We start from the raw sequence: 71,664 nt of genomic DNA, 5'->3' as shown, positions 1-71,664 counted from the left end.
AGACAACCATGCACATTTACCATACTCACACTCATGGTATGTAAGTTAGCAAATTGGCACTAAAGAATTAGTCAAGACAGCTGGGATAGGCTCCAGCAGACCCCGCGACCCTTATTAGGAACAAGCGGTTACAGAAGATGAATGAATGAATGAATTAGTCAAATTAAAATTGTGACTGATGATGTGTAAAGCTGAAGAATGACCAAAATTATTAAAATTCATTCTGCGGTGTCGTGAATTTTATAGCTATCCGTCTAGCAGTTGTTGAGACAGATCATTCAAAACCACAAAGGTCAACATCATAGTCTAGCATTGCGGAGGAAAAGTCAGAGCATTGCCAAAGTCAATAGAATTTATTATCTGGGCACCTTAACTGTCATTTCAGAATGTCATAGTACTCCATATAGGTTCTGAAATATTTCAATGCTAAACTGATTAGAATTGCCCTGCCGCTAGCGAGGCTAAAAATGGAGATTTACCAGAACTGAGGTGAATCTAAATGTGACAGAGAGTAGCTGATCTCATTGGGCAGGTCATTTGGAGCCTTGGGGTCCTGACTTATGAGCTGCTGTCACTCTGGGTCTCTCTGGGACAGCCTGAGGGTCCCTACTAGGTGATTTCAGGCAATGCAAGCAGTCACACAGCCTTCAGAGCTCTATAACATAGCAAAGACTTGGGCCATGCAGTGCTTTTAAAGCTAAAATTTGAGATGATTTCAGAATGCACTGGCAGCCTGTGTGAGGAGGATGAAATAGTGGTGATGTGATTCTGTCTGTGTCTTGTTAAAAGTTGGGATCTGGTCTGTCATATTCATGTCAGCTACAATCTGCTTTAGTCCTCAAAGTACATCAGAGAAAAACAGATGTACAGGAACTCGCAGAACATCAAACACCAGCCCTCCCTCCTACTGAGCCATTTAGTGTCCACATTTCAGGGGTTTTGTTAAAAGAGAGCTGCGGCATGTCTCACCAACGTGTCTGACTGGTGGCTGCTGGGAGCTGCCCAGTGCAATGACACTCATTACTGGTAACCACTGGAGAGTTTCACTAGGGCAGCTGGAAAAATAAATACTTCCACTGGCAATAGTACAAAACACTTTAGTATATAACCACTAATAAGTGTGGAGACCCTTATACACTATATAAGGAATAAGTGTTAGTTTTAGTTTAAGATGGCATTTATTAATAGGTATTCAATCTGTAAAACTATTCTACATTATTAAACACTATCAATTAATAGTTTAATTTCTTTGCAGAATAAAAAATATTTCAGAAACGATTTTCTGTCTCAGTGACAAAAAGTAAACGCAAAATTAGGACATTAAGAATAAAATCAAAGCAGCAGAGGCCATAATACTGCAACTTGTAAAGGCAGTTACACAGTCCAAATCTTATTCCAGAATTTGACAGTCTTGAGAAGTGTAGTGAAATCTAGAGTGTCTGCAACCAAGATCGAGATCATGTCTCCATTTTAGTTCCAAAATCCCTCAAATTGCAAAATGAGCATTTCATTGCATTTTCCCAAGCCACATTGACTTAAAATCACTCTCCTCGTCTGCTGAGGTTATTCAGTGAATAAGAGTGAGGCCAATGGCCAAAACCTAGAGCACTAGATGATGCAAGTTTGTACTTATACGTCTGCACTAGTTTTTCCAATACTAAAATTCTCTAGATATTCAATATGCAGTCTGATCTAGAATCAGAATCAGAAAAGACTTTATTGCCAAGTATGTTTGTACTAGACCTTATCTACCACTTTGTCACTCATCTTGTCACAAATGATAAACTTGGGCCTAAGTCTGAGTTAAGATGAGGCACAACAGATAAAAAAAAAAATCTTTTACCAGAAAAAGATTTACTTTGGCCACCGAGACAAATGTTTTTGACTTAATATCTAGGACCTGTTTCCTCATTTCTCCTGGTGAACTATATTCTTAATATAGCCATATGTAAGGGCTTAGTACTTTGATTGAGCACATCTCACAAAATAACACATAAAACCATAGTGTAAAGACTCATTTTTACCTCCCAGTTTCCTCTTTAAAAACCTGCAGATCTGTCCGATTGTGATTCATATCAACCCCTTTTTTTTTCTAACAGTAAAACAACTAAATGCATGGTAGCTGGAAGAAGGGACTCTAAAATAATGGTCACAAGTTTGATTCCCAGAAAAGATAAGGTGACCTGCTGTGTATTCTTTCAAAGTGTCCTTGAGCCCAACACTGAGCACCTATCTGCTCACTATAGGTCAGCCTGGATAAGAATGGATGAAGTGAAGTGCTCTTACAGTAATTGTTTCATGATTATCTTTCTCCGTACAGTGCACCTCTACAGAGGCACATTCAGCGCCTCGCACATTGTCACAGTCTGGGGGCCATAAATCCTGACAGGAAAATTACATATACAAAAAAAAAAAAAGAATATCTCAAAGCTTTAACACAAAATAACATGAATAAATAAAAATTAAGTAGGATGTCCAGGTTGCTAGGGTTAGCACTCACTTATGAAGATTTTGTCTTTTCCAGTGCTCTGAACTCTTCTTCACTTAACTGGCATTGAAACTGTATTACTATTTGGTGGCTTAAAGTAGCTTTTTTCTGTCTGTACCCGGCTGGCCTTAGGCAGATGGGTCCCTCCATATGAGCTGGGTTCTTCCTGTTAAAAGGGAGTTTTTCCTTGCCACCATCGCCTTCAGGCTTGCTCTGGGGGTTTCAGGCCGCGTTTTGTAAAGCGTCTTGAGACGATTTCTATTGTTATTGACGCTATATAAATAAAATTGAATTTAATTTAATTGAAGCTGCACTAGTGGATCAACTTACAACTAAAATGGATCAACTAACATGATGTAAAGTGAAAAGTGTTATTAGTTGTGGTGGACCCGCAAAAAATTGTCACAAAATGCTGCAGATAGTCAGACTGTATTAGTCTCATTGGTACATTTGCTGTATAGTTCTGTCTGAAGGCAAATTCACACCAGCATTTATAAGAAAAGAAATGTAAGTTAATGTAAGTATATAACAATAGAATCACTGTAAGCTGTGAATTCACTTGCAGAACGGTAGTAAGTACATTTGCATGGAGCTTTAGGAAAGAATCCAACTTTTAATGAAAGAATGAAAATAATTTCCAAACACCAGCCCAAGGAAATCTAAAGTTTATGTGTGCATGTAGCCACAGTCAGCAATTTAGACATTTATAGATTACAAACTCCAGTTAGTCCAGGCCAAGGCGCAAACTCTTCAACCTAAACACACATACTCTTTACTTGTTTTTACTTTACTTGTTTTGAACATTAAAGTCTTCTTGATTTAATATAGAGTAAATTTCAATCTTGGCGTTGTCAGATGTGGTACTCGGAAACCAATTCTAACAGATTATCAATTTCAGCGCTTCTGTTTTGCTTGGATTCTCCACAGTGTCAGGGTTAAAGTGTGTCAGACTCTGCAGGGTTATCACATCCTCTAACGAGCTGACTCTTTTGACCAGTGTTTATGATTTATATAGGGATCTATTAGCAGAATTTTTGTCTTCTTATGACATCATTTGTTATAGTTAATTTGTTGTTTGTACTACTCATGGTTATATACCTATTTTATTTTAACTTTAAATAACCTGCTATTTGCACAGTCGGGAGTTGGCAGTATAAAGTACACTAATGGGACAAATCACAACTTTTAACCTTTTAGAACTTACATATAGTTTTACTCACATTTTCCACTGTGTAAAATCGCCTCAATCTACATATTGTTGTGTTGTTTTTAGCTTAGAATACGCCGTTCATATCTACAGAAGAAGTGGTCCAAAACCAAAACCTGAATCTGGACTGGGGCTTTTTATACTTAAGTGGAGGCTGCTGATCTCTTACATGATTGAAAAGGCAGGTGTCAGTTCAATTACTTGCAATCTGCACCCTTACCACTATATGCCACAAAATCCAACACACAAGGTCCTTTAAAATCTGTTGTTTTTTTTTCTATTATGCATGCTATATTTCTTACTTTTTTAATTCAGAACAATTCTCACAATGTCAGTTCAGCTCTATTTTTTATTTTTTTTCAATTATGCCATGATTAGTATTCAAGAGTAGTGAAGTAGAGTAGATGTTGCTTACTCATTCTGCTGCCGCTGTAGGGCGACGCTGAACTGTCGGCTGCAGGTTGACTTGTTGGTCCATCACTATGGTGACGGCTGTTTGCCCACCACATGCTTAATAGTTGTTTCCATCGGCTCAGCAGCCTCGTTGTCCTACAACTTGCCTGAAGACAACAGTTGGCTAGTGAGGCCACAAAGGTCCTGCCCAAAAGTAAAGAGAGCCAGGCTGTTACACAACCATAATGAAGTTGTGGCTATTAATACTTTCTGATACATTGTGGCTGTTTAAAGATATTTCTAAACAAACACCTGTAAAGACAGCTGTTGTTCTAATATTCTAACAGGTGTTAGGAAAAAAATGCATGCATAACAGCAATCACATTGGATGTGTCTTCTTCTCTGCACCTTCTCTGAGCAAATGTTTAAGGTATGTTTACTCATATTTAATTTCTGTTTATAGTTGCAGTTACATAACTTTCAGTTTATTGTGTCTCTTGCTTCGTTGCCAAATATGATTTTATGTCCCCTGAGACAACAAAGTAATTCCCTTAAGGTCTCATGTCCCTTCCATCTGCTGTTTATTCACATTTTTTATCATTTAGCTTCCATACTTAATTACTACGTATGAACAGAACTGACTGAGCTGATGCATGTGTGTTGTATACCTTCAAACGTCTGGTGGTGGCAAGTTGGAGAAATCAACGACGTGGGACTCTGGAGTCATGGCAGCTTGGTTGTGCATGCCATCTGTTGTACAAAACAAGAGTTGTTTTCAGTGTAGTTTCACTGAGATCAACAAGATCCACTGTCTAAGTAAGAAAGCACATTTCAAATGAAAAAATTAGTACCACCCTGGGCTCAAAATTGAATTTCTTATAATTTATGTCTGTTTCTTGTGAAGTATGGGCTGCTAATCTTGCAGGACTATGACTAAAACAGTAATCAAACAGTAGACTGAGAGAAAATGAATAGGTAACTATTTTTAATGCCGATTTGGTCATCTCTCAGACTAACTGGGCCTAAACTGATTTCTAGTTCTCAAATGTTAATATTAATCTTGTTAATTGTTGATTTTCTTTGTCAAATTTGACACAACTTTGATCCCAACTGATGATGCCACATCAGGTCCTGGGAAATTGTAACATTTTGTTATATTCTCAGATATTTTATATACAAACCAAATTAAATGAATCAGTATTAAAAACAACCATTCCTTGCTGCCATAGGTGTAATATTTACAAAGAAAGAAGTTAAATTTATTTACACTGAGATCCATAAGGCCTTTAAATGAAAACAGCATTTCAGGTCTCTTCATAAAGATGAAAAATAAAATCAATTAAAAATCAAATAAATTAAATGCCAAAGAAAAGTGAAATGATTCTTCCAACACCTTCTGTTCCCGCCATTATTATCTGTCTGAAACTAAGATACAGATTGTCTACTCAAGAAAAGAGAGTAAATGTAAAAGTATCAGTTGTTGTTATCCATTTATAAAAAGTAGGTGGCATGGGCCCCTAGTAATTGAAAGAAAACATTTCACTTACCCCAATGGGACATTTTTCAGAAAGTTATGTATGAAGGCTGCAGGTTTAAAACTAATATCTGTTTTTTCTTTTTTTTTTGTTATGGTTTATCCAGTGATGGTTTGTTTTCAGTGCAGCTCATTTGAGGATGATTTTTTTTCTACACTAAATTGCTAAGAGACAGGACAAGCGTTAATATTCTGTGGACAGGATACAAACAGTTTTGCAGCTTGTTGTTATTGTGTTTCAACAATCACCTACAACAAAAGCAGACCTCTTTTCAATCATTTTCTTCCCAGCTAAAGTGTCATAGTTCACCAGAGCACAGCAGTACATTACGTTCAGACAATGAATGCCAATAAAACGGTGCGCTTATTGGTGATCCATCCTCCTCAAACTTGGACCTCCACAGAGCCTTTCAGTCAAGGATAAGGTGGGTGTTAACAGACAAACGTGTCACAGCCCTTCTGAATGCAGCCCTTTTGCATGGGTCAACTAGCTGCTTTTGCTTGAGGCCCTACTATCTGTGTGCTGACTAGCTAAAGGAGTGAGAAGTTATCTAATGCTGACTACATCCTCCTACGTACCACCTGAAGGCCCCGTGCCTCATACCTCCATTATATAAGACCTTGGTAGGAGTGCATGTGGGCTTTCCATAATCTCCAAACACTGCGTCCACTAATTTCAGCATAATCCTCAGCTTCTGTTATTTTAATTATTAAAGTGAGTTCTCTATGTTTTCAAAGACTAATCCAATCTTGTGTAAAATGGTGTGCAAATGCGGGTGTTGTGGTAAAAACTGTTTGTGGCTGTCAGGCAGAGTGAGGCTGCATGGCTACTGAAACCATGGCAACACCAGTCCAACTGGAGCGATAGTCACACTTACAAAACTCAAACGTATTTGGAAAATCACAAGGTGCCGTGCAAACAATTTGACGCCTGCAATATCGCATTTGTCTTCTTTTTTTTCTCTCTTTTGACTTTCCCGCCTTGTTCGTATTCTCCTCAGCTCCTGAATTTTCCCTCTTCACTGTAATCTGTAATCTCTGTCCATCTTTCTCCCTCCCTCCTCTCTCGCAAGCCCTTCATTTATCCATCTCTGTCTCCTTGTCTTTCCTGCCTTCATTTAGCTGTCCATCTCTCTCCTTTCATTGCTCATTTTTGCCTGCCTCGGTTGGAGTGTGCTTGGTCATTTTCTGTCTCTTTCAGACGTCTCCTGTACTGTTGCCTTGTTTTTTAATAAGCTTGTACCCAAATGTTATTTGTGTGTGACGCCAGCAGAAACAGATGTTGCTTTTCAGTCCTCCCCCTGCATGCCTCGCCCTTTCTTTCGCCTTATGTCCTTGTGCCATCACCCCTCTCCTTTGCCCTCATCACTGTCTTTCTTCTTCTTCCCATCATGTCTATCTTTTCTCGTCCCCACCCCTCCTTGTCTCTGCGTCCTCTGGATTTCTAACTGCTTTCTATTTTACCCAGTGCCTTTTTCTGTCCTCAAGTGAATTTCTCTCCATCCGTCCTTTCTATCCTTCCACCTGTAGCAGTATCATCAGCTCAGTGTTGCTGGTACCCGTTTTGTTGAACTGCACCTTACCTCAGCAGGAGCTCCCTGAGGCCACGCTGAGCCGCCCCGTGCAGTGCCGTCATCTGTTCTGCACAGAAGAACAGCGACCCCTGGTGGTGGAAATGAAACGAACACAAAAAGGGAGCGATGAGAGCAGAGCAACATTGCAGCAGGGCTTAAAGACGTGAACCACACTGAAACATCACACAAACTTCAATATTAGTGTCTGCGTTTCAGACATTGGGTCAGAAACACTAAAACCAAAGTCACCAGCAATACCTTTACTTGTTTTTGTTTTTGTTTTGTTTTTTCGGAAATATGTGTAACAAATCTTACATCATACATTTTGTGTTTTGCCGAAGGTGTCAACGTTAGGGATGTCCCGATCGGTATCAGAGCCGATCCAGGCATTGACATACTCTCTTGACACTACACGTCAGCCACAGCTCTACAGGAGTTTGGGTTAAGTCGGTATTATCGCATTAACTTACAGCTCTATTTAATGTACTTAATGCAGTAGCAGGGTGCACACGTGATCTAGAAGAATACAAGTGACTAGCCCTTGTTCAGAGAGGGAAATTTTAGTAATTTAGGATCGGATTGGCAGATACTCATTAAAAGATTGGAATTGGATTAGGGGGCAAAAAAATGGATCAGGACATCCCTAGAAGACACAGGTCAGGGGCTGCTTTTATTACCATCACATTACAACCGTGCAAGATGCAGTTAACAAACTTTAGGTGTATAGTTTACATCACACAACAAATGCAGCATAACAAGCATTACCGGAGGAAAAACTTGGGTGAATTGAGACATGCACTGTTATTTTTATTACCTCGACCCATAAAAAGTTTATTTTCTCCAACAACAGCAGCAGCCCATAACTACATTTCACAGTTACATAAGAATATTATCATCCAGACTGTTTTTGGCAGGTCAGTTTTTCAAAAATTGTATAAAGGGTTTCAGGACAGAGGGTGTTGATATCAGGCTATATATAACTGACTTGACAGTGTCACAGTTGCAGAGGTAATGTTCATTGCTTGATTGAAACTCGACAGCGGATGCTGTAGAAGGATAAAGTAAAACTCAATCATCTTCAGGTCAGAGGTTCAGTTCTTTCACTGCCACATTAATTACTCTGACTTTCTGGCTACTGAGGACTTGATCATAGCTTAAGGGCATTTAAAGAGCAGTGCACTTGAACAAAGTCAAGTCTCTTGAGATGCAGATTAGAAGAAACGCTTACATTGAATGTAGCGGAGGGCCAGATCATTGGCACATCATTTGGCTCTTGACTCAGGGCCGAGCTCACTTCCAACTTGATATCAGTATCTTTTAAACTCAAACAAATCAAGTTTTAAATATAGCCTTTATGCTTCAAATCCCGTTTCAGCACAAGACAGAACAAGTCAAGTGTCATCTGAGTAATTTTCTAAGACATCTCAAAGCTCGTTCTTTACAATGTTACATGAATTTACAGTTAGCACTACCATTACCACACTCATACAAAGTCTGCATGCAGAGCTGTTAAATGCTGGTAAGGGTTTGTGTATAAACCTAACCAGAGGAATTATGAACACACTTCTAGTGTCAGTGATGCAGTACAGAATTACATGCCATTGAATTTTCTGCAAAGATTTCTGTCATTTTGTGACATAACACCTGTCACTGTCCAAGTCAACTCTAATGCTGCGCTCATGTCGTGTCAGATTTATTATTGGTTTTAGAGATGATATAAGAGCTTATCACAGCCTTGGAAGTTTCCAGCACTGCAGATATGACAGCTAATCAACCAGTGCTGACACTCCAAGGTAATGGAAATCGAAATTATCATCAGTTTTATTCACACATTAAGCTTTACCTAGGAAAAAAGTGACAAATCTGCTTCATTGCACAAGTAGGTAATCTTGAATTCATAAATATAAATGATCTGGGATGTGGCTGTTTTCAAAATTTATAAAGGTGAAAGCTCGCGTTTTTGCATTTATTTAAAAATGCAGACATCATGTGAACGCAGCATTAATCCACTGAGTCCCTTGCCCTTTACAGCAACTCTTCCATGTACATTTTTAAAAATCTGCCACTGTTTACAGTTACACCTTGTCTTGTAGCAGATACAAGCATTCGGAAGCACGAAATGGATGAGAAAAAGAAATAAAACTGCATTAGAGTTGTGGGGTGTGCTTGCGAGCAGTAAATTATAAATGAATGTTATATATAGATATGATAATCAGAGTCAGAGGACGGGCTTGTGGATATTTTTTTAATGTATGCATGTAAAAAATATAAGTAAATTATTTAAAATAGTAGTTTGTTCATTATTTTCTTAATATGTTATTTGATTTTAGGCCAGTTTATCTCCTCAAATATACAAATTACTATAGAATAAATATAGACACTGAATGTTCTGACTTTACTACTGTAGCTACACTGTGTTGCCACACAGGTTTATACGGCAAAAGATTTGACGCAACTGCTTATGTCTGGTTATTATGTATCATCTGCACCTAATTTGATAATCAGTTACAAGTGATTATGTATTGTTTCATTATTTTGAGCTTGTTAGAGTTAGTTGTATATTTAGTCAGACAAATTTGGACTTAAATAATTTTGTAGACCAAATAATGAATTAATTAAGACAATCTAGAAGTCACTTCAGCCCAATGTGTTTAGAGAAAAATCTAAGAAAGTCAAAGAGCTGATTGTTTAATCAGTAAGTACCCGGTGTGTGCTTTTTCTCCATCTCCTTATGTTTCATCCCTGCCGTCACGCCTCCACTGCATGGTGACAAAGTCTAACACGATTATAAGAGATGAAAACTGCTGTTTCGTGGTAGCCGATGAGAGTACACGCTCATTTTATTATAGATAGGCCAGTAGATTATTCCATAATTAACCCATAAAAGCCTCACCCAGTGTGTGGTGTACGGCATAGTACGGAGCGTCGTTGGCTCTGACATTACCATCCTGTCCTCCTGTCCTCCTGTCCACCTCCATCAGCCGCTGCTCAAGACGCCTGCAGCGACATCTGCAGGCATGGAGGAGAACACTATGAGGCTCTTAGGAGGAAGCAAAGTGAGACATCAGGACTCATTGGATGGTATTGTGGGGAACTAGAATATTCATTGTACACATTTTTTATACTAGTTGTCATTTGTCATTAGTTGTCATTGTTTATCCTCCATCAGGATCTACCCATGCCCTTCAACTTGTCAACTGTATGGCGAACTCTGGCCGCAATACAACACTGACTTAATATGAGAACTCATGAGAACTCCACTAATTAGCATTGTTAGCATTATCTTAAATTTAATTTTTGGCTAGTGCTTGAAATTTTTTTTGTAATTGGTTAATATTTTTTATATCACTGTACTCTTGCCTTAAAAGATGATTGATGTTGATTAGTTATAGATTTGTAACTTTATGAAAAGTATATGTTTTTTTTTTAAAATGTATTACTATTATTATTATTATTATTATTATTATTTTACATATTTGGACTCATAAATGGCGGCAGCGATTAGCGTTTTGACTGTATATAAATACGTAATAATAAGCCCCAGATAGATAGATAGATAGATAGATAGATAGATATTTAGATTATACAAAACAATTTAAATGAAGGGAAATGCCAAGGGAAGCAAGAGAAGCTGAGGTGAGAGGGTTTTAACTGTTTTCCAGGATAGTCAGCGTCTAGTTGTTTGTATTAAATCACAGCAAACTTATTGATGTTGGTGAAGACTATCTAGGATTACTAAAAGTACTATCTAAATCAATCTATTCACCTTAACAACCCAATAGATTTTATTTTCTGTTTGTAATTTTAACATGACTGTTCTAAAGCATTTATTAATGTGTAAAGTAACTGTAAAACTAAACTAAAAAAAATAAAAAATAACTCTAGTTGCTTAATTGACTACATTTCCCAGAAAGCCTCACGCAATTCAGGCCTACGTCACGTACGTTCCCAGCTTCCGGTTTAAGTGTAAATCGATACATGACACAGTTGTTTGGGGAAAAGCTATCTCCTGGAAAACCGTTAACGTCCACCAAACTACCAACGGGACTTTTAACACCGTACCGGCTGACAGTCCCGTGTGGAGCCGGCCGCGATGGAGGCGGTCCCCCGGATGCCGATGATCTGGCTAGATCTGAAGGAGGCTGGGGAGTTCCAGTTCAGCCCGTCCGTGAGGCAGGTGAGCTGGGTGGGGAATGGAGCAACAGGGCTGAGGTCGAAAGTCAGCCTAAGAAGGATTATGGACGAGTGGACAACCCAGTCGAGAAGCCAGCGTTACCCCGAGTTAAAAACTGACGGTTAGCTGTTGCTGAATGTTGGGGAATTTTCCAGAACAAGTAGCTTGCCAGCTAGCTGGATTCTGGCAAATCCCACAGACCACCGCCTATTGTTTGCTAACGTTAGCTAGCTGCTTGCTAGCTAATAATAAGCTAGAAGCTCAAGTTGAAGTTCATAATTAGCCTTCAACTGATTAACTGACAAGTGACTAGCTCCCGAGAAATGAACTAAACACTGCGTCAAAGGCAAATGTGCATATTTCTAAAGTAACCAGACAGGCTCCTCCCGGCCCAGCCTGACTGCTGACATGAAAATAACAAACCGTGATCTCATTGTCACATGCACCTGAGCCAGAGCAGAAATGTAGAATCTCTCTTTCCAAAGGAAAAACAAGTTAATACAAAAAAAAAAACTTGCCCGATATTGTCAGTATATTTTTTAGTCATATCAGCAGGAAAATAAAAATAAACGGTCACTAAGTTACGTCTGTTCGCTACTTCAATCAGAAGAAAATTGACGTGGTTTCCTGTTTTGTAGTACATGTCAAAGAAGTGCCATGTAAAAATGTTTTGTACATATAATGTACATGTTTTGGATGAAAAGACAGTCCAGGGAGTAAACTGTTTATGTAATCCTCACATTTTGTTTTCATATTGTAATAACTTGACATCTTGTCAGGGCAAGTTAGATTTCAAAACACAAATTTGCTCCCTTTTCAGGTAGCTGAGATTACAACACTAAAATCACTCACAGGTCTGGTATTTAGAGGAAGGAATTTTCAGATCATTCAAATGCATTTTACTCATCTTTATCTGTCGTCCCATTTTACAGATGCAGATAAAGTAACAGATCTTTGCCCTCTTGAGTAATTTGTAACTCCTTCCTGAAACCAGACCTACTTTGATACCTTCATTCAAAATCACTGCCAGTAAATGCAATGTGCATTCTCCTCAAAGAATGTTTTATGACCAGTATTTTACCAACCCATAATTAGCATCAGTATTGCTGGTTCTCATCTTGCAACACGATAGTAAGAGACAGCTTGCATCATTATTTTAAAGCTTGTCTAAATTACCGATATGTCTGCCCTCTACCCAAAACAAAAGGGACACCAGCACATATATGGCTTGTGAAAGTCAAAAGGTGTCCGTTTTTGTGTCATTGTGCATCTTTCCAGTGGCCTTGTGACTGTCCTGCTTCCACGATTTAATTATAGGCTGAAACAGAAGAACTAGAAAAGCATGAGTGTGTCTGCAGGGCGATTAACCTCCTGACCTGACATTAAGTGGCTTGCTTCTTAATATAGTGGCTTGTGGGGACAGGGAAAGTCTTTGCAAAGCATGATGGAAGATCTTTAGAGCCTGCGAGAGAGTCTAAACTCTTGGGTTATGCTGAAGACTAAAAATTAGTATAATGATTAATTATAATAATTAATTAATTAAATCACCTACAGTACTTGTCACCTCTTTTTCTTCTCCTCTAGTTCATACTGAAGAACTATGGAGAAAATCCGGACAAATACAATGAACAGATGAAGAAACTTGAGACTCTGCGGCAGGTAGGCAATGTGTGCATAAATGCTATGTGTTTGGAATCACTGTCATGCTACAGAATGACTCATTAAATGGTGCTGTGAGATGATTATAATGTAAAGTGTCTAATGCAGAGTTGAATATTTTGGGGGTTTTGCCATTGGATAACATCATTTTCAGCTCTGCATAATGGTCATGGATTTCCTCTGTTTTTGACACTCTACAGTGACACTCTCACTGTAGATCAAATTAATTGAAAAAACATAATAGTCAGATTAACTGCTCTGAGGTGGGAGTCACTCACCACTTTATCTGTGTCGACCAGCAAGGTATGGGTTGCCCTTAACTGTCTGATGTTGCTATAACATTAACATTGTGGTTTGTAAAGCATAGTATAATCATAGATTTTAGTTGTAAAGGGTCTTGAAGATGAAGATCATAAGAACAAAGACATAATGGGAATTTGGCTTTTAATATTTTCTTGGTGGTGCCAGTTTTCTCTTGGTGTGTTTACATTACCACCCAAAAGTTGGCTTGAAATTAGTAGGTAAGATGTTTTATTGTTTAAAACTTTTGGGAATTTGGTTAGGTTCAGTCTAACACCTGAATGATATATGTCTAAATGACACCTAAATATCGTCTCTTTTAAAAATGTAGTTGATAAACTTATAACATTCAAGATCTTCTCACTAAAACCTGTTGTTTTATAATGACATAATAAAATAATAACAGCTGGAGCAGGTCAGATCGTGTTCTCAGATTGGTGATTTTGTCCCAGAAGAGTTAAGAAATGGCTGATTAAGCGTCACTGTATCTGTTTTACAGAGCGCAGTGAATGTGACAAGAGATTTTGAGGGATGCAGCACACTGAGGAAGTACTTCGGCCAGCTGCATTACCTCCAAAGCCGAGTACCCATGGGAGCCAGCCAGGAGGCTGCAGTACCCATCTCATGGTAGTAGCACTTAGAAATACAATGAAATAGTCCCGAGCATTCACACATGCCCACCCTGCTACAGTACAAATAAATTGACTAAAGCCTAATTGAGTTTTACAATCATTGCAGTTTTCTGTAGATGTCAGCTCAGCAGTGAAGAGACTGAGGCAGACAAAATAATAGAAATATTCTACAAAATATGGGGCATGGCTAATGATCAGTTTCTGTGTCACTGTGTGAGTGAACGTTTGATTTATAGCCATGTTGCAGTAGATATGATTGCTGGCTTTAAATGGGTCCACATTTCTTTACTGATGTTAATCTTGTGTCATTTAGCCATGCAGTAACGTTTTATTGCTCTAATGCAAATTAATGCACGTCTAGCATTGTTTTAAATTAAGTTCAGTTCAGTTTTATTTATCTAACAACAACAATCCAAGTTGTCTCAAGATGCTTTATAGAACCTGGAACCTGAAACTTGTATTGCTGTAGTGTCATATTAGTTTAGTTTTATATTGTAGTCCAGAATTCTGATAATGTACTGTATTGTTCATACTCCAAACTCTATTGCATTTTTAATTTTGTGTGTGTGTGTGTATGTATACATCTTATTTTTTTATTTTTTTTAAATTTAGGACTGAAATATTCTCTGGAAAAACTGTCACCCATGATGACATCAGTTATGAGCAAGCGTGTATCCTCTACAATCTTGGTGAGTCATCTAGAGCAACTTATAGGCCTGTTTTAAACTAGACCAGTTCAAAGGACTTTACTAAACCCCTTGCCAACGTGAACAAAAATATTCTCCGTTCAAACTCTTAAATTGTTTTAATATACTGACATGGATTGCTCCTAGCAGTTTTGGTTCAAGTGAGTGGTTTTGATTTTCTGTGTAAATTAGTTAAAAAGAAAACCTTATATTTACCACCTAAAATAAACAGTTACTCAGAGGTCAAAGGGTCTAATTTATTTATTGTTATTTATTTTGGAACATGATCCATTGTAAACTGAACAAACAACTACTAACACTTTTTTATGCACATGCAAAATGAGCATGTCTAATGTGAAACTGTTCTTTAAAAAGCAAAAAACATTATCTCCTTCCACTGAGGTAGCTTGTAATGGAAACTGAACAGGTACTTCCTATGAGAAAAACTGCAGAAAATGCAGATTATAGTAAACTTGTGAGAGAAGCTGGTTAGTGTTAAATGAATGTGAACCAGAAACCCTATGAAGCCCTTCTAAATCTTGTCTTTGCATTCTCTGTAGGGGCCCTGCACTCCATGTTGGGCGCCATGGATAACAGGGTGTCCGAAGAGGTAAGACATGCACACTAATACAATAACTGTGTCTATGAGAGCACACATTGTCCCACTGACCCTCTGCGCTCTGTGTTCAGGGAATGAAGGTGTCATGCACTCACTTCCAGTGCTCAGCAGGGGCTTTCTCCTACCTAAGAGACCATTTCAGCCACAACTTCAGCGTGGATATGAGCCACCAGATTCTTAACCTCAATATCAACCTTATGCTGGTAGGTTACACACATGCATACTTAGACTTAGATGAACTTTATTGATCCACAAGGGAAATTGCTTAGTCACAGTAGCTTAGTTGCACATAAAAAAAAACACTCTTAAGGACCAGAAGTAACCAGAAGTAACTATTAAATAAAATATAAGTAAAATAAAAATAGTATAAGCAAAATGTACAGAATTAGCGTATGAAAAAATGTACAAGAAATAGAGACGGAAGATTATGTATTATATACATAGGAATGATGGTAAGGTGCAATAGTGTATATGCACAAATTCACTCATAAGCATGTCACATCGAACTGTTTCTGCTTCCCAGGGCCAGGCTCAGGAATGTCTTCTGGAGAAGTCAATGTTGGACAACAGGAAGAGCTTCCTGGTTGCCCGCATCAGTGCTCAGGTTAACTTCTTACCATGAACCATTCATTGTCTGCAATTCTTCACAGCAATCAGTAGTTAAATGTTAAAAGCTCATAAAAGTGGCTCTTGTGCTGCAGGTTGTGGATTACTATAAAGAAGCCTGCAGGGCTCTGGAGAACTCTGAGACAGCCTCAATGCTGGGAAAGATTCAGAAAGACTGGAAAAAGCTGGTTCAGATGAAGATCTACTACTTTGCTGCCATCGCACATGTGAGTGTCTAATGGGAGAGAGTGGTTGTGTGCTTGTATTTGGTACTTTCGTGCACATATCAGCTTGTTTGTGTGTGGTTGAAGTGAATTAGTCGGATGATACAAAAATTGATTTGTCCTCTTTTTCTCTTATCAGCTTCATATGGGAAAACAAGCAGAGGAGCAGCAGAAGTACGGAGAACGGGTAGGGACAAAAAGCATAGTTGCTGTCACTGTTCCTGCTTCAGTGTCAACAGTGCTTTTATGCTGATTCAATTAGTAGCTATAACATCTGCAATACCAGTAATTTGCTAATATTACCATTCACAGCTGTTCCACAACACATACACTGATTTCAGAACTATAAAAACAATAAAAATCTATATAACAAAAAAAAAACAACTCTTATCTCCATAAACAAACTTCCTTGTTACTGTTAAGTTTCTCTTGCCTCTGGGTGCTGTAAAGGTTCATTTAGGTTACTGCGGGGCTTAGACGCCGTAACCTCTGCACGTAGCCAACGCTGGTGAAAGCCATTTATGTACGCTCGTCAGTCTGGCTCGCTCTGTAAAAATGCCACGAAAACGCTAGTCAGCACTGTGTCTTTTTTGCCATTCAGGTTCATTCAGAGTCTGGAGAATACTAAAGCGTAAACATGTTACCACCAAGCTCACAGTTCTTGCAGTCTGCATCGTCGCGGCACGTAGTTACATTTCTGGGGAGGTGCACATCAGCTACGGCGCTAGGGTCTGTGCAGGGTCTGCTGTCGCTGTAGCTACGGTGTCAAATTGACTTAGAAGTTTGAACCGCCTGTAACACTGGGCTGTATGTTGCGTTCCACATTTTTTTTTCTAATATGTGTTCTTGTGTCTGCAATAAAATATAAGTTAGCACTAGTAATTACCACTAATAACTGAAAACAAGGATTTTAGTTCACCGTTCATATCTTTTACTAAAGATAAGCAATCTGCCTGTTTCTAGACTTAATGCTAAATTGAGGGTGGCTTAGCAATCATGACAATATAATGCTTTAACAAAAACAGCCATCTCTAGACTCGTACTTCAAACTAATATTTGGTTTAATGAGGTTGTTACCTGCAGTAACTATGCAGCACATCAGATGCAAAAGAATCTACCATATAGACAAAATTCAGGGTGAATAAAAATTACAGTACCCTTGCCTTGCTATTTTCTCTCATTAGAAAGTCCTACCTGTTATAGTCTTTAGCAAATACTAATACGGATGTTAATGTGTCACCAGAATTCTCATCTCATTTAAACAAATTTAATTTTAGCTGCTTTTCAGCAATCTGCAAAATGAAATACTTAAAAAATGTCAGCAAGACTGGAGCTAGTTTTACTAGTTTTGTGCTTGGCTTTGCTTAAGCCATGGTTAAGTTACTTGTCTGTCAACTGAAATATCTAAATGCTCTGTTTCCAACAGCTGGCTTATCTGCAGAGCTCCTTGGACAAACTCAGTGAAGCCATCAAGCTCGCCAAGGTACAATACCTATCTTGTACTTACCAGGAATACATGAGAGGATTATATTAGTGTCACTGTAACCTGTCTTGGTGTGTCTGTTCTCATTGCTTTACAAAACTAAACACTCCTTTGTTTTGTCTCGGTGCAAGCAGGGTCAACCTGACAGTGTGCAAGAGGCCTTGAAATTCACCATGGATGTCATTGGTGGAAAGTATGCAATTAGTTTTATGTAACAGATATGTCATTTACATGTTATTTTTCTTCATAGAAAGAAATGGTAATGTTTTCCTTAAATTTGTTTCTCTTTGAACCTGCAGGTTTAATTCTGCCAAAAAAGATAATGACTTCATCTATCATGAGACCGTTCCTTCTCTGGAGACTCTAGCGTCAGTCAAAGGTAACAGGGAGCCTCAGTGCCTTTATCAGTGTGTGCATGCAAAACTAGATTTGCATATAGAGGTGTTTTGTTGAATGTAAATATGCGCAGCGATATGAATAGCATACTGTGTGTCTTCCTGTTGAGTTAAAATCCTGATCTTTTATATTTTTAGTAACTAAAGTGAAAGTAAATTTACATCTAATTACTGTCACATTCCTTAGTTTTGTCTTTTTTGTAAATTAGAAGTTGTTTTCATTGTGGAGTACTCTGATGTTTGATTTTTGATTATAATAACTGCTCACTGCAATTTCCCAACATTGATGATTACTAATTGCTTCTTTTGTCTGGCCAAAGCTGTTCAGTATTATAGAAGACTATGGAAACAACAGTATACATCAAAGATCCAGAACAAGTTAATTTTTGAACTTAGTCAGACAAATAATGAGGATTTTGTTGCAGAATACATTTCTTTTGATTCTTTAATATCTTCAGCTCTTAGCAAGAATTACCTTGGATATTACTGGGCTTACTCAAGTTGTAAATTCTAAATGACTAAAACCAACAGATGATGCAGCTGCTGCTTTTTCACACAGTTGATTACGAGCTCTCGTCTCATGCTAATATTTCAAGCGCTATGTTGGTATGCCATTAAAACTATGCCTTGCCCTTTTAGGCGCTCCACTGGTGAAAGCTCTGCCAGTCAATCCCACTGACCCCAGTGTCACCGGACCAGACCTGTTTTCCAAGTTAGTGCCAATGGCTGCCCATGAGGCGTCTTCTCTGTACAGGTAGGCGTGTTACGTTCACATTCAGGTTAGTTTTTATGCATTAAGAAAGATTATTCATGTCTATGCTTTTTCCAGTGAGGAGAAGGCAAAGCTGCTGAGAGACGTCATGGCCAAGATTGAAACTAAGAATGAAACACTCGAGTGAGTACATGAGTGTATCTGTTGACTAAGCAACAATAATGTGTATATGATATTAAGGTCGCTGAAAATTCCTTATGAGGACATTTCTGTCAGCAGCCACTAACCAGTGCTGGTAGTTAGCCATAAAGTTAAACATGCTTCAATAATTTTTTCCTCAGAAATTTTTAAGGTGGTCATACTTTTAATGCAAAACATACTTAAACCGACACAAACCATTGTATTTTTGCTAATGAGTGAATTTATTCCACATCCCATAATTGAATTGAGAACAAAGAAAGACTTTTGGACATCTTGGTGCAGCAAGACTTTGATAGGAAATTGATAGTACAGTAATGATGGAAATCGACTTTGCTTCTGTATCAGCTGCCTGGTTTCATCTCCTCCTTCAGGCAGTTCATGGACTCTCTGGGCTTGGAACCGGAGTCTGTAGACAACCTGGACATGTACAGCCACATCCCTCCAGTCCTGATGGAGAAGTGTGCTGCTCTCAGCGTTCGACCCGACACCGTCAAGAGCCTTATTCAGTCTATGCAGGGTTGGTGCTTCAAACACTTGCACAAACACACTATAACTATCTTCAGACCATAGACTGTTTATAAATATGGACAATGCGTCCCCACTTCCTTGCAATTGCCAAACTGGCGCTAGTGTCCTGGGATAAGAGTGGCACTATCTTGTGAGTTTGGAGCCAGAGTTTGCGCAGTACGGTCTGAGAGTGGAGCCACACAGTGCAGCTTTATCAACTAAAACTAACTCAGAAAAATGGATAGTTTAACATGCCTTATACCTCCTGGGACCCCGTAGTTCATTTTTGTCCTCTGTAGAGGACATGAGTCTCTTATTGATATTTAAAAAACTATGTAAGCTAGGGAGTTGAAACCTGCTGTGCCATGTAGAGGACATCCTGGCCTTCCCAGTAGCATATCATTGGTTGGTTCTGCATTCTCAAAATGGCCGACATCTCTCTGGCCACATTTTATGGGAGCAAGAGAGGTAAATAGTTGTAAAATATACATTTATCGTGGTTCTAAGTGGATATTTTTAGCTAACCTTGGTTTTAGCTAACCTTCAAACAAGTTTTATTTATATGCACAACATTTTAACCACAGAGCAGTATACTTTTTGTTGATGTCCCTTGTGGTGGACATTGGGACTCAGTTCATCTGTTTTTATTTTTAATTTTTATAAAATTCATGGTATCACAGGTGACAGTAATTTGACAGAAGTAGAGAGTTTTACTTGAAGTTGCAGATGGAATTTGAAAAGTTGTTTGAAAATTGAAATTGTATCACACCCATTGTGATCTTTGATGGCTCCTTTTTATGTGATGGCTCCTGTTGCTGGTAGGCTTTTCATGTGGAGGGCATCAAGTAACTTGACTGCAGTAAAGTACCTGACAGATGTACAGGTGGGCTGCTTTTGGGACAGAGTCTGCAAAGCTGGGACTTAGAGGAAATCCAGTACTTCGTAAGGCAGAATGTGTCCCAAAAGGACAAACACAGGAAACAGCTTTCGGTGCTACCATTCAGAAATATGACTCCTAATGCATGAGTCCTTGCATTGAATAAACTGTACGACTGAGGACAGTCCAATTAAGGGTTTAGGTTAGGTGCCCTCTGTGGACATTTTTAAACTGCTGATTTCTCATTCTGATCATTGATCGTTCAGAATACTGCCTTGAAATGTAAACAATGTTCCAGTTAACCATATTTACTTCATAATTGTGTTAGTTGTTGGTCAGATCAGACAAGAAAACAAAGAATCTGAAACCCGCTGTCCACTATAAAGGACATTCTGTACATACCTAATATAAAATGTTTTTGTGAAAAAAGATCATTGTAGCATGTTATTTACACCCAATAGACTCAGTTTATTCTAAAATTACAGACATTTTCAAACTTAATTTTGGTGGGTACCAGGAGGTTATATTAACTACCAAAAATCACACAAACCATCCTTGGAAAAAAAAAAATAATAATAAAAAAAAAATAACGTGCACTTTAGTTGATTTTGTTTGGCCCAAGTCCCATCCACTAATATGGAGGAGATGGAGCTTATGACATGTACTGCAGCCAGCCACCAGGGGTAGCTCTACTTTGGCTTTTAAAGAGCAGTTCTGTCATCCATCTTAAATTTGCATCCAGTTTCAGTCTAGGAAGCACTGAGAAATCTGAACTGTTTGGTGTGGTTTGAAGAGCAGTGCCGATTGGATTTCTATGTATGTGTCTCAATCTGTGCGCTCTGGACGCTCAAATCAGATGCATATGCATAATTTTTACCCTGGGTGGCACAGTGGAGTGGTGGTTAGCACTGATTGCTCACAGCAAAAAGGTTCTGGGTTCGAATCCCTGTGTGGGTTCCCTTGGGGTACTCCAGCTTCCTCCCACTGTTCGAAGACATGCTCGTTAGGTTAATTGGTAATTGTCTGTACGCCACCTCTCGCCCGATGATACTATGCTTTTGTGCCTCTTAGTGTTTTCTTTTCTGTATTTTAATGTGTGCATCTCGGTAACTAATGCCTATCACATCCTTCCAGTGCTCTCTGGTGTATTCACTGATGTGGAGTCTTCACTGAAGGAGATCCGAGATGTACTAGAGGCAGACGAAGCTGGTGAACGAACCCTTCAGGAGGTTGGAGGCCCCACTGCAGGCGAGGTGCACCCAACTGCACAGAGCCAGGGTTTGGCTGAAATCCGAAGGGACCTAGAGAAGTACATGGAGGCCCACGAAAAGGCTAGTTTCACCAACACCGAGCTCCACCGGGCCATGAATCTGCACATTAGCAATCTGCGGCTACTAGGAGGGCCGCTGGAAAGTCTGAGAGATGCCCTACCGCGGCCGCAGCTTAGCGAAGGTGAGTATTTGTAATTATTAGCATTTAGATTTTTTAAACAAGTAGGATTAACAAAGAAAGTGTTTTGTCAATATAAAATGTCATAAGATAGTGAAATGTACGTGGTGCAACCCCCAGACTCTGAATACAATTTTAACAAATAAACTGTAAATGTGAACAAATTTACATGTGTGTACTCAGAGGAAGTAGCAGGACTGCAGTGTATGAAGCGAATCCTGGGTAAGGTACAGGAGATGAGGGAACAGAGGAGCTCTTTGGAAAAACAGCTTCGTGACCTCATTCAGCAAGACGATATTACATCCACGCTTGTCACCACAGACAGAGCAGACATGAAGGTATTTGAAGCTTCCTTTACACATAAGAAAGAAATTAAAACTAAAATAATTTCAGTCGTAAAAAGATTTTTCATAATTCATCATTCTTTTCAGCGTATATTTGAGGAGCAGCTGAAGAAGTATGAGCAGGTGAAGGTGTATATTGATCAGAACCTTGCAGCCCAGGAAAACATCTTGAAGGCCCTGACTGAGGCCAACGTTCAGTACGCCTCCGTTCGTAAGGGCCTGAGTCAGACTGAGCTGCAGTGGAACAGCACTGTCCAGGGACTGGTAGGCTCATACGAAGCCTATGAGGACCTGATGAAGAAGTCCCAGGAAGGAAAAGAGTTCTATGATGACCTGGAGACCAAAGCATCACGTTTGCTGGAAAGAGCAAAGGCCCTCTGCCAGACCAGGACAGATGAAAGGAAGCCCATCCTGGAAAAGTGAGGAAGACTTGGTGTTTTGTTTTTTTTATTGAAATCAAAAGATAACTGGTACAGTAAATCATTTTTCTGATTCTCATGAATCACCATGAGAGCATTACTTTGATTTTTCTCTAAAAATTCTGAAAGTTTTTTTTTTCACATTTATGATGTTATATGTTGTACCACTGTTCTATGCTTTGTCCCCTCCTCAGAGAGACCCAGAAGAAGCCTCCAGCGCGGCCCACAGCAGCTAAGCCCTCCCTTAAGCCAAAGGGTTCTGATGTTGATTCCGCTTGTTCAAGCCTAGAGGATCCGGAGTTAGCCCAGCTCAGTGCAGCCATCTTGGCCTTGGGTGGTGACTTGCCTGAGGACCTTCGTAGCCTCCCCCCTGACATTCCTTCCCTCCCTACCACCGCAGCTCGTCTTCCTGGTCCTGAAGGCTTTATCCCCCCTTGCGCAAACTTGGGTGGAAGCGCGTCTCTGCCTTGGCCTGGTGCTCCAGCAGCCGGTCTTCCTCGCTTCCCTGCCAACCTGCCACCTCCAGAGCTCCTGGCAAGAATAGCTCAGTTTCCTACTTCAGGGGGTCTACCACCTGGGCCTCTCCCTCAGATGACTCCACAGAGGCCTCAACAAATGCCCCCCCAAGCGGTGGTGTCCAGTTATAGACCACCCCCTCCTCAAGCTCCCCATCCAGGCCTTATTGCTCCTGTCCCAGTGCGGCCCTCGACAACCACTGTGGACAGCATCCAGGGTCCTATCCCCAGCTACACCCCTACACCACATCACCCTGTCCTACCTGCAGCCTCAACTGGCTACACTGTACCCCCACAGATAGGAGCATATCCTCAGTTTATGACCCAACCAGGGGTTCCTCTTCAGGGCCCAGGCCAGACACCTGCATCACAATCGCAGCCACAGAAGCATCCACAGCAGTACCCTCAGCCCATTGGACAACCACTCCCTCAGGGGTATCCCCCTGGACCAAGGGCTATGCCTGGCCCTCATACTCCTCTCCACACCCAGCAAGCCTACCCACATGGATATATGCCTGGTGTTCCTCACCAGTATGGACAGGCCTTCCCAGGTCACTTGCAGCCACATCAACAAAATGGCTTTCAGGCCCAGATACCCCAAGGCTATCAGACTCCACAGGGCTATGTGCCCCAGCAACACCCCCAGATGTTGCCAGGCAGCATTCCAAGGCCACCTCAGGTTCAGATGCCACCTCAGGCTGCACATCCACCAATACCAACTTCTCAACCACCACCCCCCGTATCTCAACCCTACCTTCCCCATCCTAACCAGCAGATACCCAGTGCATTCCCTCACCAACACATCTTGCCACAACCACAACATATCTCAGTGCCCCCTAATGCCCAGCAGATCCCTCCGCACCTACAGATGCAGATACCAGGTGGTCCCAGGGCACAGATGCCCCCCACAAGTCAGACAATACCTCCAGTCTCACAGAACTACATGCCCTCCTCTAGCCAACCAATTCAGGCTCCTCATCACCCTCAGATGCCTCCTGCTTCACAACCTCATATGGTTCCTGGTCCTCAGGTCCACATGCCAAGGGTCCCTATGTCCCAAGTGCCCCCCAGTTCTCTGCCCCCACAGCATCATCCCCACTCTGGTCAGCCTCCTGTACCCCAGCAGCCAATGCGTATGCCCAGTCAGCCTCAGTCTCAGCCTCCTCATTCTGGGGGAGTATGCTACCCTGGAGGGACTCCAATGATGCCTCAGAAGCCCCTGGCACCACAACCTGCAGGTTCGCAGCAACCTCAGGCTCCTCTTCCTATGACACATCCGCAGCCTTCTACTATGTATCCTTCAGCTCCAGGACCTAATGTACCTCCAAGTGCCCCACAGCAACCCCCTGCCATTGGCCCACATGTTCCACATGCTCCTCCTGCTCAGCACATGATTCAGCCCTCTCCCGGAGGGCCTACAGCAGCGCAACCACCCAACACTATCCCTCATTCCCCTTCGCCTGCCCCCTCCCCATCGCCCTCTCCAGGTCCTGCATCTCTGGGTCTGAACCCCCAGCAGAGACCCACACCAGCTACTACTCCTGCAGCCACAGCCCCACACACTCTTCCTTCTCCCTCTGCCGTTTCTCCCTCCACATCACTTTTTCAGCGGCAGAACTCAAGCACAGATGACCTCCTCTCCTCGAGTCCAGAGAGTCAGCCTGGCGGCACCAAGGCCCCAACCAATGTTCTGCAACCCACCAAAGCTGACCCGCAGGATGGGGAACGTCGAAGGAAGAGTTCCCAGGGTGTTCTCCTGATCCAGGGGGACCCATACCAAGCCCCAGAGCGTGTCGCCCATCTTCATGGTGAATTGGAACGTTACAGAGCCCAGGTAGATTCTCTAGAGCATCCCTCGGAGAATGAGGGGGGTCTGTCGGTGCTGGATGCCCGCTGGAAAGAGCTACAGGACCAGCAGGAAAAGGATGCCCGCCAGCTCTCCATTGCTATTGCTCGATGCTACACCATGAAGAACCGTCATCAGGATGTAATGCCCTACGACCTTAACCGCGTGGTGCTGCATTCAGGCAAAGATGACTACATAAACGCCAGCTACGTGGAAGACTTGTCGCCATACTGCCCACGCCTTATCGCTACACAGGCTCCACTCACTGGCACCGCAGCCGACTTCTGGTTGATGGTGTATGAGCAGAAGGTGTCAATGATTGTCATGCTGGTTTCAGAGCAGGAACTGGAAAAGGTATGGAACTGAGCTCACCCAGTAGAAGTTAGAAGTTAAATTCAGATGCATTTCTTAATATTTAGCATAGTCTGATGGTGAACTCTTATTAAAACTATACACAACAAACATACATTTTTTTTTACCGGTTTTGTTTTTTTGGTGTCTGTGTTTAACATCTTTGTAATGTCTCCCAGGGAAAGGTTCTGCGTTACTTCCCAACAGAGCGCGGCCAGCAGCTCTCTCAGGGACCAATCACACTCAGCCTCACCACACAAAAGACGACACCGACTCACGTGGAGCGCATGATCAGCCTGCAGTACCGCGACCAGAGCCTCAAACGCACGGTTGTCCACCTCCAGTTTACATCCTGGCCGGAGCTGTAAGTCATTTTAAGAAAAACGTATCTTGTTTTGGTAGAAAAAGATTTGCTGGAGGGATTTATTATTTAATTGGGTCTTCTCATTAAAGTGTGTTTCATCGCTTCTTCATATCTCATTAGGGGTCTTCCTGATAGCAAGAGCAACCTGCTGCGATTCATCCAGGAGGTTCATGGACACTACCTCCACCAGAGGCCCTTTCACACGCCTGTTGTGGTGCACTGCAGGTGATTCTATTTCTGTAACTGGCCTTTTCATCCTATCATTTTTCCACCCTCGTTACAAAGTTTAGCCATTCAGAGCAGCTTGAAACGCTTGTCCCTTAAATGTGGTCAGACAACACTTAATGACCTGGTACTTTTTTTAATTAAACTGAGTTACTGGGACCTGTGATTCTAATTTCCAGTAACGGACCTAAAGCCAGTAATTTTCCATTTTTCCTGTGAATTGCAGATAGAAAGCTGTTATTTTAGCTGCGCAGTCAGAAAAGTGTTAATACTAATCAACATTTCCATTTTGTACCTCAGCTCTGGTGTAGGACGTACTGGCGTCTTCTGTCTCCTGTATGCGGCTCTGCAGGAGCTGGAGGCAGGAAATGGGATCCCAGACCTCCCACTGTTGGTGAAGAAGATGAGACAACAGCGGAAGAACATGCTACAGGAGAAGGTCAGATGCATGCGCAAATACGGAAGCTTTCTTTGGGGTTCATAAGTTTAAAGTGGCACTTGAGTTGTATCGAGGGCAAAAAGTGGTAAATGTTGACATTATAAGGACCGTATCACCCAGACATAACTATTTCACAGACTTCATTCTGACCTACATGTCTTTTTGGTCACTGGTGAATGATCAGAGGTTTTATATTTTCCTTATGGGTCTTTGACTCTTAAAGTTGACTGACAATACTCATTCTCACATTTTCACACACAAAAAAAACATTTATGCCGTTGTCTTTTGTAGTTTCATGCAGGTTCAAGCAGATAAATCCTGGATAATGTAGCTGTGAAACCTGAATATAAATGAAGATGGCAGGATACGTTTTAACATTTACTATTTATTATAGTACAGTATGTATTAGAGGTACAGTGAAGTCACTGAACCTCAGGATCTGTTAACAGTATTTATATTAATACTTTAGTATGTATCTGTCTCCAGCTCCATCTGAAGTTCTGCTATGAGGCTGTGTTGAAGCACGCTGAGCAGGTTCTTCAGCGCCACGGCATCACGACGGCTACCTTCAGCAAGAACACCAACTCTGCAGCCACAAAGGTTTGACGCTCTTTTTCTTCAGATCTCTTGAGTTAGAACCTATCCTATACCAGCTGCAACGAGCCACCTGGAATTTAGTCAGTTTATTTATAAAATCAATTTAAACAGTCTCCTGACAGTACTGTTCACTTTGACTTGGTCATTGTAGAAGTAGCTCGCAAGCCAAGAAGGTGTGGGCAACCCCTAACCTACATGATATTACATACAGTATTACTAGAGGTAGTAAGTGAGATTGTCACCTCAAAACCTGAGGGAATAAAAACTGAACTATCTACATGGGAACATCCTTGAATGTTATTATTCTTAGATTTGAAGATGACAGGAAGGATTTGTGTAGTAGCTCCACATCATTTAATTACTTTCATCTGATTTTAATGTTTGTATTCTCTTACATTTCACATATCTGATTGTTCCAAAGGAATTCTGCGAGTTCAGGTCAGAAGAGGTACTGCCTTTACTTTCAGCCGGAGTGTCACAGCAGTAGATGGAGATAGAGCTTGATTTCCCTTCATTTCTTCTTCTCATTTAATCTGAGCTGTCCTTTCCTTTTGCTCTGCAGCCTTACTCCAGACAGGAGTCCCAACAGGATATTGTCCTCGGTGGTGACATGCCCATCAGCTCCATCCAAGCCACCATCGCTAAGCTCAGCATCCGGCCGCCGAGTGCCACAGACCCAGCCATGGAGGCCGGCGCACCGTATGGTTTGGAGGAGCAAGTTGACACTATCCCACCAGCCCTACACCAGGACCCCTGTCCCCTCACAGATGCCCAGCCCCCATCCTCTTTCAATCCACCTATCACCTCCCCCACTCATTCTCCTCCACCACCTAATGGCCTGGATGCTGTCTCCCCCTCTGCTCTGTCCGCGCCCAACCACCAGTCAGCCCCGGAAGCTGTGCCCAGCGTCAGCCCGCCTCCCGCTTCCTCTGCGCCGGCTCCATCATCCCTGGAGCTCCTGGCCTCGCTGACCCCTGAGGCCTTCTCCATGGACGGAGGAGGCCGAGGAAAGCAGCGGGTGACCAAGCAGAGCTTCCTGCAGACAGCGGAGGGGCAAGGTCTCCACGGGACTCGAGGTGAGGAAGGCGACGATCCTCTCAGTAGCCTGGACCCTCTCTGGAGCCTCAACAAGCGCTGAGACGAGTCCACACATTTCTATCATTCTCTAACTTCACCACCAAGCGCTAGCGAAGGCCTGTAGCTCTTTCTAATCTTGCTTTTAAGAAAAAAACACAGAATCCTGGATGATTACCAAGATGTGCCTGGTGGCAGGCGGTAGTCGTTGAGTTTTGAATTTGGGTGTATTACTGCTTTAGAGGTGTGATCCCTGAGACACAAAACACACTTGATTCTCCTCCCATCACCGGTGGCTTCTGGGACCAGATCACTTTGCACTTGTCCTTCAATTGTCCTGTTGCCCTTTGCTGCTTTTCTTTGTTTGTCTGTGGTGGATGGAAGCACCTCTGCACTTCCACTTCTAGATCTGGGCCCCCGCCAAAAATTAAAAACTTCCCAGCATGCACTCCACTTTCACAGCTCCCTTCACAGCTGAGCGTCAAGGCATCACCTCAGTGTGACCGTGCTTGGCTGCTCCCAGTGACTGATTTGAAAACTCACTGGAACAATGGATGGAGTCACAGGCAGGAGCAGGGTGGAGCAAATAGTTCAGCCATCATGGTAACACAGAGAGGAATACAAATCAGCACGTCTTAACAAGTTGATTCTTTTTCTTTGTAACACTGTAAATATCTTAAATAAAGTTCGACTATTCCAAAATAAATTGTCCCTCTGGAAAAAAGACTAATCATTCATTATTGTACAAATATTAAATAAATCCAGTAGACAAGACAATTGTTGTATCAAAGCCTCTTTATTTGAAAATTAGTACAAAGTCTTGTTCTTTTTTTTTTCCTTGTGTTACAAAACAGTAAATAAGTTACCTCCGTTACTACAACTTGCGTAGATTGTAGCCAGCCAGTGAACGGAGCAGACTCTCTCACAGATCCTGATTATCTTGACAGATATGAAATGTTAGACTATGATTTCTAGGAGGATAAATCTGTCAGATTTCTGTCGTTTATTGCGAGGATACAATGTGAAGGCTGCCCCCGCAAACTCTCGATATGAATGAAAGGGACAGGGGAAAAAGGTTTGTTGGAAACTTAAAATGGCAAAAAAAAGTTTTCTTTAATAAACTGGGCTAAATCCAATCCATAACCTGAAGAAATGCTGCTGGATATGCACATTTAAAAGGCCAAGTCCATCAGTATGAACCGAAACATTCAAGATCAAGAAGCTAAGACTCATATTGCCCCACCAGCGCTCCCTCCTTCCTTTACAGGAATAGTTTGACATTTTGGAAAATACTTTGTCACTTCTGTCTCATTTTAACATCAGGTTACACTATATCCGTTGACTTTGGCAGGCAATATTTAAATGCTGTGGATTTTGGTTGAATTTTCAGTACTCTCATCATGATTTCTGAAGATCCCTTACGTAATTGTTTACAGTCATTAAAGAAGGTCAACAAAATAATCTGATCATTTTCTGTTTTAATTTTCAGGCACAGATCAACCACTGATAAGTAGAATTTCAAATCCACACACACGTGAGTGTGCCTGGAAATAAAACAACCACCACCACTACACAAATAAATATCCACGCAACAGCGCCCCCCTGTGGTCACGGAACAAAACAGTTAGGCCTGGCTCTGGCAAGAAAATTTGCCTCCCAGCACTTCAATAGCTCGCTAAACATTTACATCTTTACATGTTATACTTTCTATATAAAAAAAGAGCAATTACAATTAACAGTCATTTCTTTGTGTCTGTGACAATTCTCTGTCATCCAGGTCAGTTTCGCCTTTCATCCAAGTAGCATCTTCAGTTCCAAGTGACTAAATCAGGTTTAGATTTCAGGACATCTGTGTTGTTCAGATTAACGTGAACCTGTATCCTCTGTTTTCATGATTAGTGCTTCTTTAAGGATGGAGAGAACCACCCATTCATATAGAAAAGAAGAAACCACTTGGATGAGTGGTCAAATGTCTTCAAGAAAACTCAAAATAAGTCTCGTTGCCCTTGTCTTAGTGACTTTTCACCATGTAAAATTGTCATTTCTACACATACATTTTCCCCACACAAAAGCAACTTGCTTGATTATAACTGCTGAGCTTTAGAGGTGCTGCTACGTTTTGAGAGACCCAATTTCCCCCCCTCTGTTAAAAGTCTTTGTGCTGAAGCTAATGTGCTGTAACCGCTGGTCCTCATTTAAACTCCACATAAAAGCGTACAGTGTAATTCCCAAAATGTCAAACTTCAACTTGAGTTCACAGAAAAAAGAAGTTTAAAAAGAAATCTAAAAACTACACATTTCCCATTCTGAAAGCTTTCTTGACTACACAACAGAAAACACAACAGTAAATAAATGAACACAGCTTACAATGCAGAGGAGCTTGCTTTACTGGTTTCTGTGGGACGGAGGCGCTGCCTGGTCCCTGCATGGGAACTTTGCCCCGCTGACATCCCAGTAAAAACCAGCACTGCAGGCCTCAACATGTGCGTGTCTACCAGTGCTGCGGGTGTGAGCTTAGTCTGCAAAGCTGCGGATTTCTTCAAACTTTTACATTCAGTAGATACAGTAGATGGAGGGTGACGGAGAGAAAGAAATATATTCTGGATGTTGTTGGTGTCAGTTGGGGGGAAGGTCTGAAAACCTCTAAGATTACATTCTTTTGCCAGTGGCTATGTTTCCATGGACACTAATAATCAGAACAAAGTGACATTAGATTGGTGTAAATCTTTCCATAAACCGTTGGCTAGGGGAACATTAGCAGCTAATAAGCAAGACTTGATCTGAAAGTTTCTTTGTGGTTGGAATAAATCCATTCTTTCTGCTCATCAATGTGGGCCATCTTCTTCTGTTTAATGAATTTGGTGTAGTCAGTTAAGTCGGAGAAACAAACATCTTCTTCTGTTATATTTCCACAGCAGGCAGAGCCACTTTGAGTTTTTGTGCCACGTAAACACCCAGTAGGACTGAAGAAATATTGTCCATGCAAACATAGCCAGTTATCCAGAGTAAAAGAGGTGAAGTTCAGGCACTGATTAGAAGAGGAGGGGTTAAATGTCCCAAAAGTTATTATTATTTAATCAATTAAATAAATGTTTTGGTTTTTTATAAGGGTAATAAGGGTACAAATAATGCACAAGTAATGCTTAACACACAACAGATTATCAGTTAAGGGATATTAACTCCAGTTACTTCATACGTAAACTCAACCTCTCTGAAAGCAGAGCAGCAGCTGTTCTTCTAGAAATCTTTTTAAATAAAACTGCTCTCGAACATTTTCATAGTAAATTGAATTAAACTTTTATGAAATTCGTACGTGAACAGACTAAATGACTATTCCCTGACTGACAATCTACTGGGTGTAAACTAATCGCATAAACTGAGTTGTTAAAGGCGAACAACAGTTGCTGCATCCAAGCAAAAGTGTGAAGGGACTTTTTTGGAAGAATCAAATGTTAAAGTGCTCAGAGTGGATAGCTAGTTACTAGTTAAAAGCTAACCAACCTGAGTTCATTTATACTCACCTCCCAGTTCATTAAGTACACTAGTAATGTCCCTGCGGGAACCTCTGAAACTGAAAACTAATGCGTGACTGGTCTAGTGTTCAGTTGATGTTGAACCAGCATCAGAAAGGTGGGTGTTCAACTGGGTGATCATTTTGGAGGACGAAGTTTGTGGTGCTGTTAAACTGTACTGAAGTAGTGTTTCAGCCACTAAAATGCCACTTCATTTAATATTACTACAAATCACAGCAGTTGAATCAACATCATCTCTCAGTTATTTGAAACTAATGCTGAATACCTTTATGAAGCTTTAGCCCAAGACTGTTGTACTAGAAATGCATTCCTTTTCACTAGTTTACCTAATAAACAGGCAAGCGGGTGTCTTGAAGGGACAGCCAAAAGTCTCTTTAGTTTCTTTGCTCCCACAGTTGCTGTTATTTTTAAAATCTTCAATTTTTTTTTGTCTTTTGAATTTGCTTATTGGTCCACTAAAGAGTTTTCTAGACACCTAACAAGACAATGGTTTACAATTAATAAAAATAAACTCTAATTGGAGAAAATCTGGGTTCAAATGCAGCATTTGATTCTTGAAATCAGTCATGATCCACATTTTCTGAATTAAAACAGTCTTAACATGATCATATATATGTGTGTGTGTGTGTATATATATATATATACACACACACACACACACACATACACACACAGTATATATGTCATCTATGACCAGCTTATGGGGACATTTAACCGAGCAGCGTTTTTAAAGTACAGTAGTTTAATGTCTCTTAACTACTTATTTGCCTTCCTTCACCTTTTTACTGACTGGTTACAGAAAGACGTGTACACATTTGAAGACAAACTCTTGCAACTAAAAATCTACTTCGGTCCTATGTCCAGATCAAAAATTGAAATCCTGGATTGAAAACAGTTTAAGTTGAGCCAGTTACAGTAAACAGTGATTAAAATAAAAATCTCCAAAGGGCACAATTTATAAAAAAAAAAAAAAAAAGACCCAATACCAATGTACTGTAAACATGACGCCAGCCAATCACAGCCTGTGCAGAGCCACATCAGTCATCCAAAACTCAAGCGATTAGGAAAATGGAGGTAGTCTGATGAAGGTGTAACACACGGGGGGGAGAGCAACCCCCCAGTACAGCATCAGTAACCCCAGAATTAGAGGCCGAGGCTGGGACAAAGAAGGGACATTTTCCCCTGGAGTCCCCCCAGCTCCATCACAACAAACACTTGCAGCTCAATATCACAAATAATCATCTTATAACCAACCCCAACCCGACGCCACCAAACAAAACCTGCTTACATTTAATTCCGCATTATTATATTCTCATTTAAGAGCTAGGATTAGCATTCATAAACAAACTGTTATCCAAAAATGTATCGCTAATAAATAATAGATTTATACATATAAAAACAGCCCCCTCTGGAGGTTCACTTTATACAGTAATCATCCGTTCTCCCTCACATACTGCACACATGAACAATCAATATTTATTTTTTTTGTTCTCTGCCATAAAAAGGGATCCATTCATTTCTCATTCAGACTCTCTCTCACACACACACACACACACACACACACACACACACACTGCTCAGTTTGTCCCAACAGGCCACACACCTGTCGAGATCACTGTGGCTGCATTTTGCTGTCGAACAACCGGCACAGCAGGAATATGACGAAGAGGAGACCGTTTTATCTTCCTCTCTGGGCGGGTGGGGGTCACCCTGAAGCCCCACCCGTGTCAGCAGCATAGAGGGCAGAGCCAAAAAAAAAAAAAACACATGCGTGCACGTGCGCACACAAACTGAGAACTGGCAAATTCTCTTTAGACGAGAAACATCCAGCTTTTCTTTAACGAACCCCATGACCTTCATTAACACAACGGCTCTGATAAAATGCAGCAGGTGGAACAGTCAGCTTTTCTTCCTCACTGCCATTAAAAATGTCTCACTGCCTTACAAAAATAGCCTTGTATACAGCTTGCATCTCATCCGCATGTCAGAAACAACAAAGTAGACATCCCGATGTTCTGAGTGTTCCCACCAGCATCTGCTGCAGACGCTCCTCAGTCCAGTTTCTCCAGCACTGAGGGCACGTAGACCAGGCTGAGCTCGCTGCCGAAGTCGCAGACGATGGCAGCGTTGTCCAGCACCAGCAACTGCCGGACGCCCTGACCATCGCTGCTCTGGCCTAGGTAGACGGTTTGCAGCAGGTCTCCGAAGTTCAGGTCCCAGAAGGAGACGCAGCCCTGGCCCCCCGTCACCAGCAGGGACTCTGAGATCACTCCCAGACTGGCCCCACAACCCACCTCCTGGTGAAGAGAGGACGAGAGGTTAGATTCACTCGCCAGACAAAGAGATAAGAAACAGCTGTTTAATATATTTCAGAGCATTAAATAATGATTACAACATTAGTGAATTTTCTACAGATACATCTGTGAAGCTTCTTAGTCATGCAGATCACAGTAAATCTTGCTTTTTCATCCAAGCAGCTTCTTCAGTTCTAAATGACCAGTGGGCAGTTTGGGTTTTTATTTTTGGTTATCTACAAAGTTTTGTCTGTCAATCTCTGGCTTGTGGACAGCCAGAGAGTGGGATCAATACAGCATGAATTATTATTATTATTGTCTCCTCAGATGTTTTCTCTGCTTGATGCATGCCAATGATTTGACCCTTCTTAAACAGACTAACATCTTTTCTATGACCACGCAATGTGTCTTTCAACATGGTTGTTTAAGAAAAATACTCATTGCATCAGTTGGGGTTAAAGAACTGGTTGCCAGCTGAAAGATAATCACCCATACAGTAATTATCCAATAGGAGGCTCATACCTATTTGCTTAGTTAAATCCAGGTGCCAACTATTTTTTGGCCAAACAGTGTATTTCTGTTATTCCAACAGCATTTTAATTAGCCCTGACTTGACCAGGGCTTTCCAAACTCTTCCAACAATGCAGTCAAGTATTTATAGTGTATCCAAAGCTTGTTATTTTATACCGAGATAAATCAAAGTTCGCTATTCAGCACATTAATGCAATGTCATGGTCAAATAACTAATGTGTAACCGTCTGAATACTTATGGTCGGTATCTCATTCATCTGTAACTTGAGCACAGTTTTTCATTCAAAATCTATTAAAAGCCCATTAGTGATTGGGAAATAAGACAAAATATTACAAATGACGTTTCATTTTGGGGCTAATCTGAATAACTACTCACAAATTATTCACATGAAACAATATAAAAAGTGAAAAGTGCTCCCACAATTTAACTTTTGACAGAGGGTGAGGGCAAAGACAGGCAGGTTTGTATGGGTAACAAATATATATATATATATATAGATATATGTTTACGCACCTGCTGTATTGAGTAGAGTTTGATCCCAGTACTGCGGTCCCAGATACAGATAAGGTCGTCCAGTCCTGAGCTGATGACACAAGAGGTGGTGCAGACCAACGAGGTGACGTCGCCACGGTGACCATAAACATGGCTGACGCGGCTTCCTGTCAGAACGTCCCACAGGCATATGGCACCGTCCTGCCCACCGCTCGCCAGAACCATCGTCTGAGGGGAACGACAAACAGACTCTTTTTACACTAAAGCTCTATTTCTCACTGCATTATATTTGCATCTAAATTATTATAAACATTTTGGACCATACAGTGTAGTATTTAAAGGCAAAAAAAAATAGGCAGCGAGATGTCGTCCTCTGAAGATCTTTCACAAGTGTTTTGATTGTCATCTTTCTTAGTCTTAAAGCTGACTTTTATTGTGATATAAAACAGTTTTAGAGAAAGACATTTGACTGACCTGGTCTATGTAAATGGCTGTAATCCCTCCAGAGTGACCCTGCAGAGTGAAGAGACAGCACGAGTCCTCCAGGCGATAAACCTAACCAGTAAACACAGACAAAGAGGATATGTCTATAACATGTACATGACTATATTTATTGTCTGCGTTTACTACAAGTATAGATTTATTCTTCCACTGTTTTTTATTAGAAACCAGAGCCCCGACTTTTTCAGTCTTTGTTGTTAAGTCAAGTCATCAATTCTTGCCACATGTGTTTGGTTCTGCTTTACCCGGACTGTGTGGTCCTGACTGCCGGTGACGACCCTGCCGGCGGCCGCTCGCAGCACTGTGATCGGCTTGTGGTGAGCACACTGCACAGAGCGCGTGAGCTGGCAGCTGATCACATCCTCACTGCTGTAACAGGGAGACGGAGGCATGCTGCCTCGCCCAGGAGCACCTGCAGGAGGACGGGGATAAGGAGGACAGGAACATTCTAAGTATCACAAATCTTAAAGCTTATTTCTTCCTCCTGGTTCATCTTTCCCTAGTGGAAACTGAGCCTCACCTCTGTACTGCAGCAGACCCAGAGGTTTGTTTATCTCAACAGTGAAGAAATCTAAGGAACCGTTCAGCCGAGCCGCCACGATTCTGAGGAGGAAGAGGAAACATGTAAAAACTCTCAAACTTCACCATTACACATTGTAAAGTAAAAATAAACGATGTGGTATAGTTACATTTTAACTGGCTTTAATTTTCACCTAGCTGCAATTTGCTGGCTTTGTATGCAGTCTACATATGATATGGAAAGAAAAGTCTTCACGTTCATTAAACCGAACAACACAGTGGTGTTTTAGATGAAATAACATTAAGTACGTTAAAAGCCAATTAGAGATCTGAATTCAAAGCTAAGACAATGAAAACTGTTTTTCTTTTCTGTGTGTGTTTAACCTGTTGTTGAGGAAGGCCAGAGCTGTGATCCCAGAGACACTATCCTCATTACTGCAGCGTAGCGACCCTTCCACTGCATCCCATAGCTGTAAACAAATTAACAGTTCCTTTACATCAGTTTAGGTGATGAGATTCATAACAGAAAGAAGCATTTAAGTTTGAGAATCAATGATCAAATCTTGTTTCCAGACCCCAAACTGTTTCTCTTCACTTTGAGTCATGTGCTTACTTCCTTATGCTTTCTAAGCGAAGAGAACACCTCTTTTAATGGCTAAAGAATTCTGTGAGTTTTAATTTGGACTCATAAAAAGCTGAAGATCTACAAACATGCACAGATTCAAATGACAATAATTTTCTAAATATTAGTCTTTTGATCTTGTGTTGCATGTATCATTTTACACACCTCCAGTTTGCCGCTGCTCCTACCAGCAGCTATCAGATTTCCTCTCAGCTCCATTGCCCAGACAGAGCTTTCCCAGTCAGTTGCTTGGTTTCCAGCCGCGGAGGCTCTCTCTTGATTTAAGGGTGCGGCTACATCCCCTAAGCTCAGTCTTCTCTGGAGCTGAGCACCAGAGGGCGGCGAGGAAGAGGCTGAGGAAGCAGAGGGGTAGGTGGATGGCGAGGGGGGCTCGTGCTCCATGTAGGCACGCTCCACCAGACCTCCAAAGTCAAAGCCTGCTCGGGGTGGAGTAGAGAGGTGTGATGGAGGCTGGGAGGTGAAGTTGGAGGTGAAGTTGGTGTCAATGAGCGGGGTGAGATCGGGCTGGTCGGTGAATAGAGTCGGCCGAGCAGGCGCCGTGCGGCGTCTCACTGGGTAGCCCTCATCCTCTGACAGGCCATCGCCATTGATGGAAAGGTCTCGACTGTCCGAGCATAAACACTCTGAGTCTGCGGCACCGCTGTCCCATCCGTCACGCTGATCCCAGCAGCCACTGCTGCTGCTCCTCCTCCGCCTGAAAGTGGTAGAATTTCCCAATATTACTAGTGATATTAACTTATTTTTACTAAAATACATGTTGTCTGAATGATAAACTGCAGCACACAAATGTTTACTCAGATGGGTGAGGCAATTTATAAATTTATGAACGGCAGATTTTGCCTTCCCAGCACATATGCTACTCCTAATTCTGCTTCAAACATTCTGAAACAACCCTAACCCTAACCCTAACATCAGTACAGAGAAGATAGCTTGCTACTTTTGGTTTCCAACTGAGATTTGAATAAAACTGTTGACTCTGGATCATTTCATAGGACAATAAGCCTGTCAAAGCAATTAAGACTGTTTAAGTAGTATTATGACTGTCTCACCCATTGTTTGGAATGACGGTCAGACAGTCTCCAGTCTGCGCATCCCAAACTCGGATCTGTCCAGCCAGACAACAGCTAGCCAGCAGCATGCCATCACTGGCCAAACACTCGATGTCCTGCCAGACAGAAAGACAAAACATCAACCAACTTTAACAAACCTTCTGAAAACAACTAAATGACCTGTTGTTATTACCATGAAATGCTTACTTTACCTCTTAAGGCTCATAATTCTAGGAGTAGGTATCAGAGGTATGCAATCTGGTTTTAGAATTAAAAATATATTTTATGTGGTTCTTAATCTGGGTATTTTCTCACCATATTGTGGCCCCTTAGAAGCAGCGGAGAAATCTCACTGACAGGAGGAGAATAACCATAATCGTCGCAGGGCAGGTCACCTCGACGCCGGCGCCCGTGAGCGACACCATTCTGGCCGTAGTTACGTGGGCACAGAACCCGGTAGAGACAGAAAAGCAGCAGAACCAGCAGGACGCCTGCAGCCAGGCCAAGAGCTGCCACCCTACAGGAGAAGGAGGACAGGGGGGGTTATTTAGTCTCTAGTTCAACTGGACACACTTGTTTTCTGCAGTATTTGAACTACTCTACACATTCAACATGTACACCAAAGCAAGCAGCACATCTTTGAACTGAATTCTTCAGACTTAGGTGGGAAATTAGAAATATATGGCAACACAACTAAGTTGTTCACTAAATGCTTTGAACTAGAATAGATGAACTATGAACCCTTAAATAGAGTGTTTTGTTTGCACACTTTTTACTTTATTAGACAGCAAAGTTTAGCGTGTTACAGTTGCGTTCAAAATAATAAGTGTGTTTAAAAAAAATGAGTAAAGCTCTAAATCCTTATAATAGATTTTATTTCCGTATGTGCAAATGTATTGGCAACGTTGCACATTCTAATTCAAAACATGAAGAAAAATCTATCAAATTTGTTATTACCTTACAGAAAGTTAAGAAAAAGGAATATTAAACTGTTCAAAAACTAGTAGTGTCTGCGTTTTTCTTTACAAACTCATACATTGCCTGTATAAACTGTCAAATGCTTAAAGATTTAGCTTTCCTGTCAATCACTGAACTAGTATATAGTTGTATAACCACTGTTTCTGGCTCCTGTGAACAGGTATTCCAGCCCAGGTCGATTGGACTACATTCCACAACTCTTCTGCATTTATTGCTTTTGACTCAGAAACAGCATTTCTGGTGTCACCAAATAATTTTTCTATTGGATTATGGTCTGGGGATTGGGCTGGCCACTCCATAACATTAATCTTTTTGGTCTGGAACCAAGAAACTGTACCCTTACTGCTGAGTTTGGGGTCGTTGTCTTGTTGAAACCCCTATTTTAAGGGCATTTCCTCTTTGGCATATGGCAACATGACCTCGTCAAGTATTCTGATGTATTCAAACGGATCCATGATCCCTGGTATGCGATAAATAGGCCCGACACCACAGTATGAGAAACAGCCCAATATCATGATGAAGTATCTTGTTTTCAGTACTGGGAATAATGACACTGAATAATACACGAGAAAACAAATTAAGCTACCATTTTCTGGTTGTTACAAACTTTGCTTGCTACAAACACTACCACACTTACTTGCACACTTACAAACTCATTTCTTCAATTGCTCAAATTTATAGATTAGCGCAAAGGAGGAGGAACTGTCTGCAGACTGTAATTTTTATTCTCTTTATTGATTAATTTGCTGATCATTTTCATGATGCATCTCATGGGTTATAAAAAAGGCTGAAACACTGATGCATTTCAGAAACCGAGAAATAAAACATTAAGATATTACCATGTTGTTTTACACTGAATTGATCAATTTATGTTTTATACAACTTGGGGTAATCAGTTTTAAACTTCTTCAGTATTTGGCAGTATCTGAAGTGAAATGTTTTTTGTAATATGTTGGAATCACTGAGCCCTAAAAGTTTTCAGGTCAAGGAAAGAAACTATTACAAGTGCCTGCAGGGGTACATGATATATTGGTTTTGTTAAAGGACTTAACGGTTTAAACTGAGTCATCAAACTCACTCACTATTCCTCAGGCAAAAGACGGCACTGTCCTCTCGCATATTGTGAGCTGATAGTTTAACAGGGACCATTTTATGAGGAAACTCTTACATGCTTTTACTTTTGACCTGAGAAAAAGATGCTTCCAAGTTCTTGAACACATATTGGTAATTGAAACAATTTTGAATTTAAATACTCTTTCATTTAAATTTTGTAAAGTAGGCAGTTTTTTAGCAACATCAATATAGTGCTGCAAAGTTATATCAGTCAATTAATCTATCAATTATTGTCCAATCCTTTGGATTAATCCTTTTGGTTATTTACCTTTCTCATATATCACAAATCTTTCTCATAAGAACATATTTTAATATGAAATATATATATGAAAAAAAATATTCAAACTTTTACCTTATGATAATAGTCATAACAAAAGTAAAGGTTTATTTGTCACCATTTGAAGCCTCCACAACGCTATGCAGTGGGATGTATTCATGCTAATCAATGTGTTTTCGCAGACCTAAACTTAATTATGTAAACTGTGGTTGAAATAGGTCATATGTACAGTTAGATGAATGCAGAACATTGTTTAAAAAAAAAAAAAAAGATGTCTAAATTGGTCAAGGTTCCACTTTTTCCACATTTTATTGTATTTAAAGGTCCGTTTTTATCTGTGTTAAAACTTTCAGTTTCCAACACCTTTTACACACTGACCTTCTATCTGTCTAAGGGGCATCTGAACCAGCCATAAACTCGACTGCCTCTTCCAAACTGTGAAGAACATGACCCTGACCCCACTCCAGCTGATAACCTTCATATCTCCTGTACAAAGATGAAATGTAGAACACAACCTTCCCCGGAGCAGTGAGGGCCAAAACATCTAACCATATACAATGCAGCACAATGACAACTTGTCTCCACTCTTACTGTCAGCAAAGCTTTAAGATGTGTGTTTTCAGATGAACAACAACCATCTGAAAGCACTATTTCTACCATCTAGGATGGCCAAAAAAAGTAAAATTAGACTGCAGAATAAAAACTTCTCAAGACATGGATTAGCTGACTGTCCCACACCTGAGTGACTCATCTGCATGAAAAAAAACTGTCAAATGCAGAAAGTAACCAGTCAACCAGGTTTGTCCAGTCAGAGAGTAAATCCTTCCTGGAGGCAGAGATAACAAAAGATTTTGCTTTTCTTTATTCTGTTTCGTTGTCTCCATTGTTTTGCCTCAGAGAAGATAACCATAAGTCCTGTGAGACTTGACACAGTGAATTTCCAAGTCAACACATTGATGCCGCTTCAAATTTACTCCCACACACTGTTTGCACACATAAAACACCTAAATTCAACTTGCAGCCCAGTCAATTACAGATTTAACAATAGAAACCAATCCATTTGAATAAAAAGGCTCCTACTTACACCCATCTGGGTATGATTTTTCAGTGTTGTTAACCACGTGTGTATTAAACCAATAACATTTCTTTTCTTAATTGGTCAAATTATGTTCATCAAGCTGGGGAGATATGTTTTTAGCACTGTGAAAAAGCATTGCAACGAAATTCATGTTGTAAAACAAGAAAATACAAAACCAAACTAAAACTATATTAAATATATGGATTCAGCCAGTGATGGGCAGTAGCGTCGCTACTAGCTTAACTACTTTTGTCAGTAGCTTGGCAGTAACGTTGCTATTTACAAAACCAAGTAACTTTTCAGTAGCTAAGCTCTTTTATTGATCAAGTAGCGCAGTAGCGTCCTCGAAAGCTAATTTCTCCTGGACATTTCTGACATTTCACACACAACAGCATTTCCCTGCAGCCATCAAACACATAAATTAGGAAAACAGGATGTTTCTGTGTCAACAAAAACACGCCAGGTACAAGCGCATGCGTAGGCCTACAGAATGTTCACGGTGACGACATAGACAAGCGACACACACACACTGGAGAGAAAAGAGAATGGCAGAGAGCCCAAGATCCGTGGAAGAGCATGAGCATACACCGTGGCCATACCTTCAAAAGTATCTCACTTTAGTGGAGACCAGTGAAAAGAAATATATTTTCAGATGCCTTCTGTGCAACCCAAAGAAAAAGTTCCTGTCGACGTCAACGACGTCGAACACAAACATAAGAACACACGTTCAGGTGATTGCATTTCATTGAACTACCGTTTTTCCATTTTGCATCAATGAATGAAATTAAGCTTAAATCAGCTAACGAAACGAATTAAGTAGGAAAGAGGTGGGAGAATGGAATAATTGATGAAGTTCAAACAGTTAGATAACTCATGCTAATCAGCAGAGGGTAGCCTACAATAACAAGCTAGGTCGGACCTAGTAGGTCCACTGTTAGCCTATGCAAGACAAAATATATTTTAGCGTCTAGCTCATTGTATAGAATGGGCCTTAAGTATTTATTTTTTTGTGTATTGGGCTATTGTTCAATGAATGAATCATATTTTAGCCTTTATCTGACTGACAGTTGTGTTGATCACTAAAATTGCATTGACTTGGCATGCAGTTTGATTAACTGAAAGTAGCTACTAATGTAGCTTATCAAGCTACTTTTGACAGATTGTAGCTCACTACACATATCAAGTAGCTTGCCCATCACTGGATTCACCAGCATTGATGAATAATTATGTAACTAATTCATTTAAGTGTAAGGCATTTACAAACTTCTACACCTGCTGCAAAATAGTTTTTAATTAAGGTAACACATTTTTTGTTTTGGTAATATGGCACTGCAAAAAATAGTCATATTATCATGTTTTCTGTGTTTACTTTTCATCATAATTACAGATAAGCATTGTAATTAATTCCTGACAAAAATAATGTTTATTTGCCAAGCGTTACGATATTTATGGTGGCCCAAAGATGCTGAGAAAGTCCACAGAGGTGTCAAGCACAAGCACAACTCACAGAGACATATCAAGGTGAAATACAGGTAAAGGTGTACGTTTTAGATGTGAAGATGTTCATGTCAATGTATCTGTGTCTCAGTACTAACTTGTAGAGGGTGAGGTCTGTCTGTAAATCCGCAGAAACCTTTGGAATGGATGGTGGAGGGTGTCTGGTGTCCTGAGGGTGACGTGTCTCAATGGCCTCCTGAGGGTTCAGGTGAACGGTCACAGGAATGACGGGTAAGATACTTATGTACCTGCAATTGAAAAGACAACGGAGACGATTCATCTAAAACAAAACCTGATGGGACTTCCTGTGCAGATTAAAAATGTGGCCAACACATCTCAGGACAAAAACAGTGATATTTGTGGGTGTGAGGTTTGTTAATATCAACCATTATGCAAAAATTTCTGCTAGTGGGAAAATATAATTTGTTCCTGCCTTTCTCAGGTTGCAAGTTTAAGCTCTGTTGGACAGTCCAAAAAATTAATAAATTCCACACTATAGAAAAATGAAACAGGTTGGCTCAGCTCTGCGAGGAAAAGCTGTAGGGATTTACAGATTATGTCTTTCGTCAGGTCTCTCTTTCATCTTTTAAGCACAATAGCGTTGCTCGTCATCTGTTTGATGTCCAAAACTGTACTTTAAATTCTAGTAGTCAAATATACCCACTGAAAATTAGAATTAGGAATTAGGATTGTGTCTATTGTGATTTTAAAATATCTCCTTTTGAGAGAAAGATGCAGGTATACTGTTTACTTTTTTAAGCAAAGTTTTCCTAGTTTATGGAGGTTACTCTGATGCAGTTATGACATCTTCTCAAAAATTAGTCAGTAATTTGTCATCCTGAACAGACTCATCTAGGTAACTAATTTCTTGGGAGTAAATAACATTTATAAAAATCTAAATTTACTTCCAGTCCTTTCTCAGCCAACGCTGTGACTGCTGGACCCCAAATAAGTCTTTAGCACCACTCACCTCTTTGCTAAAGTGATGTTGTAGTAGCTGAAGAGTGATGGCCAGTGTCTAAAGGACAATCTCCTCCATCCTTCCTCATCCTCTGCCCCCCAGGTGATCTGTGGAGCAGTGGATGGAGCATGGGGTAGGGGCCCTGCCCTGGCTGAGCCATGGTGGCCCTGTGACTGGTTCTCGGGTAAAGGAGTTGGATCTGGTGCAGGGTGGATGCTCAAGGTGCTGGTTGGATCCCCACCACGGAAAACCGGGGCCACCCCCAGGTGAGGGGGCAGACCGCCTCCTCCTGGGTCTCCTAGAGGGCTTTGCTCAGACACCTGTGCAGCCAAGTAGGTGCGGATTCCAGCCGGGTCTGTATAGACAAGGATGCCTATCCAGATCACTGTACCAACCTGGAAATTAAAAAAAAAACAAAAAAGGATTGTTAAATATTTATGATTAGGAATCCATGGAGGTGAACTGTCTGGAATTTTAGTTTGATTTTAGATGACATTTAACTTAACGTCGGTTTAAATAAGCCACCAGCCTCTGTGAATGATTTTTGCAATGCAAACCTGTGCCATACTCTTTAAAGCAGTAACCAAAAGCCGCAGTGATCTGACACAATTTGACAGAATGTTTCCTAGATCATGAAAGACATCATAAATCATACATTTTCTGTCTGTTTTGAATCTGTCTCCTCACCATAATGATGCGCTGAGCCAGACGTGTTCGGGCCAGGAAGTACACCACACGCAGCCTTTTTGGGAGCCTCAGGTTTCTGAAGGCCGGGGCCTGCAGAGTGATTGTGTGTGGGGAAGGTCGTGGTGGAGGGGGAACCTCACGAGGACGAAGGGGGCCTGGCTTGGGAGGAGGCATACCCGCTTCGGCCGGCAGGCGACGATTCAGGTCAGCCAGCTGGATGGAAATTATGTGGTTTAGACATTTCTTTAAACAGAGAGGTTGGTTTTCTCAAAGCCATGTAGATCTGAAACCCAACTGATTGATTCAATAAAAGCTAGCAGATTTTATTGATTGCTTCCTCTTCACTGCCTGCAATTGTCCAGCTGTAACAATTAAATGAATGTCAGTTTATGACTTAATTCATTGTTCCAAGTAATTCATCATTCTCTGGTTCCAGTTTCGCAAATGTTATACAGATATAGTATACATATGATCATCTGTGAGGGACATTTTACAAGAAGAACAATAAATACTAATCCCTACTAGTCATGCTGTCCATTCACCTTCATACACTAATGGGGATTAAAGCTTCAAAGCTACTAGATCTTTTGTGTTTGTAAACGTAGGAGCATATGGTGCTAATGCTTATTCACTGAGCTAGACGGTGCTGAAATGCTTTGGTATGTATGTGACAGGAAAAATGGCCAACAGCAGAAAAGTAAGAGGTTTTAACTAGAAGGAAACATGTGGGAAAACAGTAATCTGGGAACTATGCAGTAAATGCATGTGGGCCAGTGACCGCCAACTGGCCTCCTCTATGTCCTATATTTGCTCATAAGGTACAAACAAGGCAGAAGTATGAACTAAATTCTTACTGGTTTGTAATTGTTATCTTAATTGGCTTATTGCTGTTACCTACTAGGGGTTTTACCGACTAGTCAACTTTACTGCTGTGCCATGGCGCTTTAAACAGAAAGTCGACTAGTCGCCAATCACGTGACAATGACAACTCGGGACGCCTTGGAGAAGATAGGTGAGGAACCCAGTGGGTCAATTGCAACAAACTAGCAGCGGTTCATCAAGTGTGTGGAAATATTTCACTAAAGATGAAGCCCATTCTACCGTGACATGCAGAATATGTAACTCATTCCTGAAATACAACAAATGTACTACTGCAATGCACACTCGTATGAAAAGGAATCTGCTGACGCTAGCAGAGGAACGGAAGGTCCAAATCCTCTCAACGGCAGTCAATTAACGACGTCACCTGCGGTAACAGAGAAAAGGAGGCTGCACATCAACTATCTGCTGGTGAATTAGACCTTTAGCTGCAATGCACTGCTATAGCTGCTCTTCGGAGACCTACTTTTTTCTTTTTTTCTTTTTTTAATTCCAGCTACATTATATTATCTTACAAACGTATTATTAAAAACTGGAAGGACAGTTTGCAGGAAGAAATGTGGTTGGAAAAAATCCTGATCGTGATCGTGATCAGCGATCAGTTAAACATTTGGTGAAATCAAATCACAGAGAAACAACAGTAGAACTCAGGGCTATGTTAAATAGTGAAAGTAAGAGCATTTCCACACATACAATGTGAAAGGAACTCAAGGGATTGGGACTGAACAGCTGTGTAGCCTTAAGAAAACCACTAATCAGTGAGGCTACCTGGAAAAAAGGTTTCAATTTGCTTGGGAGCATAAAGATTGGACTCTGGAGCAATGGAAGAAGGTCATGTGGTCTGATGAGTCCAGATTTTCAGCAACATTATGTGCCCAAAGAATGAGGTCAACTGACTACCTGAATATACTGAATGACCAGGTTATTCCATCAATGGATGTTTTTCTTCCCTGATGGCACAGGCATATTCCAAGATGACAATGTCAGGATTCATGGGGCTCAAATTGTGAAAGAGTGGTTCAGGGAGCATGAGACATCATTTTCACACATGGATTGGCCACCACCTTAGTCAGACCTTAACCCCATTGAGAATCTTTGGGATGTGCTGGAGAAGGCTTTGCACAGTGGTCAGACTCTCCCATCATCAATACAAGATCTTGGTGAAAAATTAACACAACACTGGATGGAAATAAATCTAGCGACACTGCAGAAGCTTATCGAAACAATGCCACAATGAATGTGTGCTGTAATCAAAGCTAAAGGCGGTCCAATGAAATATTGGGTGTGAGAGTGTGTGACCTTATTTTCAGTGGCAACTTTTTTTTGGCCAGGCACTGTATTAGTCGACTTTAAAACATCCAAAGTCATTCAACTCCTATTACCTACATAAAGTCATTAGTGAAGAAAGTGGTAGGAGCCCTGGAAACAGCAAGATTCCATGTGACAGTATTGACTATCTATTGACAAGAAGCTATGTAAGGTGTATATGTAAGTCTCACCTCCATGCGGCGGATGTCTATAGATAGCACTGTGGTGAAGAAGAACATCTGGAGGAAGAAGTCAGACACCAGTCCCACAACAGCAAAGAGACAGAACTCCTACAATACACAGAAAAAAAACAGAGGATATGTAATACAACTACAGAGGCTAACCGCATGTTAGAATTTTCCACTAAAGCATTTTGTCAAAATAATAAGTCTGTTTATGTATATTTTCATATTCTGAGTTTCTCAGCTGTTTTCTTAGTGCATGCATAAATTCTGTCGTAGCATATAAGACACATCTAATATATTTTTCGAAATAAAGGCACGGGCACACCAAAGCAACATCAAAGAAATACAATTGGACCAAGAGTTTGGACTTTGGTTTGGACCAAGAAGTTGCATTTGATCACACAGCAAAAAACACAGCCAACGGCTAGCTGGTCCAGTTTATTACATGCACTAGTGAATACAAATGCATTCAAATATAACAGTCCCGTTCTAACTCTTATCTTCATGACTGTTCTAATGCTGCATTTATGTTGAGTCAGAAAGGTGGTATTAAGTGGATGATTGCAGTGCTATTAAACTGGACTGATTACACACTAAAGCATTTCTGTTATTTAGCCTAGCCCACTGAAGAAAATAGGATTTTCAACACCAAACAATTCAACACCATAACCTTCATGAAGATATGATTGACTCCAGAACTGCTATATTAGAATTTATTTGTTTTAACTAGTGTACCTTACGTTTTGGCAAGTGAGAGTACGTTTTGCGCCTGCTTTCAGGATGCTGAAAAGCAGCTGTGGCTTGACTAATAAGAACAGGGCAGGACACACTGCCAAAACTGGGGCCATAGACAATCATCATCGGCCCAACACCAGCAAACGGTTGACAGTTGGTTTGGTGTGTCACATCCCTAAGAAAATAATACATGAACAACTGAACCAAACTGAACCAAACAACTGAAAAAGAGCATATAATAAAAACAACTGGAGAAAGAAACAGCAGGACTCCCAACTTTTACTTCTCTGACCAAAAAAACCCTTCTCACTTCTCATCAAAGTTTTGTCATATTGATTTCTTATATTTGTCATCTGTTGGTTTATTCAAACATATTTCTGATACCTGGATAGCTGGCACCAGAGTGAAATATCCAATGAGGATGATGCAAAGTTCAGTGGCCATGTTCTTCATGATAGACCAGCTCTCATTGCTAAGGCCTGGAAAAACAAAAACAAATTTAGAAAGATATTTATATTTTTAAACTCCCAAAATCGTATTAGTTCACTTCACTCTCTACCCCTACCCTGAGCAATACGTAGTTTGACCTCCAGGTCAACAGGGGTGGAAACCACAGACTTGGTGAGGACCAAGACGTTCTCCAGGCCGATCACCACCACCAGGTACGGGAAGATCTCACTGCAAAGAGAGCAACACAACCTCAGGACTAAATTGGAATAAAAATAAAAATAAACATATTAGAGGAAGCAACCTTTGGATATAGCGGTCAACGAATAATCAACTACAGTTTTATTTGCACCATGTTCTATTTTTTTTCTTGTTCTTTTTTATATTTATAATATACATATATATATATATATATATATATATATACATACAGTATCAAAGACACAACAACAAAATCACTTGGTAATTATGTGCAATTTGTTGGTGAACGTGATGGCTGGATCTCAGTATTAATGTTTCACAAGTCAATACTACATCAACAATAATAAGAACAGCTAGAAGAAAAAAGAAATCAATATTCAAAAGTATTTGTCAATGTTAGGCAGAAGTCTGCTGGGAATTTCCTCTATTGAAGAGTGGAGAGAGATTAGTCTGAGAGCAGAGATAAGCTCTAGAAGTAACCGTATAACTGGGTTAACAACTCTTCCTGTTACATCAGACCCACTCAGTGAAACTGTACGTAACAAACACACTATCACAACAACTATTTCAGAGGGAGAAATCCGTCGTGACTAAGCAGAATATGTAGCATGCATTGCACGTGTGGTTATGCTGACCTTGATGTGTGTTTATGCCAGATAGTAAAAGTACAGCCCATAGCGGACTTGCGTGGATCTTAGTTAGTGGTCAGCCAACGGTGTGCCATTGTCACGCCATGATGTCTGCTTTTTAATAATCCTCAAATGATTGGACAATCGTTACACGTCCATACAACTATCTCTCCGCCCCCTGAGCTAGTGCAACCCACTTTCATACCAAGTCCTTTCTTTTTTTCCCCACATAAACACATTGCCTCTCTGCCCTCCTGATGTAAACATTAACACAAATCTCAGTAAAATCAATATAGAGGAAGTGGGAAGTCAATAATCTTGTATGTGTGTTAGTGAGTGAGCTGGTGGACCTGTCCTTGTCTTTCTGAGACTACGATAAGAGATAATGACGAAAGTGTAACAGTCAATATTACAAGGCCATTTTTGAATCTCAACAACAGAACATAAAGAGGACTATACAGTGGCAATGATTTTATTGTGGCTTCTTATAATTTAGTTAAAAATGAACTCTTTTCAGTTTGGATTCTAGAACATTTGTCTTAGTAAGTAACATTTACCCCTAAGAATGTATGTGCAACGCAAGTTGAAAGATTCACCTTGAGTCTACAGTCATGCTAGCAACTCTATCAAGCTGTACTTTGGCACAGTGGTGCTTTGAACTAAATGCAATGTCTACTAGAGTATTTACCATTTTAGTTTTAGGCCCTGTTCACTAATAGCAATAAACATCACCAAAATGTGTTACTGTCAGTTGTTTAAAGTTAAACAAAGTTCAAAATGGTCTCCTTCCTTTCTTAGAGGTTTAAGTGTTAGAAATGAATTTCTGCTGGTAAACTGATTACAAATTCTGACTAATTATTTTGGACCAAATCTTGTTAGTGATCTTCACAAACTGTAGAAGAGGTGGGCAGTCCTACCCTCCATTGAGTGTGGGTGTCAGTCCAAACAGTGTACACAGTCCCACAGACATGAGCAGAGAGCTGAGGACTGTGACCACAGCAGCCAGAGCCAGGCCCCACTTAGACTTAACCATGTCAATCTTACCTGCAAGAAAGGAAATGGAGATGTGTTGAGGACAAGACACTGTAGACATTACTATTCACTATTTAACGCCTCAGCCATTAAATCAAGTGTGTTCACCACAAATCCGTCAAATGACAGGGTGAGCTGGAGAGGTTTTTTAAAGGGGAACTACTGTTTTCAACAACCTGGACCTTATTTCTGGCATAAAATACGATCGTTCTCTCACCCATATAACTTTTGTGTAATTTGCAATAATTAGATCAGTAATTTGAGATAATTAGATCAGCGTATATCCATGTAGTGAGAGTGACTGGGGCACCAAAACGCAGCCTCTAAATAACGCATTATCTGCCACGAAACTCGTTTATTTCACCAATATTTTGTTATAATACGCTAGTGCTATTTCCCGTTGAGTCCGCAGTTACCTGTTATCATCATCCGGGGTCTGTAGATTAACCTACAGACCTCGGATGGTGTCTTCTGACCTGGATGATGTCATCTGATCTCTGAGCGGCGCACACACCCATGACAGTTGGCTTGTTTACCTGTAATTTGCTACTACTAGACGAACCATAGCACCCCTTTAAAGAGATTAATTAGCCACTCATAACAGAGGGCAGGTAACTGCTGCTAAATTAAAGTTTAGCGATACCAGTTAAATAAATAAAACATCAGGTTTGCCATTAAAGTAAAGCAATAAATGAAAAATTTTGAAATCTTACTCAAGCTCTGTAATTATTCCAGCCACGCATTTTTTTTTTTCTGAAAATCCCCACATTATAAAGAATATGCTGCACAGTCGTTAAGTCTTAAAATTAGTGTAATATCTATTTCAGCACAGAGGGGGGAAATTCACTTAAAAGAATATCTTTTTGGAGGGGATCACGACTGTCACCCCCACTGAGGAATAAATTAAAGAATTATCTTTACTGATTTTGTCATTAAAACATGAAATTTAAAAACAAAATCATGAAAACAGCAGTTACAAGCTGTAATTAGGTTACTTTAGCAAGATGCATTTGAAAAATGTGTTAAAACAGCATGCCAAACGTGAGCCAAACTAATCAGCCAGAGTGTGAATGTTGACCCTGAGCTAATGTTTGTGCTGGCAAGTTGCTGAGGGTTTGCTGGGTGCATTCTTACAGCAGTGTGCAATGTTCCAGTGAGAGGATAATCCCCACACCTGACAGGAACAACCTTGGCACACAAACACATGCATGCGCACACAATGGCACAACAGGCATAAGCCTGAATCTCTGGTACTTTTCAGAAAAAAGAAAGAAATCAAGATGGAAAAAGTGTGGTGGAACAAGACACAAAGGAGAGAGCAGACAGATAGGGAGTTGCACTAACGTGTGGAGAAGTAGATATAGGCAAAAAGGATGATGTATGTAGTGACGAGGGGGATGAGTTCAGCGATGCCGATTTCTTCCTTAAAGTGAACGTGAACCATGTGGTCGTCCCTCAGGCTACAGTTGACTGATGGATGGAGCTGTTTCAGACGGGCCCGCAGGCTGCCTAGGAACCTAACACGGACAAACAGACATGAAGATCATTAACTTTTTGAAGACATGGATGTGATACTATTAATGCAAGGAGAGCAGAGTCCTTGTCATTTCCCACTTATACGACTGAAACATGAAATACAGTAGTATGTAAAACGCACATTTGTATAGTTTGACAGACTTACATTCTCTGCTGTCTAGCACTAATGATGATTTTTCCTGACAGTTTACATTTTTCATACCATCCTGCAGGATCCCTGTCAAACAAACCTTCAGGAAGTCCTGGAGGCTAAACTGGGCTAACCAAACACATGCAGTGATGACTAATTTTGAAAGACTCACTGTAAATATACTTGTAACACTCACTAGCTGGCAACCCCCAACACAACATTTTCTCATGCAGCATTCAAACATAAATATCTGACCCCTGGAACATGTAATTGGGGCCAAAAAAAGCTGCCAGGTGTCTTAGAAATGCCCATTGCCTCAAAATGACACAAATTAACTCTTGGAATGCAAAGAAATGTCATTCAAAACAACAGTAACATCTGTAACTGCAAATATATTGTGCCAAAGACAAGAAAATAACTCATTCTTGAACTCATCACCTCTTATATTGTAACTGACCTTGCATCATAGCTGGACAGCACTACAGTTATTGTGTACGTCACTACCCTCTTCCTGTTGTAGTGACTGACTCCTGTGTACTTCCCAGGTACGCCAAACAGCAGGTCTGAAACACAGACACGCATAAAAATGAACAATATCACAAACTCAAACTGCAGCATATTAACATAAACAGCAAATCAATTACAATTGTTATTACTGCACCACTTGATCAACACTAGATAGCAGTGACAACAGCCAGTTTCTTAACATGCTGGTATATCTTTATTGTTGCTTTAAACTTTTAAACTTGGAATATTACGGTCTGATGTGACAAAATAAAGTGTCATCTTACTGAGCTTAAGCATGTGTAACAATAGGAAAACATGTCTCAGTAGAATTTGAGAGCCCTCGGCTGGCAACAGCAGTTGGGATATATTTCACAACTTTCCCGAGGCGGGCCTTCCATCAGCTCAATGTGAAGATCAGTCTGGCTTTATCCAGCGGCCAAGCTGTCCCTCCCTCCAGCTCCAAAATAAGCTTCCCACGTCTAAATCACTTGAGTTGAAAGGTGAGGCAAAATGCTGAGTTGGCTGTGGGGCAGCCAGGGAGGGTGTGACTTGGTTCACTGTGTCAGTGGGTAAAGTTTTAATAGAATTCAATAAGTTTCCGAGGAATGAAACAGCTTGTTCTCTGTCAATACAAAAGCCTCTTAGTTTGCTGATACGGCTAATCCCACGTTCACTACCTCCCTACAGTTACTCATGCTGAATAATGAGCAACTACTTCAGACAGAATATAATGGACTTTAGTTTGCAGCCCTGTGTTGCATTTAAACCGAACAATGATATAATTATCTTATTCAGGATGTGTCTGGTTATCCCCTTCATGGCCCAAAAAAAAGTGAAGAGCACAGCTACACTGGAGGTTTAAGAATTTCTAGCCAATTTGTAGTAAAGTCTGACAAAGTCTGACAAAGTCTGACAAAGACAAATTTATTATCTGATTTAAAAACAAAGGTACACAATATTGGTGGAGTGAGTTGAAATATATTTATTTACGCTGTACTCCATCAGTCATTCATGGGTCTAGGCACAGGTGTTGGAAAGGGAGCATTCGCAGGTCACACATACAAGTGAAATAAATATGGTCTCAAGTACAACAACGTCAAGTTTCATTTTCTCCATTTACCAAAGCTCCATTCTCCCTTTGATCTGTCTATATTAGCGTTTCACACTATTGTTTTACACAGCTTCCACCAACATCTGAATCCTTCAGATTATTACCTCGCAGTGTTGCTGAGGTGTGCAGGCCCTTTGGCTCATGTTTCTGGATGGTCTTGAGGAGGTCAGGGTCCGAGTCGAACAACTCCCGCTGGTTCTGCCAGTAGTTGCCAGGAGAGACAAGCAGGCAGCCATGCTCCGGCAGCACCGACTGCATCCGCCGTAACCCTGGAAACAGGTCTGTCACCTGGAGACACAACGACTCCAGACTGCGAGCGCCAGAGCTGACAAGAGACAAAAAGAAGATAGAGGTGAAGAAAAGAGGGGAGGGGGTGAGAGCAAAGGCGAGCAGATACCAAATGCTCCAGGCATAATTAATTAATGTTATGAGGCAACATTACGCAATAGATTAACTATGAATTATGATGTAAATTACTGATAATAAAACAAGGCAATTAATTAATTTGCTTTCCAGCAAGCTTTCCAATAAACTGTCCTGTGAATCAGCCCTCATACCAGTGCTCTATACGCTACAGCTGTTAAACAGAAAACTATGACAGAGCAAGACACTGTGCTTTAAAAGAGATCAGTGACTCCTGTTTTTCTCATTCACAACTGAAGGCTGTCGTTTTCTTTCCTCCCACCAAAGGCCAAATAGTTTTGGGTTCAAGGCTTTGCTTTGACCTACTTTACGAGATATTATCTATGTACCTTTGAAAAAAACATGAGACATACAGTACTTCAATTTTGCACCCCTGTTTGTGGTGTACATTGATGGAAAGGAATTTATTACATTTAAGTGAGGGGCAGTTCTCAAGTATAATTTTAAGGTGCTTGTAAATTACCTAAATATTTCAGCATATTGCATTATGAGTAAAATATTCCAATGTTTCTAAATGAATCAGTAACAATTATCTGAAAATAAAAATACAACACATTGGAGCCATTTTGAATCAGGTGTATTCACCTTTATTGCTTCCACTGTATTGCTGATGATACTAAGATATGAGTCCATCAGTTGTATTTGTAATGTTGGATTTTTCTTTAGTGTGGTGTTGCTACTTTTACTTAAGATACTGATAGTTCTTCCCTGACTCATCATTGACCAATATGTGTGTGTTTACCTGTCAGTGTGGACATGGTTACGAATCTCCTCCAGCAGGCTAAAGACACGACCCAGCGGCGACCGAAACACATCCACCGGCACCAGGTTGCTGTCCCATGGAGACACTGCTGCCTTCACCAACACCTGCTGGATGTAGGCAACCGGAGGACCCCGGTACTACAGCACACACAACACAAATATGTAGGTGACATATTCAGACTGTGATTACGTCGAATGAACCAGTCACACTAACATGTTTTCTGTTGTTCTGGCTAAAAGGCTTGCATTAGATTAAAACTATTGCTGACAGACAGTTGGCGTCTTCTGCTTAATTTATGACCCTCCATATTTGCTATGTGTGTCAGAGAACCAGTTTAAAGGTGCGGATTCTTTCATTTTCTGTAACTGCTGGTCACAGGGGGGCTGGAGCCTATCCCAGATGTCATTGGGCGAGGCGTGGACAGGTCTCCAGTCTATCACAGGGCTAACACAGAGAGACAGACAACCATTCACACTCACACCTACAGCCAATTTAGAATCACCAATTAATCCAACGATGCTGTGACGCATCAGTGCAAACCACTTCACCACTGTGCCACTGGTGCAGATTCAGGCTTAACAATTAGTCTTAGGTTATAATGAGGAAAAGGTTTCAGTGTTAGGGAGTGCATGCAGCTGAAGGTATAATGACAAAATCAAAGGACAGAAACTGTATAAAATAAATAATTTTTTATCTGCTTCCTCTTCTCCTACCCAGTCAGGCCGTTCTCCGAGGTCTCCCTGAGGCTTATGAGAAGGGACGCTGTAGTCTCGCACCCCTGTGGTGAACTCCACAGGACCTGTACCAGGCAGGGGAAGCCTCAATAATGGATAGCTGGGAGAGACAGAGAAGGGAGGGGGAGGTTGTGGGTAAATAACAGATGAATTTCCCTTAAACAAATGTTTATCTTCTACATCTTGTTTGTCCAACTAACTAATCTAGCAACAGACTACTATTACCAAATAAACCCACCCAAACTTTGACAACGCAGTCCTGGCAGAAACAAGTTCTGTGTTGCAACACTTCTAAGAACAAGAAACCAGTGCCTCTAGCTTTTCTTGCCAGATTAAGTCCAACGTGCTACCTGGAGAGACCTGCTTCCTCTTTCTCCAAGAAATGGGTGGGTCCTCCTGAAACAGGCTCCCTCTGAGTGTATGTGTAGGGGAATTCAAGTTTTCTTTGAAATGCTAGTGTTGGGCAACCCTGGAAAATATCTCTCAGACTGAGCTTTCAGTGGTGGCAAGCGAGACAGACAGGATAAAGCTTAGAAAGATTTACATACTGTTCCTCTGATGGAATGATTCTCTCAATCCATGTATGCTTTACTACTGCTTTCTGATCTTGAATGTGAACCGGCTTAACACAGCTAATATTTCTGAATATCCAGAAAATCAGTTTGTATAGCAGGCATTTGAGTCAAGATAGATGGTTTGTCCATAAAACAACAGAAATATATGTTATGCTATTCCCCACAGCTCAAAGACATGGCCAATGTATTGTCACAACATGTCATGTATGACCATCTGAGAATCTGGAAAATTCTCTATTTATATTTTAGAGAGGAAATCAACAATATACAGTACCTATGCTGTGTTGATCATTTTGTTGGCTGACTGAAAGTTTGGTGTGACTTAATCTAAAGAACCATGCAAAAAGTTATTATTTCTGTGCCCCAAGAAAAAAACAGCTAAGTACAGTGATTAGTGCTTGGGCTGTAAGTATCTTCACAAATGAATCTGCTTGAACTGCTGATGGTGTATGATGACATTTTCAACTTGTCCAATTTGTCTCCAATCAGTTAGTAATCATGTTACAGGGAGTGGATAAAAAGACGCTGATTAGGTATTGAGTGTCTCCAACTCCAAAAAAAGACAAACTGTATGCTGTGTTTCTACATAAACACGTAGGTGAAATATTCAGACACTGCTTAAGTCCAATGAACCACTCACACTAGCATGTTTTCTGTTGTTCTGCCTAAAAGGCTTACATTAAATTAAAACTACTGCTGACAGATAAAAAGACGCTGGTTAGGTACTGAGTATCAAACTGCACAAAAAAACTGTATGCTGATTTTGTGTATTTATACAATTAGAAATGCGTTGGTCAGTTGGAGAGAAACCTTGCTTCTCTGTTTTTCTGTCCCTCACCTCCCTCCCTCCCTCCATGCTTCCCGCTGCCTCCTCCGCTCTCCTAGGTCACTGTAAGTCCACAAAGGCCTCTTTTGTGTGGAGTCAGCCCCCACCCCCTGACAGGCAGATGGAGGGACAGGCATCCCATTCTCACAGAGCCACTTTCTCACAGCCCTCTGCTCTAGTCCTGCCTTTAGCATCACCATCGTCGGGCTCTTTTACTTCACCCCGGGTTGCGGTCGGTCGTCTATTAGGTCTGCACCCCTGCTCGAAAGTGCTGATAGGACAGCACGCGGCAGGTTCATATGTGTGTTTCAGATTGTTGAGGTTTCTTGACAATGCTCACAATCTCACGAAGCTCAGTCATCTCTCTGACCCACGTCCTCTCTTTTTAACCAGTAGCAAGACTAGATTTGCACGTATTAAGCGAACATTTGTGTGGTGGTGTCAGCGGGGTGTCTGTGTTTGCAGATGGCCAGTTCAACTGAGTGATGCTGGTTACATCTCTCTTCTTTGCAATCTATTTTCTCTATAATCTACTCTGTCTACACCGGATGACTTTCTTAATGTTTTAAAAGAGGCTGCACAAAAAAAGCAGCTTTTATCAGGATGTGTTATACATCTATGCAAAGCCATTGCTGCTACAAAAGGTTTTAAGGGTCCAGTTATTTTATAACAGAACTAGTGTGAAGAGAAAGACGAGATAACAGCTCAAACTTTCAGTTTTTCCTGTGTTGCTTTCATCTGTTGACAAGAAAGGTGACATATTGTTGATAAATGTACAAAAGGTTCGAACTTTGCCTATTACTGTGTAAAGTGGATGTCAATGAATATGTTTACATAGACTAATATTCCTCTAACCAGAATAAAACTGCCTGATGTAACCATCTTAGTCACAACAGACCAACCTGATCCAAAGAAATCTGAGTAGAATTGGTTTTGTAAAGGGTGGTGTAAACCTTTGATAATGCGTTCAATAGGAAAATATCACCCTCTAATTACCATGATCTGGTTATTAACAGCTATCAGGACATTCTGAAAAGATGAACAAAGCTGAAATTGAAAATGTGTCTTCTATCTGGAAAAAATGTCATTGTTTCCAACAGATGTGACACTACACTGGGCAGAACCACTTTGTCAAAACAGTATTGTTACTGTGGTAGATGATTTGGGGCATGTAAACACATGTCTGTTATCAGATCATTTGATTTAGCGTGTAAATAATTCAGTCGTAACCTAATTTTTAACACAAAAACTTAAACACAACTTCGCAGAATACCTACCAGCAGGTGAGGATGCTGGCAGATGTGAAGAGGATTATGGGGACTGGGTAGGAGGCACACAGCAGCCCATGGCGGTAGAAGGCCGCCGAGATTTTCTCCCTCAGCTGCTCGCGCAGCGTCATCTTGGTGGGCGTGGTCAACTCCCGGCCATTGGGAAGCACTGGGCGTCCAAGGACAGTGCGCCGTGGTGCATCCAGGGACCTGGGTGTGCAAGAGAGCCAACAGATTGACCTCACAGTTTCAGCACAGACACACAAAAGGGTAATATTATAAAACAATCAATTAAACAATCAATTGCTGTTTTGCATACACTGAGGTTTTCTAAAATATACAATTTTCTACCTTTATCGAGCACTTTTTTTTTATAGGGAGGCAGGCAGATTTCTTTTTAAACCTTTAATTTGTTGTGGAAATATTTAGAGAGTAACTTGCGAGTTACTCTTAATAAACACAACTGGTAGTCATCAGCTTAGGCTTTTCTGGCATAAATTATTTTCCTGACAATTCAAAGTGACGTGTTCAAATTGCTATTTTTCCAAACATCTGTTCAAAACACACATATTCTGTTCATTATCATATATAATGAAGCAAACCATAATATACTCATATTATAAAATATATTATGAACAATTGCCTTTTTTGTTTGTGCAAAATAACACTGATGATAGACTGGCTTATTGTTTTAACTATAATTAGTATCTAAGATTTTGGTTCAGTATTATGGTATGTAAACAAAATACCACATGAAAACTAGTATTAAAATACAGTGATTGTTGTTTTAGTTTGGATAAATAAATTAAATTAGTCTTAATTGAAAGACTGAAAAACAAAATGAATCAGATTACCCAACAGAAACAATAGTTAGTTGAGGGGAAACAAATTTTGTGGTATTTTTACCCAGATTGGTTGAAAAGTTGGAACCAATAATCAATACTTTGGACTTTTCCTAGTTTTCCACAGACCATCCATGTCCAAAATGTCAATTTATCTGAAGTTGGAATGAGCAAATATGTCATTTTATGATGATCATATTATTTATCATCAAAAAAGATCTGTTTATTGTTTACTGGCTCAATGTTTCAGTTCTAGAAGAATCTTTTAGATGATTAATACTTGTGTCAATCAATCAATCAATCAATCTGTATAGGACACTCTGTTGCAGATTTCTACCCCAGCAGCAAAATATTTTGTGTCTCCCAGACAAAGTTACACAATAACAACTTTCTAATATTCAAAGCTTGATGTTAAAAGTACATGAGGGAAAACTTTAGCCGGAACTTTTTTATAAATATTATGTAACATTTTATAAGGGGAACATTTTGCTGTACATCTCTTACAGAATAACAACACACTCACGGCAGTCAACTCTTTACTGGGAAGCTCTGTCCTCAATACCTAATTAGTCACATACTCCTTATGCTGACACACATGCTTCCAAGTAAAAGCACAGTGTGTTTTTCCTTGTACTGCAGTCACATGCTAGACGGCACTACAACACACAGCTCATTCAGCAGCCAAAAAAGTGTGGACACATTCCCCACCGTTAAAAACATCCAACTCTGGCAGAGGAGCCGGACTGAAACAAACACATGAACGCCTCATCAATCACACCTGGAAAATGTCTACCTCCAGTTTCCCAGAGGCTTAAGCAGAACATGACGCGAGGTTGGCAGCATTTAACAACAAAAACACACACGGACAGTATGTTTTCAGAGGTTTTGCTGGTTTCAATATTCAAAACTCAATTAACATTAAAGTCAACTTCAGTGGAAGAAATGTGTGTAATCTTCAAGTTGACTGACTTCACTTCAAACTGAAGCTGATGCTTCAGTTTCCCTTATCGACTCAATCTCGGTTGACTTCTATGCATAATCTCGGCTCTGCCTGTCTGTTGACTCAGGTGACAGGTTCAGTGCTGCCTACCAGTGTTTGTAGTTAAACACTGCTTTATTACAATATTTAACTGGCTTTCTTGGCACACACGCTGCAGATGGATTTGTACAGTATCTCATTATTGATTCTTATCAAACAATACTTAAATCTCTAAGCAGCACCGTATACAGACATTTGTTAACAACACAGTATCATACACTAATAAGCTGTACCCATCATTCAAGCCTTGCACTGTTCTGAGACCGTACCTGCTAATAGGAGACCAGTTTATCTCCCTGGCTCGAACCCGTTTACGTCCCCTGAAAGCAGCAGCGCTGGGTTTTTTTAGCTTGATCTGTGCCTTGTGGTTAACATAGTACTCCCTTCTTGACTCAGGCAGAGTGTGCAACTGCTTAGCTTGTCCTCCTGGGAGCAATGGAAACATTCCCTGGGAGGAGTTCGCCTCAGGAGTCCCTTGATCTGCCGTTATAAATACTACACAGTAAACACTGCAACATCCCAGTGAGCTTGCACAATGGGTTCTGTAGAGGTGAAAAGAGGGGTTTGAAGTAAAGGCTTTCGACTCTCTGTTTTTGAAGCAGCGTCGACTCTCAACCAGGTTCTAGTTCCACTTGCCATCTTGCCAGGAAAAACCTTCAATGAATGCCTCTATCTCTCAGCTGTCGGTCCAGTTCACTGCATGCTGTACAGTTACATGGGTGTAGCTGCAAGGCCTGATTTGGCAAAGACTGAGCAGCATCTCCGTCAGTAAACTAATCCGGGATTGAACTGATCGGAAATTCAATGAGCAGGGCTCAGGCCCTGTGGCCACCTCCCACTGCTTCCCTCCTCCTTAGGTCAAACTGCCAGTGGTCTATCATGCAGGTTGTAGGAATCCAAAACATTTCCTTCTCAAAAGCACAAGTTTAACGGCGTCTCCACAACAAAAACTTCACTACTAGAACAGAAATTAATACCAGTCATAGGTCAAGCACCGGTTAGCAGTAGTGTCAGGCTTTGTAGTGTCAGGCTCTGAAGAAGCTGCTTGGAGTCCACAAACCCTACGAAGAGCTTTAGGCTGTGTCCATTCTCCAAAGCATAATTGCATCAACATTCAGTGACACTGTTTCATAATGAAGAGCACGTCTCAGCACGTCTACAGACAAATAATAACTTAACAATGAACAGTCTATATTCTTCCCAAATGACAAGCCAGGACACTTACTTACAACAAAAATTGCCAGCGCAATTTCAGTGTGCTGCTCTGTACCTTAATTAGATGCCTTGCAGATTCAGTTAGATTTATAAAGTCATGTGCCTACAGCAATGCTGGGTGCAAAATAATGCATAATCAGTTTTAGCTGAACATTTTCCAACTCTATTTTAAAACCATGCCAGTGCACTTGCAATGGAATGGAAGATTTTGCAAAAAAAACAGCTTACCTCTTTTCAACACTTCCTAAAATGCCCAACTTGAAGGCATCTCCAGGGTTTATTGAGTTCAATGGCATAATCAGCAGCTTTGTGGCTCATGCAATCCATTTACACGACTTAATAAATATCTTCAACCGAATTACTGCGAGCGAATGTCCACAAACCGTACGAAGAGCTTTAGGCTGTGTCCATTCTCCGAAGCATAATTGCATCAAAATTCAGTGACACCTTTTTTATAATGTTGAAGAGCACGCCTCTGATCAACAAAGACTATTAGTGGTGTTGTAAATGCGGAGACGAACAAAACGACTGCAGCACAACCTTTTACAACCAAAGCTGACGACAAAAGAGGGAAATGTCCAGTTAATCAGTAACCATGTTCTTACATGTTAATAATAAATGGTATGTCACAGGCAGTCCGTTTCTGCAAGTAATTTTCTATTTCTGACAAAAAAACAAGTAGAAAAGGAGTTCACAGCAAATTTTTAGCCAATTAGTTAAAAAAAAAAAAAAAAAGTTCAAAAAGTTATCCAATTTCACGAAAGTGGTGAAATAACTGTCACAGGAACACTGGCAGGGATAGCGAAGCTGATGCAATGCTGTGGCAACATCACCTGCAAATAACTAGTAACTAACATGAATCCTACAGCCAACATCAGAGGTGCCCGGGGCTTCTTTACAATGTTCTGAATTTAGATCCTAAACAAATAATGTTCTGTTTTGAATATGTACACTATTTGCAAAATGACAAGGAAGAGCAAAACTGGTTACATATGATTGAGTAATCCCCCTCAGTAACATCAGCAGGCCTCTTAAAACACCATCAACAAAGCAATTAAACAATTATAGTTTGACACAAGAAGAAAACACTAAACAATTATATGAAAATAATGGTCTAATTTATAATATGTTCATATAACTTCAATGTCTATAGAGAACAAGAAACCCTCACCTGTTCACCCTTCTGTTTTTCCTGGCTATGGGAACAGATATGTGTAACTGAATCCCCTTTTCAGAAACCTGCAGGCAAGTGTCAACAAGCTAGCCAGCTACCATTATTGAAAAGCTAGCTGACATTAGCCACCCCAACCTTACTAACTCTAATCACACTTTAAGTATCGCAATAACCCCTGGATTAAATTTATACTTGGACACAGATTTTAGACTTAAACAAAACTCAAGACGTGCTTATCTGTGATGAGACAAAGCCACTACTTGTTAGCTTGCTAACGTTAACCTGCGTCAGTGTGACAGATCCTCTCTCGCGTGAACATCACAAAGACAATTTGAAGAAAATAGAGGCCAAACGTACACAATAAATTTAATTCTTAAATGAGCTACCACTGCCAAAAGCAAAACAAAACAAATGAAACGTTACTTTAATATATTTTATGTTTTTATGTTTCGACTCTAGACAATTTGTGATAGCGTCAAGTTAAAGACTAATACTGCTAGCAAACGGTTAGCCCTGTTAGCTCTCCAACGAACCCGGCTCCCAATCAATGAGGATTTGACCAGAAAAGCTTATATTAAGCAAAATGGGGCCATACATGATGCGAGGGGCTAACGGTACCAAATTAGCAAATGCGGGATAGAAAAACCATGGGAAAGTGTTCTGCTTACAATGGTGCCAAATACCAAAACAGTGCTAATTTAGCTTGCTTGGCACTAGCACGGTGTTGTTCAGCAATGTGGTTTGTAGAAATGTAATTTCTCATGTCGTCAAACTAGAAATTAAGGGTGTGAGCTAAGCAAATGCAAACTCGCTGCTCTGACCATAACAAAGATAAACAGCTACCGTTATACGATTAAACAACTCAGATCCCAAATCCCATGCTTTCTACGAAGCTGTCTATTGCAACGCAGCTAATGCTAGCGGGCTACACACTTGCCTTGACAAACTTTACAGACCACAAGATGAGGTTGTGGTCCTTCTGGGTAAATTGACGTGCAGTCTCCGTGTGTATTGTTCCGTTGTTTTGGTTTGAGAAAGCTTAACGCTTTGCATCTGAGCACTGGTGCTAAGATGCAGAGGAGCACCGTTTGAGTATCACTAGTTGTCAAATCCCAGTGAAACCTCTCCACTTCGACCTCTCACCCTGAAGTGTGGAGAGGCAGGACATAGAGACCCCTAGTGGACACGGACAGAGACAACATTTTACTTTTATTCAATTTTATTCATAATTAATTTATTCATCGACTAGCATTGCAGCTCATTAAGGCAATGTAGGAGTATTCGTTCAGCCAAACACTAGTAGTATAACTACCAGCCTGGTAATTGTCCATTTGGAGTTCTATAGCCAGGTAACATACAGATGTCTGCATTCACAGCTCACTGTCAGCGCACAAAAAAGGACCATCCAATTCAACAAATACAGGCAACAGTATGAGTCTGTGGTTAGAATGATATTCATACAGGCAGGATGAAATCCAAAGAACTTGTATCAGCTGACAGGATCAAGGTGTCCCTCATCCAGGCGCTCTGGAATTGACACATTTTTATTCCCGTCCCAGCTTCTGTAATGTCTTGTGATGTTTAAATGAAACAATTAAAGTGGACTAGAGAACAGCACTGGATGTCCCACGAGCAAAGAAAGAGGCTCCTTTATCATGGACCTTGTACTGAAAGAGCTTCTTCTGTGTGTGCTGCCCATCACCGTGTCTCCTCCTCCAACACACCTGCACCTGAAAAAGAGGGTTGGTTTACTGTTTGTCTCAGTATTCTGTACACCTTGTACAACATGTACTGTATGACTTTGTTCAAAGTCAACATGGAAGTGGACAAATATACTTGATTTATGAAAACACATGTTATTGCAACAAAAACAATGACGTTTACAGCTCAGAATATTCTCCAGAAAAACCTTAAAGTTACTACATAATCCAAAAATGCACTCGTAAGGGGAAGGAAGGTTCTTCGTATCAGCTGTGTGCTTGGCCAGCAAGTGCTTTTTAAGACCTGACCTACTCCGGTGGGGCAGGATTTGTTTTTCTTTTCCATCCACAACATCCTTCTGAATCGCTTCCTGACTACAAAACTACTGTTAGGGCCGAGGTTCAAGTCACAGAACTTAATGCTTGCATTAATCATATTTCTAAAGAATGAGTGGCATTTAAAGGAAACCATGACAGCTTTGTGTTAACCTTGACAGCCATTTTTCAGCAAAACTGCCGAAAGTGATTGATTACAGGAGATTATTGTGCCATTCTATGGCGTGACAGTAAACACACTTAATTTGTGTTTTGATCTGTTAACATTATTCAGCTTTGGGGACTTGCAGTTTGACATTTTGGACACTGAGAAATGATTAACTGAGAAAATAATAAGTAGATGAATCTGTGATTAAAATAACCATTAGTGTTTACAGGATGCACATAAACCTTTGATTTTTGAGCCTCAAAAGAGACCAGATTGGGTCTTAACGATATTTGAATTATATGTACATGTTTATCTCCTGTTAGAAAATGTACAGTATTTAAAAAGAACTCTATCTGCATACACACACCTGCCCGTGTATGTCCTTGCAATAGCCAGTTGGGAGACCCTGAACATGAAGAGTGAGGCTACATTGGTGTGTCAGGCCCTTCAGGAGCCGCTCCGAGCCCTCATCATCTCCGTCATCCTCCTCTTCTTCCCCATCGCATCGTACCAACATCACCATATTACCCTGCAGTCAAAGTCATGTTAACAAGAGCTCTAATATGATACATTTGCGATTAGTTGAATCATAGTGAGCCAACTGAACATGCAGCAAAACAGTGTTCATTATTCTTTACGATTGTATGACCTGTAGCTGAGAGCACACTGTGGCCCGGCAGTAGTGGCTGAAGTCCAGCACGGCTCCAGTACTGACTCCTAGACTCAACAACACACTGAGGTCGTCCACCAACAACACAGGGGGTCCCCACTCTTCTGTTCCTTCCTCCCCTTCACCACAGCTGCTCACACTGGACTGGACAAACTCGTACAGACTCCGCAGGCCAACAGCAGGATCCCTGAGGAAAAAGGGCAAAATCTGTCAGACTGGACAAATCTGTTGTGTAATTTATTCCACTGTAATTTTTTTGTAAATATATTATGTATTATATAAATATATTATTTGTGGATTTGTAATATTGATAGATATTAAAATAAAATGACGACAAAGTAACAGCATACCAATAAAAATATCTAAAGGTGTGCAGAGGTCAATGCTGATTATGTGACAAAAGCTGAGAAAGAACTGTATTTATTTGATTGTACCTGAGGAATTCCATGTCTTTACTTCCTGTGCCGGCTTCTTGAGTAATCAGAATAGACAATGACTCTTTCAATCCCTCAAGGAATATCAGCTGACCGTTCTCCTTTGCTTGTGTTATATTTACACCCTGAGGACACACGTATCACACACAAATATCCGCAGATGTTAAAAAGCAAATATCTGCTTTCTGCAAAAATTCTAAATAACAGCCCTGTAGACCCATCAGTACTTGACCAACTGTCATGTAAATCAATACAGAGATGCTAATTATTTTCCACCTATCGTCATGTGGCATAGCATTTTCTTCCTTGGACCACTTTCTGTGATAGGTACTGGCCACTGCAGACTGGACACACCCCACAAGAGCTGCAGTTATGGACATGTTCTGACCCATCATCTAACCATCCCAATATGGTCCCTGTCAGAGTAGTTCAAATTCTTCCATTTGACCATTTTCACTTGCTGCCTGATCGATCCCACCCACGGATAGGTGCCATGATAACCAGATAATCAGTGTAATGCCCTTCACTTTTCAGTGGTCATAATGTTAGTACTGATCAATATGGTAATGTCAAATGAAGATTTAGAAAAGTAGACACTGACCAGCCTCTGGCTGATGTGACTGTAGTGACTGAAGGACTGCACCAGACCAAGAAAACACACTTTGCATCGAGCTACAAAAAGAAAACACAAACATCAGCTCTTAAATTAATTACAAAAAAAAAATCATCTAATTCTGACAACATACAAACAGGTGTTACACCTCACCTCGAAGGTAGAAAGACAGGAAATGGTGAATGAGGAAAGAGGCATCACTGTGCCTGTCTGACACCAAAATAAATTGTTCCTGTTGATTAAAACGTTATTACAAATATGCCATTAGAAAAGTAAGGATGCTGAATAATTTGCGACACAACTGCACCAGTGTAACATTAGCATGTAGGACAAATTAATAAATAAAACAGTACTGTTCATCATTCTCTAACATTTAAAAACGTTTAATCCTCACCTTTGTGAAGCTATCTGGAGTGGAGTTCAGGATACTGTTGAGCTCTGTAAACATGGCTAACCTTATTAGCCAAGCTAACTGTAAATAACAAGCTAAATAGTTTCTAAGTGAGCTAAAGCAATGTTAAATATGATTCGCAAGCAGGAGTGCGTCTAAATAACTGTCTGTTCACGGGTTAAAATGTAAGGTCAAAGATTCTGCTTTAATAAATCAAAGGTTTAAAGGCTCTCCTCTCTGCTAGCTGAGGAGCTAATGTCAAGTAGAGGTGGGCGGATCGATCCAAATATCGATAATATCGATACCAACGTTGGTATCGAGATTGATCGATACCAATGTAATGATATCGATACTTAAGTTTCAGTTTCTCTCGTTTCATTAAAGAAGCGACCTGACTCTGTTTGTCTAGATGCCGCTGCTGTCAGAGCAGATCAGGCTCATTTTGCTCCCCCTCCCCCTCGCGTGTGTTTGTTGTACTGTCATGTGACTCTGCAGCGCCAGGTGACCGAACACCGCCCACCGCTACCAGCCAGGCTCGGCCAGCAGCAAGGCATTACACACAACGAGAGAAAGAATGGAGCTGTTCGGTTATATTTTCGGGCCGAAAATGAAACGATAGCAAGTTGTGTTATTTGTAAAAAGGTGGTAAGATACAGTGGTAACACAACAAACTTGTAAAAGCATATAGAAATTTTTAAAATTGCCGCCCACTTGGCCCTATACAGATCGATGATAGGCTACGACGAAAAAAAGTGCACGAAAGGGGAGAAATGTTGTCTTATTTTTGTATTGTATTGTACTTCCTAAACACTTCCTTACATTATTTATAATATTTGTTGTGGAGTGATAATTTTCTACACTTTGTTTATTTAAGAAAAAAAAATCCAGAAAGAAGTTAAATGAAGGGAGAGATTTAGTTTTTATTATCGATATCGGTATCGGTATCGGCGATACTGGCCCAGTATTTACTTGGTATCGGATCGATACCAAATCTAGCGGTATCGCACACCTCTAATGTCAAGCATGCTCTCAAAGATGCAATTAACAAAACAGCAGGTCTCACGCTGCACCATTTTCCCGCAGCGGTAGACCGCTGAAATGCCACTGCAAATAATTATTGCTCCACAGAATTTTGGATACAGAATTATTTTGAGCAGACTTGCTTAAATCATTAAATATGTGTATATATATATACGGTATATACCCTGAAAACTACACTATAGACCTACCCTTTTATAAGAATTTAGTTTGAAAAACGCACCGCCTTCTTAATAGACGATCTTTGCTTGCACAAGGCATCGTCTTTGACGTCTCTATCTGCGTTTGGTATGCAAGCAGTGCCATCTGCTGGTCATGCTGTGCTAATGCTTTTACAAAACAGTTCATGAACACTGAAATTTTTTGAGAGGTTCTGGGATATGGTCACTGCTCGCTCATTTCAAAACACTTTTGGACAACTGTGAGGATATTGTTTTTATTTTAGAGTGGGATCGCCATGAAAATAAACCACAGCACAAACGCTATTTATAAGGATGCATCAAACAAGAAATATTCAATAACCTCTTGGAACAACAAGTCTTATGACACCTGATGTTTCAGAGGTTCCTTTCATAGAAATGATCCTTAAATTTGGAACTTCTGCTTTCTGTTCTTGTGTATACCCAAGTATGGCAACAATGGTGCAATCAGCATCATATGAGAGAGAATATGTTCACTTTAATTCAACATTCTCTGGTGTTATTTGAAAGAGGTAATTATGACTGTAAAAAATGATGCTGCGGTTTTGATTTTACTCCTCAAATAAAGACATGCTGACTGATACAGCAAATATTCTATCATCCTATCACTTGAGGGAAGGTTTGTGTAGAAGGGCAGAAAACCTGCACATCCAGGTCACACAAGTCATCCATTTTACACTCATGTTTCATGCAGAACAGCTGAATAAAACAGTAGAAAATAAAATGGGTGCAAATTAGCCGATCATGATTTATGTTTCCAATCAGCAGATGGCAGTGTGTAGCTCTCAAACAACTTAAAATCAAAGAGATCAAAACTGTTAATGCAGTAAATCTGAATTTTTCCTGTGGCCCTGTTTTTATTACAGCATAACATTGATCCTGTGCTCAATTATCACGTTCCCGTATCCCAATAATTATATATTAAAGGTGCATCAATTGATTCAGTGACCACTTAAAGTTGTTATGCTAGCAGTCATTTATACATTAAGCAGAAATGGAATGACATTAGCAATCATTTGAGTCATGTTTTTGTTTAGTCTACAAGTCTCGAGAAGAGTATTTTTGTCTCTGTAGCTGCTAAATGCTCCATTTTGTTTACCAGCTAGCTTTGACTTTCTGCTGCTTCTCGTTGGCTCTCTGCTGGATGCATATTGTCGATTAATCTGAGCTGAGACAAAACCAAAGCAGTTCTAACAGTAACACTGAAACAATGTGTTACATAATGCTAAAAGGTTGTTTCCTGAAAAAGAGAGTTTTCTTTGCCACTGTCACCTGAGTGCTTGTTCTGAGGTTTCTGGTTGTGGGCTCTCTGAAGCATCTTGACACTACACAGCATAAATAAAACAGGATTAAAATGACGTGAATGGCTCACTTCCCAGCTGGGGGATATTTCTTGCATGCCATACACCCTATTCTTTGTGCCCATGTGTCCAGTCTCTCTCAAGAAAAGGTGATAAGGAAATGGAATACACACTGCAAATACTGAGCCTTGTCTTTTAGGAGCCAGGACCCTTGGTTTGTACGGTTGATTTTGCAGCATCAGTCATGCAGCCAAAGTGGCTTAAAGGTGTTGGACAACCCTGACAAAGGAACTTATCAACAGTTTAACCTGTATTGTAAATCAGTGCATGGCAAACAAAACTGCAAGTAGACACAGCAGTTGCCTATCCCTGTATTACTAGCTTACCCTAAGTGGTGGAAACGTGACGGCACTGTGTCATGTGAGACGTGTAATATAGAACAATCCATTGAGCATACATCGACTCGTCGTTTGGCAGACTGCCTGCTTGTTATGGTATAATTGTTGGGACAGATATACAACTGTCTTTGAAGGTTGTCGGTAGCCTTTGTAAAAACTTTCCAGGTCAAATTCCTGCAGTTCATTAATCCCTTATTGATCTATTGATTTATTTATTGGTTATACTGATAAATACTTGGCAATAATCTAAAAAAAAAAAATCATTTTCTATTCCAGAAAACATTGTGTATTTAGCTCTTCTCAGTTGCCAACCATTATTTAGTTTTGGTGCAAGTCTGTGTTTCCCTGCAGCAAACTGTTGTCCATTTCATCTGAGTCACTTCGTCTGTTCAACCTTTTATTTACTTCTACATGATGGTCAGCCTTCCTGTTTCAACCTGACATACTGTATGTTAAACTCGACAGAAATGTTTGTGAATTTCAATTTCCCTGAATGAGCCAAGACAGTGAGATGGATAGTTCGTCAGGGGGTGTAGGGGTTGAGTGTCCACGGTCTCGGCCGCTGAGGCTCGTTGATCATGGAGGCCGGCAGTGAGTGAGTACTGACAGGGCTGCAGATAGAACACGGAGGAGAAGGTGGGTATGTGTCATCCTCCCACCTCAGGACTCGATCTTTGGGTCTGCTGGGGCCGTTAACAGTCTTGGCCTTTGGCCCGTTGGGGATCTGGGGTGTGGTTTTGGGCACCCTGTAGAGGTAGACTTCATAGTGTGCAAAAGGTCCTCTGGAAGACTTAGTCCTCTTGTTGAGGTGGAGCTCCAAGTCAATCGTCACCTTTCAGTGCAGGAATAGACTGGTTACAGATATGCAAAAAAAACTGACAGAAACATACAACAATACCCACAATAGTATATTGTTGTTTACACTAAAAAATATAAAGCAACTTTAATATATTTTGCTTAAAGATCCATAGTACACAGTAGCTTCCAAGTTTCCAGTATGTCAGTCTGGTTTTGCAATTTTAATTTGAATTAAATTCAGATTTATCCTTACTTATATGAGTCTCTCTGGGTTCCACCAACCTGTTCATTGCTTACAGTGGTGGTGGAAATGTGGCTGTGTGGATTAACCAACCACAAACAGCCCTGCTAGCAACTCTGTGTCTCAATACAAAACTGATGGGAATGTCATCAGTTCTGCCTTTATTCGTTTGAAAACCAAAGTATTTCAGTTAAGCTGAAGGAAAAGTTAGTATGTTACCTAAAAGACACATCATCCAGGGATCATGAATGTCTTTAACAGATTCAGTCCATTTACCAAATAGTCATGTGAAAACGTGCTATAAAAAACTTCGGCCTGCTGGTGGTACTTGATGAAATGTGAGGAACACTTAAAGTCATCTTCTAGAGACCATGAATGCTTGTGTTGTGGAGCATCTGACAGACAGAATACCACACCACTATGCCAAATAACTAAACACAAACTGTATTATACATGAACACTTTCTTGTCACCAAGACGGAATTAGCAAACAACACAGTGAAGAAAAGAACAAAAAACACTTGCTGCATCTACATGGACACTTTTGCTCCACCAGTAATCAAATGAAAGTGTATTATGTAATCGCCTCATGTAAACAGAACAGAGAGGCCCAACTGGATTAAGAGGTGGGTGTAAACTGTATAAATATATCCATCTAATAATCACATTTTATCTGGTTGATATGAATCCATTATTTTTTCAGACACATGAACAAGGTGTCTGAAAAGATGAGCAAAGGTGCAGTCAATTTGGGCAGTGCCATTTAAAATGCATGGTCATCTTGGTCATTTTCTTCTGTTGAATTAATTCAATGTTGTCAATAATGTCGGGAGGTGAAGCGTCTTCTTGTTCTGTTATATTTCTGGCAGAAATATACATGCTCCACAGTGGGCCGGTCCACTTTGGATATGTCAAAAAAGATCTATTCTGTTTTCAGACATGTAAACTTTTGTATCTTATCAGATCATTTGATTTAGTGTCCATGTAAGGCCAAAACTCTAATCAAATTACATTAAGAAACTACAATGCTACAGGAAAAAAAGGAAACACTTTAACTCTGACCAAAACCAACAACAAAAGCACAAGCCAAGACTTTATTTGGTCACAGGGGGGCTTTTCATCATCATCAAACTACAGCATCTGCAGAAGTGAACAGATGGGTCACATCACTCTCAGCCCTCTGAAGTTGTTGCCATTACACTGCCCCGCTGCCAAACCGGTCACTCACTCACATGTAGCGTAGAAAGAAGGGAGGATGGGAGGGGTGGGGGAGGCTACTCTGCTTTTGAATGGTGATGTATCACCAGATTTCCATTAGAAAAGAAGCCAGAGGGTCCTGTTCTGATCAGCAGCATTCCTCTGAGCCTCATTAGTAAACTAGATGGTGCCAAAGTGATTCAGTTGACTCTGAGAGTAAGAGGTGCTCTCTTTCTCTCTCTCTCTCTCTCTCTCTCTCTCTCTCTATATATATATATATATATATATATATATATATATATATATAGATAGATAGATAGATAGATAGTTAGATAGATAGATAGATAGATAGATCTTTGTCTGCATTAGATTTAAAAGAAAATTGGGTTATAATATCTGATTATGCATTACTCTATACGTGTGCCTATTATCATGGTACATTTTTTTGAGTTCATTCCTCCATAGTGCAGTTTTTTTTTTTGTTTTGTTTTTTACACAAATACATGCATGATTTTGTGTGTGTGTTTGAGCATTCATGCCTCCTTCATGCACCACTATATGTGTGCGCCTGCCTCAGCCAATCACAACAGCCT

At 40.6% G+C, this 71,664-nt stretch overlaps 3 protein-coding genes across 8 annotated transcripts; 1 reads left to right on the top strand and 2 right to left on the bottom strand.

Moving 5' to 3' along the window:
* The first annotated feature begins 11,137 nt into the window (after positions 1–11,137).
* ptpn23a (protein tyrosine phosphatase, non-receptor type 23, a) lies at positions 11,138–27,959 on the top strand. 4 transcript variants are annotated; one of them, XM_084557246.1, is made up of 25 exons: positions 11,138–11,373; positions 12,955–13,029; positions 13,829–13,956; positions 14,574–14,650; positions 15,208–15,257; positions 15,338–15,469; positions 15,790–15,870; positions 15,968–16,099; positions 16,236–16,283; positions 17,523–17,579; positions 17,714–17,772; positions 17,879–17,958; positions 18,614–18,728; positions 18,804–18,869; positions 19,259–19,404; positions 21,406–21,723; positions 21,904–22,058; positions 22,152–22,483; positions 22,678–25,198; positions 25,375–25,559; positions 25,680–25,784; positions 26,085–26,223; positions 26,710–26,823; positions 27,242–27,268; positions 27,383–27,959. In XM_084557246.1, exons 1-25 carry the CDS (start codon positions 11,290–11,292, stop codon positions 27,956–27,958), a joined length of 5,802 nt encoding a protein of 1,933 aa, XP_084413372.1. In that variant the 5' UTR covers positions 11,138–11,289; the 3' UTR covers position 27,959. The 4 variants fall into 4 exon arrangements, with proteins under 4 accessions (XP_084413372.1, XP_084413373.1, XP_084413375.1 ...); XM_084557249.1 differs by having other exon boundaries at positions 11,271–11,373; positions 12,925–13,029; XM_084557248.1 differs by lacking the exon at positions 11,138–11,373 and adding an exon at positions 11,392–11,491.
* A 5,510-nt stretch (positions 27,960–33,469) lies between these two features.
* On the bottom strand, positions 33,470–62,717 carry scap (SREBF chaperone). Of its 3 annotated transcripts, none has more exons than XM_084557252.1 (23): positions 62,545–62,717; positions 57,347–57,547; positions 54,648–54,768; positions 53,914–54,071; positions 52,853–53,073; positions 51,588–51,693; positions 50,809–50,981; positions 49,350–49,476; positions 47,721–47,833; positions 47,540–47,634; positions 46,427–46,525; positions 44,049–44,261; positions 43,371–43,756; positions 42,499–42,648; positions 37,773–37,974; positions 37,458–37,573; positions 36,553–37,102; positions 36,150–36,235; positions 35,767–35,849; positions 35,492–35,658; positions 35,220–35,300; positions 34,767–34,973; positions 33,470–33,724 (listed from the first exon to the last, which is right to left on the bottom strand). In XM_084557252.1, the coding sequence occupies exons 2-23, from the start codon at positions 57,466–57,468 to the stop codon at positions 33,479–33,481; spliced, it is 3,822 nt and encodes a 1,273-aa protein (XP_084413378.1). In that variant the 5' UTR covers positions 57,469–57,547; positions 62,545–62,717; the 3' UTR covers positions 33,470–33,478. The 3 variants fall into 3 exon arrangements, with proteins under 3 accessions (XP_084413378.1, XP_084413377.1, XP_084413376.1); XM_084557251.1 differs by lacking the exon at positions 62,545–62,717 and adding an exon at positions 60,662–60,870; XM_084557250.1 differs by lacking the exon at positions 62,545–62,717 and adding an exon at positions 59,488–60,144.
* Positions 62,718–62,808: 91 nt separating this feature from the next.
* elp6 (elongator acetyltransferase complex subunit 6) lies at positions 62,809–66,462 on the bottom strand. Its single transcript, XM_084556499.1, has 7 exons — positions 65,903–66,462; positions 65,662–65,740; positions 65,497–65,567; positions 64,896–65,020; positions 64,441–64,648; positions 64,159–64,320; positions 62,809–63,337 (listed from the first exon to the last, which is right to left on the bottom strand). Exons 1-7 carry the CDS (start codon positions 65,954–65,956, stop codon positions 63,212–63,214), a joined length of 825 nt encoding a protein of 274 aa, XP_084412625.1. The 5' UTR covers positions 65,957–66,462; the 3' UTR covers positions 62,809–63,211.
* Positions 66,463–71,664: the final 5,202 nt, after the last annotated feature.

The sequence above is a fragment of the Chelon labrosus genome (assembly GCF_963514085.1).
Source record: "Chelon labrosus genome assembly, chromosome: 12".
NCBI lineage: Eukaryota > Metazoa > Chordata > Actinopteri > Mugiliformes > Mugilidae > Chelon > Chelon labrosus.
Note: the sequence above shows the minus strand (reverse complement) of the source record. Positions and strands in the feature narration are given on the sequence as shown.

Excerpts from the sequence above, each read along its gene's own strand:
- ptpn23a (XM_084557246.1), top strand. The coding sequence starts at position 11,290 with ATGGAGGCGGTCCCCCGGATGCCGATGATCTGGCTAGATCTGAAGGAG. Across the intron at positions 13,030-13,828 it reads AACTTGAGACTCTGCGGCAG|AGCGCAGTGAATGTGACAAG; the intron begins GTAGGCAATGTG and ends TCTGTTTTACAG. Across the intron at positions 18,729-18,803 it reads GAGGCGTCTTCTCTGTACAG|TGAGGAGAAGGCAAAGCTGC; the intron begins GTAGGCGTGTTA and ends TGCTTTTTCCAG.
- scap (XM_084557250.1), bottom strand. The coding sequence starts at position 59,663 with ATGTTTCCATTGCTCCCAGGAGGACAAGCTAAGCAGTTGCACACTCTG. Across the intron at positions 54,072-54,647 it reads TCGGAGAACGGCCTGACTGG|TACCGGGGTCCTCCGGTTGC; the intron begins GTAGGAGAAGAG and ends TGTGTGCTGTAG. Across the intron at positions 47,635-47,720 it reads CAAACTACGTATTGCTCAGG|GCCTTAGCAATGAGAGCTGG; the intron begins GTAGGGGTAGAG and ends TTGTTTTTCCAG.
- elp6 (XM_084556499.1), bottom strand. The coding sequence starts at position 65,956 with ATGTTTACAGAGCTCAACAGTATCCTGAACTCCACTCCAGATAGCTTC. Across the intron at positions 64,649-64,895 it reads AAAGACATGGAATTCCTCAG|GGATCCTGCTGTTGGCCTGC; the intron begins GTACAATCAAAT and ends CTTTTTCCTCAG. Across the intron at positions 63,338-64,158 it reads GCAAGGACATACACGGGCAG|GTGCAGGTGTGTTGGAGGAG; the intron begins GTGTGTGTATGC and ends CCTCTTTTTCAG.